Below are 72089 nucleotides of genomic sequence, written 5' to 3' on the forward strand. Positions count from 1 at the left end.
GGGTGGCTGTAGGAGAGCTTCCACCCCGAGGGGCCCGCACAGCCACCCCAGTCCTCCCCATCAGGGGCTCGTACCCCATTCCTCCCTCACCTCCTTCCACTTACCTCTCCCTAGCCCCCCTTGCTGATGTACAAAATAAAGGACACGTGTGTTCAAAAATAGAATCTATCTTTATTGAACAAAACTCGGGGAGACTGGGAAAAGGAGGTGGGAGAGGGAAAGAGAGAGGGTGGGAGAGGGGAGAGCAACTAAAATGATCAGGGGTTTGGGACAGGTCCCATATGAAGAGAGGCTAAAGAGACTGGGACTTCTCAGCTTAGAAAAGAAGAGACTGAGGGGGGAATATGATAGAGGTCTATAAAAGCATGAATTGTGTGGAGAGGGTGCATAAAGAAAAGTTCTTCATTAGTTCCCATAATAGAAGGACTAGAGGACACCAAATGAAATGAATGGGTAGCAGGCTTCAAACTAATAACAGAAAGTTCTTCTTCACAAAGCAAATAGTCAACCTGTGGAACTCCTTACCACAGGAGGCTGTGAAGGCTAGAACTATAACACAGTTTAAAGAGAAGTTAGATAAAGTCATGGAGGTTGAGTCCATGCAGTGCTATTAGCCAGGGGGTAGAAATTGTGTCCCTGGCCTCTGTTTGTGGAAGGCTGGAGATGAATCACACGAGACAAATGGCTTGGTCATTGTTTCATTCCATCCCCTCCAGGGTCCCTAGTGTTGGCCGCTGTCGGTAGACAGGCTACTGTGCTAGACCCAGTACGGCCATTCTAAGCTCAGGGCTCAGAGTCGGGGGTCTCACTGGACCACCCTGATTTTCATGAAAACCTGTTCCTGGGTGGCCAGGCTGGCAGCTATCCTGCCCTAGACGGCCACTTTCCTGTGCCTAGTGCGGAGGTCGTGGATGATGTCCACAATCTCCGCACTAGAACTGGTGGGTGCCCGCCTCTTGCGGACCTGCTAGCCTGGTCCCGGGAAGAGGCGGAGGGCTGGGTGGCAGCGGGTGGCTGGTTCATGCCGTGTCAGGTGCAGGGTCTGCTGGCTGGGTGCTCGCAGGCTTGCACCTGGCACTGGCACTGTAGCCAGACTGTGCCCCTTTAAGGCACGAAGCCGGGAGGGGGGGCAGACGAGTTTCCCTGGTAGTGCCCAGAGTGGCCACCAGGGAAAGCTGGGCAGGGCTAGGCTCCCACTAGTTCGAATTAAGTGGCTACACAGCCCTTTATTTGAACTACTTAATTTGAACTAGGCGTTAGTCTTCGTAGAATGAGGTTTACCTAGTTTGAATTAAGTTTGAACTAACGGAGCGCTAGTGTAGCACCTATCAAAGTTAATTCGAACTAACGTCTGTTAGTTCGAATTAACTTTGTAGTGTAGACATACCCTTATTCCATAAGGCTATGTCTACACTGCCCCCTCTTGCGCAAAAAGCATATGCAAATGAGGCAAAGCATGAAATAGCTATGTGCCTAATTTGCATAATTAATGAGGCTCAGTTTTTGCACAAAATTTCCTCTTGTGCAAGAGCCATTCTTGAAAAAATGTGGAAGAACGGCGTTTGCGCAAGCGGGGGTTTTTGAGCAAAAGCCTCTTGTGCAAAAAGTAGCATTAGTACTCATTAATTATGCAAATGAGGCATGGCAATATTCCATGCTTTGCCTCATTTGCATATTTTTTTGCAGAATAGGGTAGACATAACCTATGAGGAAGAAAACAACATGTGAATAATTGAAACTCACACATGATACTAAATTGGGATACACTGCAAATACCAGAGGAGACAGAAAAAGAACTCATATTGACCTGAATAAATTCAAAACATGGATATGGTGGATAACAAATTAAGCACAAAACGTTGCAGTAAATGGTTAGTACATATCAGCTCCTATTAAACTCAACTTCGGTTGTGGTAGGCATTCCAAAATGTGGATAATCTGAGTAATGTAATAATCAGTATTTGAATAATCTTTGATACAAACTTTGGCATACATACCATGTTCATTAGCAGCACATCACAAGGCAGAGAAGTACAATACTAGATGCTTTTCACATAACTCTTTTTGCATTCAGCTTAGACTCCTCATTACCAGAAAGATATCAATACCTCATAAAAAGTTCAGCAAAGAGCATAACAATTATTGTGGGAATGGAGTGAACTGACTTGTGTGAAAATGTAAGGAGAATAAATATGTATAAATTGGTGAGGTGAATAAGGGGCATAGAGTTCCAAAACATAATAACATTTACAAATATTCAAAGAATGTATTGTAAACACCAGAGGAAGATTGTTAGTCTTGTGAACAGTTAAATAAAAAATATTAACTTGGATAGTGGGAAAAACTTTTTTATGTAATCAGATATATTAGGCTGTGGCAGATTATTTTAATGAAATGGTGGAAGCTCCCAAAACTGTACTGGACAAAACATAGGAAAATATAATTTTGGTTTCTATCCTATTTTATAGGCTGATATCTTAGGGCCTGATTCAAAGATCTTTGACATCATTGGAAGTATCACTCTAGGTTCTAAATGACCAAGCACCTAAAGGGTTTTTTGTTCACAGCAAGTGATCTTCAAGTATTCATACAATTACTTTTAAGGGGAAAATGCTCCAACTCCAAATACCAAAAGGTGAAAAATCGTCCACATTTCACAAAATAGAAGGACAATAGTAGAAAGTCTTAAAAAGTAAAAGCCTTAATATTATAATTGGTGACTAGCTAATGTAGTTGGGTTTAGTGTCAATGAAAAATTATAATGCTGAGCCATTTTGGTTTACACTGGGTATTCAGTTTATCTGTTTTGTAGATAGAACAAGTATAGAACATTTCAACACATCAGACCTGAGAGGCTGATGGTTTCAGGACTTTGCCATTAATATTGGTCTGATTTACTGTAATAGATTATGTGTCTCGTAATCCAAGATGGTCCATAATCTCAGTCCCTTTACTGTTACCACACAAAGGAGATACATGGGGTTTGCAATGGTTATCAATTAGTATAAAAATCACATTGACACATTAGTACAGAAATATGCAGGCAACTGAACATTTGTTTAATGTACAACACAGCAGCAGGGAAAGAGATTATTAAAAAAAACCATGAGAAACTGTCTTTTAGAGTGAAGCATGCTGGCATAAGTAATTTCCATTTTTAGAAATATATATTAATCTTGATGTGTCTTCTTCAAAGCATATTACTTTACATTAGAAAACTGATAAAGTGTTTATTATTTGTTCCTAGATTTCACTGAGGAATTGTTTTTTCATAAGGGTGACATGCAGAAAAGGGAAAATTGTTTGTGTTGAGATGAATGTCTGATGAGTAAGAGAGAAAACTTAAGACACATAAGAGTGAGTTTGTCATTAAATACATAGAAAACTTTAGATAAGAACTAATTTATTAATTTTAATGTGTGGTAACATGATACTGATATATGTTTTTTAATTTTAGATACAAATCAAACCCTACCCAGTTTACTCTCAAAAATTATATTGTTTTCAATAGGACTACAGGTTGGATCTCCCAAAACTAGGACTGGGCTGGTGGCTTGAAGCCCTGTGGTGCTGGGGCTGGGACTGGTGCAGGAACACAGCTGGAGCTAATCAGCTGTTTGTCGGCTCAGCGCAATAGTCTGGACGCGCGGGTGTTGACATCAAAGGTATTTGTCGACCACCCAGGTATGCCTCCTGGGATGAGGTTATACCTGGGTGGTCGACAAATACCTTTGATGTCGACACCCGCGTGTCCAGACTATTGTGCTGAGCCGACAAACAGCTGATTAGCTGTTTGTCGGCTCAGCGCGGCAGCCATGTAAATTTAAATGAAGCGGCAATTATTTAAATCGCCGCTTCATTTTCCTATGTCTGGTAGCCTAATCTACATGCCTCTGGCGACAGAGGCATGTAGTCTAGACGTACGCACAGTATGGGAAGCGACTGTCTAGGAAGGAGTACGGCAGAACGGGATCTAGGGGGTATAGTGGACCACAAGTTGAATATGAGTCAGCAGTGTGATGCTGTTGCAAAAAAAGCAAACATGATTCTGGGATGCATTAACAGGTGTGTTGTGAGCAAGACATGAGAAGTCATTCTTCCGCTCTACTCTGTGCTGGTTAGACCTCAGTTGGAGTATTGTGTCCAGTTCTGGGCACTGCATTTCAAGAAAGATGTGGAGAAATTGGAAAGGATCCAGAGAAGAGCACCAAGAATGATTTATGGTCTAGAGAACATGACCTATGAAGGAAGGCTGAAAGAATTGGGTTTGTTTAGTTTAGAAAAGAGAAGATTGGGGGGATGGAGACATGATAGCCGTTTTCAGGTATCTAAAAGAGTGTCATAAGGAGGAGGGAGAAAACTTGTTCATCTTGGCCTCTGAGGATAGAACAAGAAGCAATGGGCTTAAACTGCAGCAAGGGAGGCTTAGGTTGGACATTAGGAAAAAGTTCCTAACTGTCAGGGTAGTCAAACACTGGAATAAATTGCCCAGGGAGGTTGTGGAATCCCCATCTCTGGAGATATTTAAGAGTAGGTTAAATAAATGTCTATCAGGGATGGTCTAGACAGTACTGGGTCCTGCCATGGGGGCTGGAGACTGGACTCGATGACCTCTCGAGGCCCCTTCCAGTCCTAGTACTCTATTATTCTATTATTATAATAAGGCTCCCATGATACTCTTCAAACAGAGGGGAGAACAAGTTGCATCATGGCCTGTGTGGTCCAGCCAGAGAGCACAGACCCGAGAGGAGAATGAGTGCATGAGGTACATGAACTAAAATCTCATGAGGCATTGTGACAGTTCAGGCAGAAATATATTAGAGTTCAACTGACCAGAAGCAAATGTTTCTAGTCATTTTGTCAAACTAAAATGTTTGAATTTGAGTTCTCTCAATTTAAAACAAAACTCTTTCATTTTTATTTTTTCCAGGAGAATGCTTAAAAAAATAAATTGAAATTTTCCCATGGAAAATATAAGTGTATATAATACTACTTCCAAACCATTTTGATAAAAAACTTCCACCAGCTCTAATAAGTATTTACAGGAATGAATGCAGCATGGAATACACAGTCACAAAAACCAGCATTCCACAGAGAAGCATACTAGCTTCACTGCCTTCCACAGTATCTCTGTCCATAGCCAGAGATTGGTATGGACAGAATTTCAAGTTATGTACACGGAGGATAAATTTAGGGGGAGGGATATGTTTGTCAGATATCTTTTTTTTCTTAACATATAGAAAAGAAAAAGAAAAAGCAACAACAAGAAATGTTTCATTTGGAACATCACTGAAGGTAAAACTTAGTGGTGTTAACTTTATCCTTGATATAGTTGTGCTCCTAGGAGAGGCAGTTTCAAATTAAGTCAGGTTTAAGTCAGTTTTTCATTTTGCAATGAAATGGATAATTGAGCTTGATGCAGTTTAGTGTGTGGATTTCTCACACAAGATTTTAAACACTGAATCTCTCCTTGCTGTTGGTGTGGACATTAAGAAGATCATCATGCATTTTGGAAAAGTAGTATGAGAAACCCTGAAGTCATTACACATAATTTCTGTTTCCTGTATGGAATGTCCTTTTCACTAGTTTGCTTCCACCATCCACGCTAGAAGCCACTGCAGTCATCTGTGATGCCAATAATTTAATTTTGAAATGCCTCAGGATGAAAAGTGATATATACATTTTCACTTTTCTTAGTGAAAATGTTATCATGGTAATCCATGAATATTATCTTTTTCAGAGTGCTCAGTTGTAAAAGTAAAAAATTCCTTTTCTAACTGGCATCCAAACAAACTTAGCCTGAGGTCTGAAAAAATCATGCTGGGTCCTTTTGTCTCACAAATTATCAATAGTAAAATCTCTACAGGACTTCAGTGACACTTGTGCAATACTACATCCAGTAATGAAGTCTCATGGGTGTTATTGATTTGCCCTGTAATTGGCTTTCATTAAACAATCCTGTTGATGATACAAAAGAAAGAGCCGAATTTACGGCTAAGATAGTTGCAGTTCTCTTAGAAGCATTGCTTATACAGTGCTTAGTAAAAGCAAAACCTGTCTCTCTGCAAAGTAAGTAAGCTTAATAATAGTAACATTGCTATCAAACCAATCTTTTCATACCTGGTTTGGTTTGTCACTGACCACTGAAAATCAAGCCAACTCTGAGGACCATATATGCTGTACTATAAAGATATGTCTACACTTCAGTTAAATACCCCACAGGCATCCAGAGTCATCTGATTGGGCTCATGGGGTGGTTTAATTGTGGTGAAGATGTTTGGTCTGGAGCCCAGAATATGGGATGCTCCCACTTCAGCCCTAATCTATGCTTCAATTATACAGCCCCATAGCCTGAGTTAAGCAAGCTGAAGTCAGCTGATACTGGCCAGCCATGAGTGTTTAATTGCAGTGAAGACATATCTTTTGTTACCATGTGTATGGTTCAAAAATATCCATTTGTATTACATTGTACTTCGTGTTAATTGACAGAAAGCAGAGGTAAAGTTACATTTCAAGGTTTGATGCTGCATTTACTAAATGTAAGTGTTTGATTATTAAACTTAAAATTTAGCTTTTAGCTAACCTTTATCTTTTAGCACAAATAAGAGAAAGATTATCAATTGAATTATGGGACTTTCTTTGGTTGAACCATAGATAACTGCATTGAGAGATGCCTCTTTTGCTGTACCTCTTTAAATTAGAATGTTATCTTGAGAGTTAAAAGAGGAGTCTATCATGAAAGCAAATAAGCCAGGTCTCAGTATATTTGGATATGTTTAAACAGCAAAGTTATTTTGAAATAACAGCCCTTATTTCAAAATAACTTTCCTAGTATTTACACAGCCAAACTGCTATTTGAAATACATTCAAAATAGCCGAGCACTTATTTCAAATTTGGTAAACCTCATTCTATGAGGAATAATGCCAAATTTGAAATAGCTATTTCGAAATAAGTGCTGTGTAGACACTTATTTTGAAATAGGGGACCTCCCTCCAGCCTTCCCAGGGTGCCCTGGTGGCCACTTCAACCTCAGCTAAGAACACTCCACTCCTTCCTCCACTCCCCAGAGACCTTAAAGGGGTAGACGCTGGCCACAGTGCCTGTGCCAGCTCCAAGCCTGCCAGCCCAGAGCCAGCAGTCACTGCCCCTCATTCCACGAGGAGTAACGGTAATTCGGACTAGGAAGCCTAGTCCGAACTACCTAGTTCGTGCCGCGTGTAGCCGCGCTGCACGGGGTTCGAACGAGCAGGGATTTAAAAATGGCAGCGCCCAGTTTATGCAAATGAAGCCTGGGAAATTCAAATCCCGGGCTTCATTTGCAAGTGCGGTATGCCTACATTATCCTCCTAGTTCAAACTAGGAGGGTAGTGTAGACATACCCTCTGTTTGTGGTATTTTACCAAGCTAATCCCATGTGACCTCTCTCCCTCTTTAAAAGTTTCTTTTTAACACTCAGACTCTGTGCTTGCGAGTGGGGAAGCATTGCCTCTCAGAGGCGCCCAGGGGTATGTGAATTTGCCAGGCTACTGGGTGGGGGCTTGAGCCAGTTCTGTGTGAGATGGATAAAAAGGGACCCATAGATATTGAATCTAGCCCAGGCTGATGCCAGCGCTACCTGGCAGAAGGATAAAATTTGCATCCAAACTTAGTTGCTTCTGCAACCAACTGCAAGTAGAATATTAAAGACTGTTTAACCCTTTTTGAAAATTTAAGGTGCATTCCATGAATAAACATACATACCTACACTCCAGACCTAGGGACCTATGACATCATTATAATCCACCTAAAACTGTACGCACCTTAAAGCTCAGTTGGTGCCTAAATTTCTACAATTGCTCTTTCCTTAGTTAATCCAGTTAGGTGCCTCCATGCCTACCATGCTGATTTTAATGATCACGTTCCCATTCATTTTTCCTTCCTTCAGAAATGTTGGGGGCCTGGACACCTAATTTGTCTTTGGGAATCTTAGTGGTGTTCCTGTGATTTTCTAGATGCTTAGAAGCTAGGTACTATGATGATCAACATTGTAAAACTGCATTCCCTTTGTGTATCCCACTCCTTGGTCTATGGTATCAAAACCTTCTTAATGCCATAACCAACATATTTTGATACATTTAAGTGCTTCATACAAAGCCCGTAGATAGGTTTGCTCACACCCTGCTACTGGTTTGTATATCTCTCTATGATGTTTCTGGTGTTTCTTGCCAATTAAGTTTGTTAACATCTCCCAAAAAACTCCTGTACCCTTACTAAGCCTAATTAGTGAATTACTGGCAACATCAGCAGAGCTTCAATGGCTTAGGGTAGACATAACCCTTTGCTTGGTGGGTGTTGTATAGGGTTAATCCATTTACTCATACACAATGTTATCAATAATTACCTCACTCAAGCAGATACAAAATAGTATGCTTTTTTGAAAATTACATGTTTAATAGATTTTAATTGTTTAATTGTTTCTCGGGGAATGCAAAATAAAAAAAATATATTTATTTAGGTCAATTATTTTCTTAATTTTTTATGTTTACATCGGAGGATGGTTTTTTTTTTGCCATTAAGGATTATTGGGTAAATCCTCACGGATGCATTTAAAGAATGTGATCATTTGACCCTTATATATTGTCTAAAAGAAAAAGAATGACAACTAAATTAATTTAATTACTGAGTTTCTTGATATACTGTCTAGGAATGACACATAGGAAAGGTTACATAAAGAGAGAGGGAAGAAGAATTTGCTTCTTTGTCAAGGAAATTGATTTGATGTAATTATCATTTCAGGTGTTTTTGTTAATAACTAGGCTAAACATAGATGATGAACTAATTAGTATGTAAGAAAAGTAGGCAAACTAACTTCATTTAATCTAGAAAAAGGTGTGTGTGTGTGTGTCTGTGTGTACAGATTGGACAAGGAGCTGTGAGGTGGAGGGAGGATGACTGGGACCAGTTGGGCAAAGATACTGATGTAAAGAATTAGGTAGCAGGGAGAGTGGTATAGGAAGCCTGGAGAGTATCGGGGATATTTAGATTGGATTGGGAGAGAGATTAGTACTAGGATCCAATAGAGTATGGAAGGGAAAAACAAATCAGAGTTATTGAGATAAGGTAATTGGAACCAGGTGGATACAAGAACTGGTGTGGGAGAGAGAGATTTGGGATTATCTGTGCAAGGGACTGGTATGGAGATACTGGGAATCTGGAGAAGATTGGAATTCAGATAGTCAGCCCAGAGAAAGACTTTGGATGGACAAGGAGACTAAGATGGGGATGGTAAGCCTGAAACGTGGAGAATCGGACTCCCTAAACAAAGCAGACAGACCTGAGACAAAGCTCCCTGGTTGGAGAAATGACATGATTGGAACCTGTTTGGGGAAGCAGTAGAAAATTCTGTGTCCACAACCCGGGTGAGCATTCCTGAGTTTATTGTGCCATTGCAGTCAGCAAATATCTAGAAATCCATAAGTGAAATGTTTGTGTCATTCCCTACTAGTGCTGAATGATGACAATCTACTATTGTTTGTTAAACCTTAATTTGATCCCCTCTTGAATATGACAAGATATTTACATAATTACATTATTTTACTGCTGGACCTCAGTCTCTTTCAGTGCATGCGGGAGAAATCAGGATGATATAGTGTGTAATGATAGAAGATCAGGTGCTGGCTTATGCTAAGTGTGGCTTTCCTGTGTGTTAATCTTGTTGGGTTATTACAATGAGTTTGAATTGTTCAAAAGGCTTGTAGACATTGCATGTATTAATCTTACTTATAATATTTATTGCCCATGTTATAAAATAATGTTTACATATGTGTTCTGTAACTATACAGAAGTTTGCTGAAACTGTAAACCTACACAGTCAAGGGAGAAGCACTGCCCAGTTAATATCTCTTGTGGTATTCTCTCCAACAAAAGAAGACCTATCAACACCAGATACATAATTGTAGAATATAAGTGAACTTTGTTGATCACTTCCTTCATACCCTTGAAAAAAGTATGTGTATAACTCCTCACCCTATTACAGACACTGGGGGAAGGGCAAAAATCCCGGTTAAAGAGAAATTATCACTATACTACATGGAATGTGGAAAGGACAATATTTCTAAGTATTAGTAAGGTTAAATTAGCCTTAAAGAACATACAGAGCTTATATATACAGTGGGTAGAATTAGCTTTTACAATTTAAGATTGCATATTATTTGTATGTGTATGTTTACCTGCTTGAAATCTCATCAATAATTCTCACTTCTTTATTCCTAGTTAACAAATCTTTAGTTAGTTTACTACACGATTGGCTACAAGCACTGTTTTTGGTGAGGAATCTAGGGTGCCCTTGGCTTGAGGCAAGTAACTGATGCTTTAGGTCTGGAAGTAACCTGAATATTTTGATTTTTTTTTTACAGATAAAGGGCCATCTATCACAAAGGCAGGCTTGTCCAAGTGGCAGGATAATCAAGAGTACCCAAAGGAATTCTACATGATTTTATGATAAGGTGTTTAAGAGTTTGTACTTGTTACTTGGATGGTAAGAGAACATATATCCAATTTGGGGTTTTATATCCTGTTTCTTGACAGTATCTCTATCACTGGCCACAGTTGTTACCCCCTTCAGCGCAGCTTGACATAATGAAAAGAAGACTGCTGTCTTTGGGAAGTCACCTTCATTTTTTGCAAAAACAGGAAGGCAAGGGATTGCAGAAAGAGAAGGGAAGATCTCACAGCTAAGGCAGGTGAATTTCAGCTGCCCTGGAGAACTGAATTTTACCGCTGTCTCTACCACAAAGTTCTAATATGATGTTTAGCAAATCATTTAAACCAAACTTTTTGCAAGTGCTAACTAATTGTGTATCCCTCATTTTTCATATGAGATACTTTTCTATCAGAGCTTCAGGACTATAGCATTATTAAAATGCTTTTTTTAGCAAATATTTTATGTAAAAAAAAGTGGAGATTTAGTTTCATGCTGGGAACTGTTCATTGTAGTTTCTTTCTGGAAAATCAGTAATTCCACAAGGAAGTAACAGATGGTGGCCCAGGAAGGCTGAACTACGGAAGAAATTAGAGGGAATAATGAGGATATAGATAGACAATTGTACCTTTCAAACAATTGGGAGGTTTTCTCTTTAATTGGGCATACTGCTGGACAGTGAATGAAGCCTAATTTAAGGAAGATGAATGGCAAATCAAGGCTCAGAAGTCATCTGAACTGAAAGAAAAGCCTAGCCAGAAAAACTCAGAGGCAACATTAGAGGAATAAGTGTGAATGACTATTTGGCTTTATTGCAACAAAGTTCTTTTCTGTTTCTTAAGCAAGTATTTCTGTATCCATACATCCCTTCTGTTCACAACACAATATGTACTCACTGTCCCATTTTCTTTAAAAGGAAAATTTCAAAACTCTTGGGCTGCTTTAGATGCAAATTAACATAAAAATAAGTAATCTGTCTGGCTGAGTATAGATTGAAAATACATTCATGCTTAACAAAAAGCAATTATTAGCTAGCTGAATAGAAATGGAAATTGAATAGAAATTGAAACAGAAAGTGTTAGAGACATTGAAAGGACTATGAACTGATAAAGATAGTTTTATTCATTACTACATTCATTTTCTGAAACAACAACAACATAAGAAGACGACACTGGATAATATCTTTAATAAGGGCAAACTTACAATACGTTATGAAACAGAATTTTCATTAGGTGCTCAAGAAGACTATAAGCAACGAATTCATGCAGCAAGACTGAAAACAAAATAGTGAGCTTTTCACATTTACTTACAGAATGATCATCATTATTTATTCAAAAGAAGTTTATGAACAGGGATTGGATTCTTTCAAGAATTACAACATAGTTAATGCCAGTTTGGGGGGTTGATTTCATAGGAGCTGAACCTAAAGTAGGGAACTTACTTCCCAAAGAGATAAGAATTAAAAATGTACAACGTTTAGTCACTAGGTGGTGCTGTATGAAGAATACTATTGCACATCTTTAGTGAATGCTGAAGACAATCTTTTTTTTTTTAAACAATAAAGTTGTCATTTAGCCTGTCTATCTCTGTGTGACTAACCTGACATGGTGTCATAAGAAAAACAACAAAAACTGCAAAATTTCATCAAAATACTAAACTTTCATGCCCCAGAGAGCTTCAGATTTGATAGACTATCAGACTGGAGTGATTGGAAGGAACAGTTTGCACAGTTTTGCATCAAAACCAAGTTCCATAAGTAGAGTGATCAAGTGCAGATTAGTTCCCTGGTCTATGCTCCATGTATGGAAGCTGAACACTCTTTAATCCATTAGCGAGTAGAGCCACAAGAACAATTATGCTGTAGTGTAGGCTGTGTTTGATGAGCATTTTATACCTCAGTGTAATGTGCTTTATAAGCCTGTGTGCATTGACCAATATGTCTAAAACCCTGGAGACTCTGGAATCTTTCATAAGAAGCTTGTATGACAGGGTAGAAAATTGTGATTTTGGAGACAACAAGAAACAGGATGTTAGAAACAGAGCCATGATTGGCATTTTGAACAAAGGATGTCAAAGGAACTGCAAGTGGAGATTTAGTCCTTCATACAATAATAGAAATGGCAAAACAAATTATTAAAAATCATCACAGAGACCAGTAGACACCTGAAAGATACCTAGAAAAAGTGACTTTACATGAAGTCACATAATGTTGGGATAGCAGATATGTCACAAGTTCAAAAAGTAAATTGTCAAAGAGGATGTTGGGTACATCCCAGGCAAAATATAACACTTTTCAGCTAGATGCACAAAATGTAGGAAATGTCATATTTCAAGAAGGGATTGCTAGCTATAGGAGCAAAAGGTCATAGATACACAAAATTTGGAGATTTTGCCACTGCTGCACAAAGACATGATGGGAAGTGACATCTAAGACTGAAGAGCCATTTTTTTGGCATCAATCAAATGTAACAACCCAGGGCCAATGCAAAGACTGTTAATTTTAAAATAAGTATAAACAGTTGCATCAGTGAGGACTTACAATCACCTTCAACCCTTCACAGAATTGAAATTAGCAAATTCTGTCCTAACTAGCTTGAGAGGTATTGTGAAAGTCATTGGGCAGTTTTCTACAGAAACAACATCCTGTGGGAGACTAAAGACAGCAGGCTGCAGTAGTTTGATGGAGGGCAGGTATACAGACCATTGGGTGAGCAGGTTCCTGTTTCCTGAACAGATTGACAGAGACTGCTGCCCAGCAATTAAGTCAGGCAGGCACCTGGGACTCATTAAAAGCCAGCCTGCAGTAGCAGGTTAGTGGGATACCTGCAGCCAGTTATGGCCTGCTGGTCCTTTATAAAAAGTTTCCCCTCAGGACTGGAGCGGAGGAGGAAGCACAGAGCAAGGCACACTGAAGTTGACAAGCAGGAGCAGTTTTTCCAAGATGCCAGGGAGAAGGCATCATGGGAGTGGTTAGGAAAGTGGCCCAGGAAGAGGCTGCTATGTGGTGGGGTTAAGGGCAAGAGCCCACTAGTAGCCACTACCTATGGCTCTGGGCCGGAACCTGAAGTAAGTGGATGGGACTGGGTTTCCTCCAACCCTTCCCACACCTGGTGGACTGCCACCAGGGAAAAGGGGACTTTTGGACAAAGGAAGGGTTCCCCCGCCAAGCTAGAGATGAAAATGGCTCATTAAGAGGGGAACCTTCACTTCTGAGAGAAACAAGAAGCAGTGGGAGGGTCACTGGGAGCCTCTGAGGCTTCTTAAAATCTGCCAGCAAGCACAGGACCCACGAAGCACAACCAGAGCTCTGCTACAATACAAAGACAACACATTAATTTTAATGTTTATGTGATTAGAGGATTCAAAGCTGATAATCTTCTCAATCAGAATATGGTTGCCATGATGGGTCTTGTGAGTAAGATGGAAGAACTTGTTGAATATTTGGTGAAATTGGATATCTACAAGGAGATCCAGTAGAAATAATTTCACGACAAAATGCTGAGCCAAATAATATATACACTCCCCACATAATTTCTGTTCTGTTATTTATTAAGTAGAGAGTAAATTAAAGAGAACAGAAAAGAATAGCATTATTGAGTAAATCGCTGAGGCTATGTCTAGACTGCAAGCCTCTTTCGAAAGAGGCTCTTTCGAAAGATACTTTCAAAAGAGCCTCTTTAGAAAGAGAGCGTCTAGACTGCACGCGGAATTTCGAAAAAGCAAGCCGCTTTTTCGAAAGAAAGCACCCAGTGAGTCTGGATGCTCTCTTTCTAAAAAGCCTGTTTGCTTTCAAGAACGCCTTCTTTCGAAAGAGCACTTTCGAAAGAAGGCGTTCTTCCTCGTGGAATTAGGTTTACCACCGTCGAAAGAAAAGCCGCGTTCTTTCGATTTAATTTCGAAAGAACGCGGCTGCAGTCTAGACGCAGGTGAAGTTTTTTTGAAAAAAGGCTACTTTTTTCGAAAAAACCCCTGAGTCTGGACACAGCCTGAGTCAACTGGATGGTAAACCAAATGGCAACTGACGAACTACGAATCTGTGTGGATCTTAGATTTAAAGCAGTGATAAAAGAAAAATATATTCTCCCAACACTGGATGGCTTCCTCCCTCACGTGGCAGGAACCATTGTTTCTTCAAGTTGGAAGTCTTAGTGGTTTCTGGTGAATTCCTTTAGCCAAAGAGAGTGCTAACCTGACAATATTCATTACATAGTCTGGGAGGTTTTGCTTTCAAAGGTTATCTTATAGGATTATACCACCACTCCTGACATTTTTCCAAGAGAGATGGCAGAGCTGCTAAGGAACATAAATGGGGTTGGCATTTGTCTAGATGACATTTCAGTCTATGGGTCATCAACGGAATAATGTGAAAAACCCCAAATGAAGTCCTGAACTTAATCAATGAGTTTGGACTCAAACTAAATAAAGAAAAATGTGTTTTCCACCTGTTCCAGATTGAATGTTGAGGACAAATAATAAACAAAGATGGAATTTGTCCTAGCCTGAGAAAGTTAAAGCAATTAGAGATGCTTTTAGATGCAATTAGAAAAATTGACTGCTCCAACAAATGTATCAGAACTGAGAGCTGTGCTATGCATTGTAAATTACCCTGGTTGATACCTGCAAGATCTTTCTACAGTAACAGACTACTGAATAAACTATTAATATCCATCAGATCATGGCTCTGATGGCCAAATCAGGAGACTGCCTTCACAACCTTAAATAATGTGTATTCTCCCTCTGTGCTTCAGCAAAGGCATCCAGTCTAGGCTGCCAGCTCCTCAACCATCTGCTTTTGAATTTGTCCCTCATGATTGGGTTTTTTATAGGTGGCACAGTTCCCTTCTTACTCTGAGATATCTCAAAACATCAGAATTCATTCAGTTTGAGTTATCTCTGAGGGCTGTATCCATGTAATTGCTCTCAGACATATGTTATCACACAAATCTTTCTAAGCAAGCACATTTATGCTTAAAGTGGAAGCATTACAGAGAAAAAATAAAAACAATGAAAACTTTGCTTAAAGCTCATCAGATGCCACCTAATAGTCTTGTGGGATTCAATAGACCTCTTATGAACACTTCTATAACCAGCAGCACTCAGTGAGTTGTCTGTTCTGAAACCTGGTAATTATGCTTCTGTCAGATCAGATTGAGGAAAAGGATGGAGAACTGCAGCTATTTTACAGAAAAAGAATGCATTGCCCAGATCAGACACTATTGAGACAGACATTGGGGAATGCATCAGAAACTTGCATCATCTTCAGTTTGTTCCAGAGACTGAACAATCAACTTAGCAAACTTTACAGATTGCAGCTGCAGAATGAGAAGACGATACACCTATCCATTCCTGCCTGAGGCTGATGTTGCAAACAAAAGCATGGAGTATAGTGGCAGTGGTGTCATATTGTCAGTTCCAGGATATTAGAGAGACAAGGTGAGTGAGGAAATTGGTCCAACAAAAGATATTACCTCGCCCACATTGTCTCTCCATTGCAAATAAAATGCAGCCTAAGTCAACAGGTTGCAAACTGTTCTGGCCATAGTTGTTTGTTTAAGTATAATTTAGAGATAAGTAAGAGATGAATGCAAGTTGAAGTTTAATTTAGTGTGAAAATAGTCTTATAGGTTTAAAATAAATAATACAAAAAAGCTGGAGATGATGGTTTATTTAGTCACTACATGGTGGTGTAAAAAGAATACTGCCGCACATCTTCCACTCCATCTTGAATGATGGAGACAGCCTACATGCTTTTGGAATAAAGTTGTTATTGCTAGTTTCTATTTTGCCTCTGTATGTATAATGAATATGGTTGCCAACTCTGACTGAAGTTATTCTAGGAGACTTTTCCCCCCAACATAACCTAATCTCATTTTCCTAAAATATCCTATTACAATCTCCAGGAGCAAAATGTAGGACTATGTAGCACTTTAAAGACCAACAAGATGGTTTATTAGATGATGAGCTTTCGTGGGCCAGACCCACTTCCTCAGATCAAATAGTGGAAGAAAATAGTCACAGCCATATATACCAAAGGATACAATTAAAAAAATGAACACATATGAAAAGGACAAATCACATTTCAGAACAGAAGGGCGATGCAAGGGGAGGAGGAAAGGAAGGTAAGTGTCTGTGAGTGAATGATATTAGAGGTGGGGAAAGGTAGATGTCTGTGAGCTAATGATGTTGGAGGTGATAATTGGGGAAGCTATCTTTGTAATGGGTAAGGTAGTTGGGGTCTTTGTTAATCCCCCCTGGAGAGTGTCGAATTTTAGCATGAATGACAGTTCAGAGGATTCCCTTTCAAGTGCAGATGTAAAAGGTCTTTGTAGCAGAATACAGGTAGTTAAGTCGTTGAGACAGTGTCCTTTCTGGTTGAAATGTCAAGAAATTATTTTTTCTTTGTGATCCTGTCTGATATTGGTTTTGTGGGCATTAATCCTTTGGCGAAGTGTCTGAGACGTTTGTCCAATGTACATAGCAGACGGACACTTTCGGCACATGATAGCATAAATTATATTTCTGGATGCGCAGGAATATGTGTTCTTGATCTTATAACTCACTTGGTTAGGTCCAATAATGGTATCGGCAGAATGAATATGTGGACAAAGCTGGCAACGGGGTTTGTTTCAAGGGAAGGTACCAGGGTTGGTATTAGTGTGGTATGTCCTGTGGTTGTTGGTAAGAATCATCTTGAGGTTAGGTGGTTGTCTATAGGAGACTATGGGTCTGTCTCTCAGAGCCTCTTGGAGTATGGTATCCTGTTCCAGTATAGACTGTAGTTTATTGATAATGTGTTGGACAGGTTTAAGTTGGGGGTTGTAGGTGATGACAAGTTCTATTGTTGGTTTTCTTGGGTTTGTCTTGAAGTAGATGGTTTCTAGGTATTTGTCTGGCTCTTTCAATTTGCTTTTTTATTTCTCCGGGTGGGTAGTTGAGATTTATAAATGCTTGGTAGAGATCCTGAAGCTTCTGGTCTCTGACAGTGGGATTAGAGCAGATGCGGTTGTATCCAAGGGCTTAGCTATAGACGATGGATCGTATGGTGTGTTCTGGATGGGAGCTGGAAGCATGTAGGTAACTGTACGAGTCAGTGGGTTTTCTGTAGAGAGTGGTATCTAATTTTCCATTGCTGATTTGTACTGTGGTGTCCAGGAAGTGGACCTCTCATGTAGAATGGTCCAGGCTGAGGTTGATGGTGGGGTGTAGGCTTTTGAAATCTCTGTGGAATATCTCCAGTGCTTCTTGGCCATGCGTCCAGATCATAAAGATGTAATCGATGTAGCGTAAGTAGAGAAGGGGTATCTAGGTCAGCCATAAAGATGTTAGCATACTGTGGGGCCATGCGTGTACCCATGGCTGTGCTGCTGATCTGGAGGTATAAGTTGTTCTCAAACTGGAAATAATTGTGGGTGAGAACAAAGTTACATAGGTCTGCTATCAGGTTGGCAGTGGTGTCCTCTGGCATAGTGTTTTTAATTGCTTGTAATCCGTCTTCATGTGGGATGTTGGTGTATAGAGCTTCTACATCCATGGTGGCAAGGATGGTGTTATAGGGGAGGTTATCGATGTTTTGTAGTTTCCTTAGGAAGTCAGTAGTGTCGCGGAGATAGCTGGGGGTGTTGGTTGTGAAGGGTTTGAGAAGAGAGTCTACACAGCTGTATAGACCAGTAGTGAGCGTGCCTATACCAGAGATGATGGGACGTCTGGGGTGTCCAGGTTTATAGATCTTGGGAAGCAGATAGAACAATCCTGGTCGGGGGTCAGAAGGTGTTTCTGTGTGGATTTGTTCCCGAGTAGCTGTGGGGAGGCTTTTAAGGAGACAGTGTAGTTTCTTTTGGTATTCCGAGGTGGGATCAGAGGAGAGAAGTTTGTAAAATGTGATGTTTGAGAGTTGTCTGGTTGCCTCCTGGTTATAGTCGGCCTTATTCATAATGACCACAGCACCCCCTTTGTCTGCTGGTTTGATTATAATGTCCAGGTTGTTTTTGAGACTTTGGATGGCATGGTGTTCAGCGTGGCTGAGATTGTGTGTCACTTGTTGTCGTTTGTGAATAATGTCAGTCTGTGCGTTGTTGCGGAAGCTTTGTATATAGAAATCCAGATTGTAATTCCGACCATCGGGGGAGTCCATATAGAATTATTTTTCCTTTGGTGTTGATAGGGGGGATCTGGTAGGTCAGATTGATGTTCATTGGTGGTTTGGAAATATTCTTGGAGGCGGAGGCGGCGAAAAAAGCCTCAAGGTCACTACAAAATTGTATCCAGTTTGTGGGGGACGTGGGGCAGAAAGAGAGACCCCGGGACAAGACAGACTCTTCTGCTGGATTGAGTTTGTAGCTGGAGAGGTTAACAATATTATCTGGTGGGTTGAGGTAGTTGCTGTTGTAGCCAGTGGTATGGAGCAGGTTAGAAAGTTTATTGTCTTTTCTTTGTTGTAGGGAATAGAAGTGTGTATAGTAGATTTCTTGTCTGATGGAACAAAAGTCTTGCAAGGTGTCAGTCGGTGTGGATGTTTGTCTTGAGATGAGACGCTCTAAGTTAAAAATGTCATTCTTGATGTTTTTCTATTTCTTGTATAAAATACTTATCAGGTGATTCCTTAATTTCTTGGACTCCAGGACTGCTTTCAATAGTCACCAGAAGATTGTTGCCAATTGTAGGAAACTCCAGGCCAATCCTGATGGGCTGGCAACCCTAGTGATGAATTCTGATTCTTCACAGGGTATTTTAGCCATCTAGGAGAACAAAAATAATAAAAAATTAAATTACTGTGATCTTCCAGAAAACTATAACCTCTGTAGATTTTTTTATATTCATTTCTCTGGTTCCTTATTTTCTGTATGACCTTCAATCTCTATAAACATGAAAATCCTCTAGTTGCAAAATGCAATTGTGCTGAACTGTTCTGTAAAAATGGCATTGTTGTATCCATGTTCATTTTTCTTTCAATGACCTCCAGATCAAATGGACTCAGATTGCAAGTAAAATATAGGTTTTCTTTTTTTGTGTGTTTTCTAATTACAAAACTAGCAAGCTCAACCTCAGATCAGAAGGTCAGGCTACAGTTACAACATCAACTGTAGTATAACCATTTGAATGTAGTTTAACAATTATACAGATGATGCATTAGCCATATAGAACTTTAGCTCACTTTCCTATAGCTGTATTGAACCTTAAATATTTACAAGAAATTAACAGAAGAAGAAATTATTTGCATCACTATCAGATGCTATTCTGAATACAGGTTGCACCTCTCATATCCAGGATTCTCTAGTCTGGCAACAGCTGTGGTCCAGCATGACGAGAGATGTTCCTCGATGAGAGAGACCTGGGGCAGAAGGATCCGTAGCTGGGAAGCTGGTGCAACCCTGTGAGTCTTCTAGGAGTGGGGCTGCCACAGCTTGGGCATAGCGCGATCAGGCCTGTCTGCTACCTGGCAGTAGGGCCGGGACTGCAGCAGCCCAAGAGGGGAAGCCTGGCTGGGCTACATCAGCTTGGGAAGTGGTGGGGCCATAACAGCCCAGACAGCGCTGGCAAGGGCAGTTGCAGTGTGATTGGGGAAGGGGAAGCCAGCTGCAGCAGCCTAGAAGAATCAGTGCAGCCAGAGCCACATGCCACCCAGAAGTGGTGTTAGGGCTTCAGCAGCCCAATCAGGCAATGTGCCATTCTCACGGTGGGGCTAGAGCTGCCTGGCCAGCCGGCAGTGAAGCCAGGGTTGGGGCTAGTCTGCAGACAGCCTAGCTGAGCTGAAGGAGCCAGCAGTGGGGAGGGGCAACGGGCTGAAGGGCTGGTATCAGGGGACCTCCTGTTGTCTAGCAAATTCCCTCTTTAGGGACTGGTCACGTCCCCAGGGTGCCCAAATAGAGAGGTCCAACTTGTGTAAGGTAATATAAGTTGGGTAAAAAATGTCATTTTTACATAGTTACCTTTAAAATCTACCAGGGTGGCTCCAAATTTGGATCCATAGGCCAACATTAACCTGAGGAGCATTTGCTTGTAGTCTGTGCAATGCTGCCTTGTGACATGGAGCCAACTTAACTAGCTTGTTTCTACCTGCTACAATTTTTTAAAGGTGAGCAAAATACACTAAATACTTTCTTATTAATTTTACACTGAGCAGAGGCTTTATTGTCTCAGGGATGCTATTTGACTGCACATACATGAGGAAGGTATCTACAAGGCAGTCTCTGTAAACTTATATTTCATGTTATGAGAATTTTTTGAAACTCTTCGTTTATCAGTGGTATTATTGTGATCATTAGCAACTTAAATGTAAACTAGTGCTTTCTTAAATGTATGCAGAGACCAGAGCCGAGTCCTATTGGCCTAAATAAATAACAATATTTTGGTCACAATAGAATCAACACAGCTATAGTAAAAGGACACACCACTCACAGGTCTAGAAGCCATCTTTATATCATTTTAATCCACTTTGCTTACCATCGACAGAGTAAGCAGCTGAAACTACTATTATGTGGCCCAATTCTTTATGCATTATTCAACCTTGGTTGCACTTTCCGGCACAAGTAATCCCACTGAAGTCAATGTATGGTAAACTTGGAAGTACAATTGCATATATGACCTCCTGAAGTCCATGAAACTACTTACATCAAATGCTATTCAGTGGGAGTAAGTGATGCATAAATAGGATCTCAGATAGGCAGTGTACCACAGGAATGAGGACAGCTTTTTAGGCCCTCTCTGACGTGGCATTTATTTGATGTTTTTCACTGCCAACTGATTTTATGATTTCATCTAGATTAAACTGTTCATCTGAAATGTCTGTGTTTGATTGACCTTTTTGACTGTATATTAATGCAAAGAAAATATTATAGAAGAATTGTTTTTGTTATGAGAATACTGATCATGTGTTTCATTATATAGTTGCCATATAAGCTGAATTTAAAATTCTCTTTGTCCCAGAATCTTATACCATGTTATCTGAATGCCTTCCAGAGGTAAAATGCATAGGGTAGCCAATGGCTGTCAGTCCATTAATTCTCTCTCTCCCCCAAAATACAAGTATTTGCATGCACTGATTGGATTGGATGCTAAAGGCCATCCAATCCAAATGACCTTAACTCCCACCAAACTGAAGTGAAAGGATTTCCGGGAATTTAGCAGATCTTCAACCTCACTTAGGTAGTAAAAAAACTGAAGTCTCTAATTCAGTAAGGGTATGTCTACAATACAGCATTATTTCGAAATATCTTATTTCGAAATAGTTAATTTGAAATAAGTTATTTTGAAATAATGCATCTACACACAAAATGCATTTCGAAATAGCACACAGAATCTCATTTAAGGCCATCTGGAACCAGGTCCGACAGGGCATCAGGTCAGGAGTTATTTTGTTTGGCTGCTGCCTGAAGCTATCTGAGGCCTGTGCTTAAAGGGATCTCCCCTGGACAGCCGGTTCTCAGCTTTCCCTCCTTGCTTCCTGTGACAGACTGGGCCGGGTCTGGGCACAGCTGAGAGCATCTGCTCAGGACGAATTGCTCAGATTTGGGGCTCTTTACAGACCCCAGACTGGAGACCTTCCCAAATATGCCACAAACCAGACCCACAGAACACTTCAGCTGCCTGTCTAGCTAGCCAGAAGCCTCATGAGCAAAACCCCTCCAACATCCCAGCAATATCTGTGCCCCAGATGACCCTGGGCCTCATACACAGGTGAGGTGTTTTAGAACCCAATCTCACCTACCCCAAACAAGTTCTGTCCAGTTCCAAAAAACCAGCCACAGATTCCAGGTCAATTTATCCTCTGGACATTATCCACAAGATCACGCTGAGCCAATCCTTTACAATCTAAAATCTAAAGGTTTATTACTAAGAGAAAGAAAAGCATGAGAGTAAGGTTATTAAAGTATCATACATTACATGCATCGAATCTCCCAGTTCTCGATGCAGGCTCACAGCAGGATGTTATAATTGCTGGCTTAAAAGTCTTTGGTGTACATCCTATTTCAGGACGGGTCCACAATTCTTTCCAGCTCGTGATTTCTTGCGAGGCCGCATCTGGGGTCAGGAGCAGATCTGAAGACAAAATGGAGGCTGACACATGGCATCTTTATACCTCCTTCCTGGTCTCCTCTTGGCTGCAGCAGGTCACCTGGACCAAGGCTTATCCCTGTGTACCCTGCTGGTAGCCCTTAGGTATCAGTCATCATTCTTGAGGTATGTCCTTGGCCTATAGAGGGCTATTGTTCCATGAATACTTGCTCATTAGCATGTCCATAGGCTGAGCATTCTTCGTCTACTGCTCAATCCCATACAGAGAAACTTCCAGTATTAACACAGAATACATATTCATCACTCCATGCACAGACATTATACAGATATATGAATAGCATATACAGAATTAGTAGAAGGCTAGCTTTTGTTTGACACCTTACATGGCCCCTTTTGTACCACTTTTGGGGCACCCCCACCCCATGGGCGCAGCAGTGACCTGGCTGCTTCCCTTAAACTCTGGTAACGTTACATTTCCCTACCTCAATGAGGGACAGCAAATCATTGTGTCTCTGTGTGCTCTTGTTGCCCTCATTTGGGACACCACAGCACCTTGCAACATGGAGCTGGAGCCACCCTGGGCACTCTGATGCTTTTCATGGATACGTTACTGTGAGCCTGGCTGCCCTTTCTGCAGGCTGCCATCCGGGAGGTCCATTGGGGGGCTGTAAGTATCCAGGTGGCTCTGTGGGAGAGCGTCCACCCCTCGGAGCACTAAAAGCCTCCCTGGTCTGCCCCACTGGGGGCTTGTGCCTCATTCCTCCCCCACGTCCTTCCACTCACCCCTCTCTAACCTCCCTTCCTGATGTCAAATAAAATACACATATTTTTCATGAACACACTCTCTTTATTTAAAAAACCTGGGAGGAGGGAATGAAACTTTGGTGAGACTGGGGAAAGGAGGCGGAAGAGGGGAGCATAGAGGGAGGGAGATCTGTGAGGGAAATCTTGGAGGAGGGAGCTGCAAGGGGGAAGCAAGAGGAAGAAGGAGGAGAGGAATCTCAGGGCTCAGGGTTGGGGGGTCTCGCCAGACCAACTTGATTGTCATGCAAATCTGCTCCTGGGTTCACATGTGGCCTTTAGTGGCGAAGCTGGAAGCTCTCCTGCCATAGATAGCCGCATTCCTCCATCTAGTGCAGAGATCATTGATATTGAGGGCATACCCCCCAAACCTGAATAAGATCCATGATCTCCACCTTGGACCAGGAAGGCGCCTGCCTTCTCCGGGCCCTGGCAGGCTTCTGGGAGCTGGTAGACTTCTCCTGGGGAGTGATGGAGGGCTGGCTGCCAATGGCTTGCTGGCTCATGTTTTGGGTCCACTGGGTCAGGGGCAGTGACTGCTGGCTCTGGGCTGGCAGGCTTGGAGATGGCACAGGCACTGTGGCCAGAGTCTGCCCCTTTAAGGGCTCCGGGGAGGGGGGAGGAAGAGGAGTGTTCTTAGTTGAGGCTGGAGTGGCCACCAGGGCACCCTGGGAAGGCTGGAGGCCCCCTATTTTGCCTACACTGCTCTTATTTTGAAATAGCTATTTCAAATTTGGCATTATTCCTCATGGAATGAGGTTTGCCAAATTTGAAATACGCACTCTGCTGTTTTGAATTAATTTCAAAATTGTGGTTTGGCTGTGTAGTTGCTAGTAAAGTTATTTTGAAATAACTTTGCTGTGTAGACATACCCTAAAGTACTTAAGCATATACCTATCTTTAAGCACATGAGAAGCCCCACGGTCAGAAGGAAGAAATATCACTTAAAATCCTTAATTCATATTGTTTGGGCTCGACACTCATCCTGTTTCATTTAATTTTTCTTAAATTTAAATATGTAATTTAACTTTATATATTTTATTGTGGACAGTTAATGGTAGCAGACCAATTGAGCAAGAAAAAAAGTGTCCAGAATAATTTCTACAAAAATGGACTTATTATCTTGAATATATATTATGACCACATAATATGCCCCTTTAAAATTTCACACTTTTGTAAAGCTGTAAAGAAGATGGGTGTGAACAGAAACAGTGTGTATAATTAGAAATATTGCCAAGTGATAAACATAGGTTTTATGTATCTTTGTAGCAATGTATGTGTTTGTGAGTGAGAGCGAGAAAATGAGAGAGAGAACTGCTGCCACTTAAAAGGTATTTCATGAGAAATGAGAATCACTTTGGATAATTACCCATATTTCTCTTTGAGATGCCCCAGAGATTCATTGGTAGGCACTCTCTCATTTTAAGAGAAACATAAAATTGCCAAAGGGCATGTCACCGTGACATACTGTTTCTGCAAAAGCCAACAGCATGGGGTGAGGTTACTACAGCAACAATAGGTATTAAAATACAGCCCCAGTCTACCTGGACATGTGAGATAGTTAAAAAGTTTCATTAAGCTTTTATTAGAATTATGACAACTGTCCCAACCTATTTGCAGTCACTAGCCTACCCAGCAAGTGTTTGACTTCCATCAGACAAGAAATAATGATAGTATTCAAAATGACTAGAGGCTATTATTTCTGCAGAAGCCATGGCAACCAGAGGTGACTACTAACACTGTACTCCAGGAGCACAGCTGCATTATCTCTCAATAACTGAGAAAAAATAAATGTATATTTTATTTTGTCTATATCTGTGCCTTATTTTGAAGATTGGAAAACCAATGTCCAGTAATATTTTGCAGATTTTTCCCAGTGTTTCACAGTTTAAGAAGGAAAACAATAAGATTAAAGCAGTAACTCTAGGATCTAATTCTGCATCATTGAGACAAGCACTCTGCTACCACAGTGATGAGCCGAGTATAAATGCTTAGATTTAGGACTAAAATGAGCTACATGATTTTAACCCTCCTTTATAACATATCCCCCCCAAAAAATCAGTTCCCTTAAAATTCTGTATGTTACATCTCATCCCAGGGTAACTTTTTGATCTCTTGCACCCATCGCCTACCCAGAAATGTTTGGAGAAAAAATCAGAAGGCATTTTAAAAATACAACTTTTTAATATTCTCCATCTTATCTCAGATATAGTGATAGAGATGCAGTCGTGTTAGTCTGGTCTAGCTGAAACAAAAGCTAGGACTATGTATCACTTTAAAGACTAACAAGATGGTTTATTAGGTGACAGGCTTTCGTGAGCCAGACCCACTTCCTCAGATCAATATGTGGAAGAAAATCGGCACAACCATATATACCAAAGTGATACAATCAAAAAAATGAACGCATGTGAAATTGACAAATCAAATTTTAGAACAGAGTGGGGGGGAAGATTAGTGTCTGTGAGGTAATGACATAGGGGTGATAAGAAGGGAAGTTTCTGTGAGGCAATGACATTAGGGGTGATAATTGGGGAAGCTATCTTTGTAATTACCTAATGTCATTACCTCACAGAAACTTCCCCTAGGATTGAATTGGTATACAAAGGGTTAGAAAAGACCCATTCCCAAAGTAAGGAGCTGCTTATGGTAGGATGATGGAAATTCATGCAAACCCAGCAATTATATGCTAACAACATGCCAGAAGTTTGTAGGAGTTACAGCAGTGCTAGAGTCAGCAATAGGCCCGTCATGTTTATAGCAAAGATTCTGTGGTGAAAATGGGATAGGCTTTACTGTTTGCTTAATTTACCAGAATGGGATATCTAAAGTTCCAGAAGACTCATTCTTTCTTGCTCCATTTTGTGTGGTTAGCTCTTTCAATCTTGCTGTCCCTAGCTAAGTGTTAGTTAGATAGTATCTGAGTAACCTTTCCTATTCTCAACTCTACATCCAGAAGTATCACAGAGGTATTGTGTGTGCACAGCCCCTCCCTTATATAATTTTCCAGTGAGACAACTATTGTAGATTTGAATGGAAGAAATTCTGTGGAGGAAAAATTTGGGCGGGTGTGTAACATGTAAATGGACACCTCCTAAGGGCTGGCCTCTCTCATCAGGATACAGTAAAGTTACCTTTAGCTTAACTCAGCTGAGGCTTCAGGACCTTGACTTTGGCTGTAAATGAATTATTAGTCTGAAAGATAGTAGCATTTTACTGCCTGAAAAATGATTATTCCATTATGAAAAGGGCAAATTCTAAACATATTTTGTTTTCTTCTTGTAGCAGTGGCCATTAGAGTTGCTCTACCACACCTTTCACTGTGACTTCTTCAGCAACCCCTTAAGACAATACAATTTACAAAGTAATTGAACAAGTCCAAGAAGAGACCCTGCTTATTAAGTCCTCATGTACAAACTGCATCTCCAGGACCTAACTCAATTTTGGGGGTACCTATCTATTTAATAGTAGCCAAACACAAAGTCTTTTAATACAAGGACCCATGCAGCCTTCACCCAAGTTTCCGCTGAGCACAGCTTCCTTTTTTTCTGAGAGTGAGTCAGTCTGTCAGTCAATATCTCCCTTATTTCTTAGGTAGGGACTTTCCTAGTCTGCCTGCCTACTTAGAGAATTTTCTCCTACTTCTTGCATTTTCCTTTGCTGACTCAGGAGACTCCTGGCTCCTTACAATGCATCTATATATCCAGCTGCAGTTTCCTAAACTTTCCCTACTGCCTGTAACTTCATTCTCCTTTAATGCTGGATCACCTGATTCTATCTAGCTGTGGCTCATCCTGTGATCAGGGCTGGCTTAGCACCAGGCTGTCCAGCCCACAAGACAAATCATTCTTTTACACTCCTGCTAGCATTGGTGGCAATCTTTCATACAGAATGGATAAAGAATGTGCCGTTCAGTCTTCTTTAACAAATTCCAATGGAAATTCAGTGTTTAGAATGTGTGAAGAATATTGCCCTACATTTTGCAGAAATATCTCAGATTGATATCCTTTATAGATATGAAAGGGTTTCTGAGTACAAACACTGCTTACTTCTTATAAAACAAAGATCCAAACATATCAGATAATGTACAAATATTATATTTTAATAGGAATATTGCGTAGCCCAGGCCCTGTTTCTGTAAATACTTTTTAAAATATATCCTTATATAAAGGACATGTGATTAAATGATCACATGTGATTGAATGATGAAAAAATATAATGATATTTAGATTTATAGTATCATAAAAAGATAAAAAGATCTCCATTTCTATGTAGTCTATTGAGTGATATGTTATGAGAAACATTATAACATATTCTTTTAATGTGCATATCTGATTGAATAATACTTATGAAATTACTTATTTATAAAACATAAACAACATGAAAATAAAGAGTTTTATAAGATTTAATTTGCATCATTTAATATGCTAGGTATCATTGGTACTAATTAATATGGAATCTAAAATTCTGTTACTAAATTGCTACAAGACGACCATATTCTGTGTCCTATTACACTATTTCTGTAACACTAAGTCCTTACTGGATTTTATAATGAAGTTGTAATTCTAAATAGTTGATCATATAAATTGCTGGTTTTGGTAGAAAACTATTTGGATGAGATTACCAGCTTTCCCACATCGCACCAGTGTTTTCTTGCATGGTAGGGGATCAGGGATGGTGAAGGAGTCATTAGATTTTTGCATTGTCCAAGGCAAGGAATCTATTCACTGAAATGCAGAGCACAGCTCTGTCTGTGATGTGGCAACTTAATTGTCTTTTGTTTTCATGATGCATATTCTATATACTAGGCAAATTTAGATTATGATGATTCCTTCTTTCTCTTCATTGCCAATCAGTAGCTCATTACAAACATTCTTTCACTCTTCCATCTTCTATTACAGACTTGATTTAATGTGACAACCGAATAACATTTTGTTTGCTACTAGAAAAGACTGAGATTTTGGTATTGTTATGTAAACCCAGAGTACTAGTGTTTAAAATCTACAGGAGTCAGGAAAAGAGGTGCAAATAGACAACTCACTCTTGAATTGAGACCAGCTGTATTGCAGAGTTGAATTTATAGGACTCCTCTTGAGAGTATGTTTCTGTACTACATGTTGAAACTCCCTAATCCAGGCTTCCGTTACCTAGCAACATCCCTAGTCTGGCATCATCCATGCAAGCACTCATGGGGATAAGCCGCTGAGGTGGGGCCAAGAGCATTGCCAAATTAGGGGGTCGCGATGGAGCAACAGGGGCAGTAGAATCACTGAGAAGAATGCAGAGTGCCCGGTCTCTGTGCAGAGTGGGGGGAACAGAGCTTTCTGTCACCAGAGGGAGGGCAGCAACATGGCTGCTGTAGGGGAGTGCAGAGCCTCCCCGGGCCATAGTGAAAGTGCTGGGGAGGAGACCGCAGAACCACTAGGAGGAGCACAGAGCCCCCCGAGTGGCAGTAGAGATGCTGTGCATCTCAGATACAAGCCACCCATATGTTCCAGTCTTGCTTTTGTTGAGTCTTTCTTCCTGATAAAAATCATAGATTTCTCTTTAACTGGATTTTTTTTCTAATTCAATCAAACTGTGAGAGAAACAAAACACCCCTCTCTCACAGATTTCAACTGCAGGGGGAAAGTCCTTGGCTAACTCATACTAGTCTTTAGAACCTTGCAAAACCTCAAACAGCATGACATTCATCAATCTCTGCTCTGAGATGCACTTATATTCAGAAAATTAGTCGAAATAAATGTTTTTATATTTTGGCTGTGGTTGACACAACTAACATATGTTTTTTTTCCTCTTAGGGCCATACTGTAATTCTTAACTAAGGCCACAAATCAAATGAGCCTCTTGGTCATCTCTAAACACCAAACAGTATAATGGCTCAGTTAAGAAAACTGCACAATTTACTGCAATCATAACAAAATGGCAACTCTTTTGCTCAAAAGGTCCCCAAAATTAGGGAGCATGGAAAGCTCAATAATCATCACAATGAAGGAGGGGCTGTTTTGTCTAGGTCAAACTAAAGCTATTTCTGAAAAAAAAAATCAATATTGCAGTCATAACAGCACCATATACTTTCCATAATGTACATATTCAGCTTCCACTGCTGTGATAAGGAAATGACAGGAGATATACAGAAGAAAAGAGAAAGCTATGACCCCTAACGAAAACCTTGAGTGTTTCATCAGCAGTATCACAATTGCTGGACTCACCCTGCAAATGTCAGTACTTCCATTCTACATGCCGGTTTTTTTTCTTATTTTATTTTTAGGGCTTGCAACTTGGCCATAACATTTTACCGGGAGCTGAAACTTAGCTTGCTGTGTACAAAAGTGATGTTTGGTGTTTTATAAATTTTACTCTTTAAAAAACACTTAAGAATTCTATAAATATTTGCATGCGTAATATTTTGTTTATTTTTTATACTCATGCAAATATTTTTAGAATTCTTAAGTGTTTTTTAAAGAGTAAAATATTGCCTGTAGTTAATCTGTGATGGGAGCTAGTGCATTTTGGGTTATTTTAAAGGGAAAAACAAATACGTTGATGTTAAATATGTATTCTTAATACAATGGATTTAGTGGTAGTATATATCACTTCTATGACCAAAATAAAGAAGTCATTATGGTCTACCAAGTTCGGTATTCACATTTTCTGAAAAGTTAACATTGTTATTGATTTTTTAAATAATAATTCTTGAATTTAAAATACAGCTGATCAGGCATATAATGGGTTTCAAAAATGCATGCATATTATACTAGATAGTTACCTGACACAATACAGTAGTTCATTTGATATGGTCTTCCGAGTGTGACTACAAATTATTAACATCAATAATTTATATGCCATGTACTAAATACATATCTATTTTAGACCATTCAAAGTTATTCTAGGTCTTTTATTTTACATATATTTACAAAGTACATCCAAAGAGCATTGTTACAAGGTTCCATAGCATTAATGTTTATCAGTGCAACATATAACTGATTCAAAAGACAGAAAAAGCTCCCAGATTTTCCTCTGAATTAGTTTTTAAAGAAAGTTCAAAATGATTTTGTGTCTGATTGAGTTTAAGATGGGAAGATATAAACAGTTAGCCCAGCAGAGATGGCATATGTTGGGGACATAGAGATATACACAGGAGGGAGAGCTATGATAGTGACCACAGCAAGAGGAAAGAGGATGGTAATGCCTTTCCACTTAACATGTGTAATCATTATAAAGGAAAATTCATACAGCAAATGTGTTAAATCTACTATTTATTTGAGAGAGTTTGTGTGTGTGTCTGACTGTGGCTATGTCTAGATTACATTCCTCTGTTGAAAGAAGAATGTAAATGAAGCAAATCGAAAGTGCAAATGAAGGCCGGATTTAAATATCCCGTGCTTCATTCGCATATTTGCGTCCGAAATACTCCTTATTTTTTCAGGAGTATGGGTTCTTTTGAAAAAGGTGTTTTTTTCAAAAGAGCCCTGATTAGACTAAGCTTTCACTTTCGAAAAACCCTTTTTCGAAAAGCACTTGGATGTGAATATGCAAATGAAGGGCAGGATATTTAAATCCGCGCTTCATTTTCACTTTCAATTTGCTTCATTTACATTCCTCTTTTGACAGAGGAATGTAGTTTAGATATGCCCTGTGTGTGTGTGTGTCCGTCCATCTATCTGTGAGCCTGTTTGCTCAAGAGGTCCTCCTAAACAGTAGGAGCTAGGACAACCAAATTTGGTATGCAGCTGCCTCTTACCATAACTTAAAGGAAGGTTAGAGTTTGGTTGTGCCAAGAGAATGACATGTGCATGGAATGTGATTGTTTCTCATCACACAGAAAGGGAGGGCTGTGATCGCAGGAACAGTTATACTGTAGAATGATCACCAGGGAGCAGCAAGCACCCCAGCCTCAGGGAGCAGCTTCCAGCTGTGACTCCCCCTGCCTTGAAAACCCTCACCCAACTATTGATTACCTGCATCCCTCTCAAACCCCAACCTTGAATCCTGCATCCCTCACCCTCTGCCCTGAACAACCCAAGTAACCCCAGGTAAATCTTTTAGTAGGGTTATAAAAGAAAAAAATAAGGGGGAGAAAGATGGTTGTAAAATTTCTCCTCTTTGGTTTTTCCATTACTGGATTTTCTTTTTATTGTGTGTGATTAGGATTGTGGTTTTCAAGGAACCCTGGGTATGTCTACACTACCCTGCTAGTTCGAACTAGCGGGGTAATGTAGGCATACTGCACTTGCAAATGAAGCCAGGGATTTGAATTTCCCGGGCTTCATTTGCATAAGCGGGGAGCTGCCATTTTTAAAACCCCGCTGGTTCGAACCCCGTGCAGGGCGGCTACACGGGGCTCGAACTAGGTAGTTTGAGCTAGGCTTCCTATTCCGAACTACCGGTACACCTCGTGGGAGCCTAGTCCGAACTACCTAGTTCGAGCCCCGTGTAGCCGCGCTGCACGGGGTTCAAACCAGCGGGGTTTTAAAAATGGCGGCTCCCTGCTTATGCAAATGAAGCCCGGGAAATTCAAATCCCAGGCTTCATTTGCAAGTGTGGTATGCCTACATTCCCTCCTAGTTCGAACTAGGAGGGTAGTGTAGACATACCCCCTAAGGGTATGTCTACAATACAATACAACACTTACAGCTGACCCAAGTCAAGGTGTTCTGGCTCTTGGGGTTTGGATGATGCTTATCCAGTGTTATTTGGGCTCCTCACTCCCTTAGGTAATATTTATAGTGCAATAAAGCACTTGTGGCTAACCCTGGTCAGCTAGGTTGGGCTTTTGGAACTTGAGACTTGGGCTGGAGGATTTTAAAATTGATGTGTAGACCTTTGACTTGGACTGGAGCCTTGACTCTGAGACCCCACAAGGAACCTAGAGATGAAGCTCTAGCAGGGTTTCCCAACCTATGGGTTGGGACCCAAATATGGGTCGCTATTACATTTCAAAAGGGTCGCCAAGTGTCTCCCCAGGTGGCTCTGACTCCCTTCCTCCCCCTGCTTTTTAATTGCCTTGGGTCACCAAGTCTTCCTGAATTGTCAAAATGGGTCCCCATCTGGAAAAGGTTGGGAACCGTTGTGAATTTAGCCCAAGCCTGAATGTCTACACTGCAAATGTATCACCCTGCCTCTACAAAATTGCTACAAAATGAAAGATGTTAACATTAGTATACAACATATTTAACTAACTCATCAGAATGAAAGGTCTTGACTAGTAATCTATATGAGGAGACTCTAGGATTGTCACTTTGTGTGCCACTCAGAAGCCTAGAATATCAATAAAAGAGTCATGTAGACTCTGAAGACGTGGGTCTGCCCCACAAAAGCTCATCATCTAATAAACTATCTTGTTAGTCTTTCAAGTGCTACATGACTGCTTTTCTTGTTTTACTAACTTTTTTTATCAGACTAACACGGCTACCTCTCTGTTACTTTTCTTTATACAAACAATGTGAAACAAGGGAATGAGCTACAAATATGGCTGAGGGCCCTTTTGTTCTGAACCTTATCAGAATGAAATGTTGATGGTCTTCATGGTTTGTTGTTATCCAATTTTTAAGAACTCAGGGTATGTCTACACTACCACCCTAGTTCGAACTAGGGTGGTAATGTAGGCAACCGGAGTTGCAAATGAAGCCCGGGATTTGAATTTCCCAGGCTTCATTTGCATATTGCCGGGTGCCGCCATTTTTAAATGTCCGCTAGTGTGGACTCCGTGCCCGGCGGCTACACATGGCACGGACTAGGTAGTTCAGATTAGGCTTCCTATTCCTGGAACGAGGAGTAATGGTAGTTTGGAATAGGAAGCCTAATCCGAACTACCTAGTCCATGCCGCGTGTAGCCGCAGGGCACGGAGTCCGCACTAGCGGACATTTAAAAATGGCGGCGCCCGGCAATATGCAAATGAAGCCCAGGAAATTCAAATCCCGGGCTTCATTTGCAACTCCGGTTGCCTACATTACCACCCTAGTTCGAACTAGGGTGGTAGTGTAGACATACCCTCAGTCAGTTTGCCATTACAAATTATATCTGTGTGGTGCACTGCTACAGTAAGGCATGCATTTACACCATGCCAAATGTCTTAGGTCATGGCAATTTCTGAAGTAACATAACCAATCACCATTGTTGCTCTACACCTAATTTGCATTCAACAATTTCATTGGGAGTGTGATGGGGATGGCAGAGATTGTATATTATTTAGCCCAACTGCCACCCACACAAATCAATACAAATCTCCTCACATATCCTCCTTCCACAAAGAAAAATCAACACAATCACCCACACAACACAATACAATAACCCCAGACCACATAGCCTCATAATTCTCCCTTATTTGCTACTCACACAAATCTCCAACCACAACCCCCAGACTCAAATATACATAACCAACATAAATGCCAACACAAATGCATGTAGCCTTCCATTGCAGTAAACCCTCTCATAAATCAACACAAATCTCCCAGATCAACCCCACTTCCATAAATCAACACAGCCACCCACATGACAGAATCAGCACATACAACTGTCACTCTGAGGCCTAAGATGTTGAGTGTCTGTGAAGTGACAAGAAATGTTAGAAATATTGGCATGAGCGTTTCTTTTTCAGAATATCACCAAGTTCAATCGTTGCTCGCATTCACAGTGTGTTACTGTACAATTTTTAAATTCTCAGCCATTTTTTACTTTATGTATGACTTACAAATTATACCCATGGAATGGCACAAGCTTTCAACTGCTGGTTATAATGATAGTATCTAGTTCTTACAGAGCACTTAATTTCAAAGTTTTAGATTTTTAGCTAACTGATATTCTTTTAACACTCTGAAATTGCAGCTTTTTTAAAAATTAAAACAAAAATAAATACACTAAAAATTTAAAATTTATTAGGTCAGCACAGCAAGCAATTAAATCTAGAACATTGATATGATGTTCCATCTTTATCTCACTTCGCAGAGCTTTCCACTTCCCTCCTCTTGACATGTGTTTGCTATGCAAAGTGATTCTCACCTTCAAATTGCTTTGCTTTCTCTTGTGTGTGTCTTAGATGCACATTATCTAGAGTTGGCTAAAATATTTCAAGTAAATTTTTTTCTACTGAAAATTGAGGTTTTACTATAAAAAATGTTTCATGAGATTAAGTTCTTTAATAATATTTTGTGATTTTTTAATGGACATTTCTAAAATAAATGAAGTTTTTTGTTTCACAGATTCCCAAATTCAAAATTGTTACGAGAAAAAGAAACGTATTTTCAGCAAACTCCATTATTCTTCAAACATAATATTGTGTTTTTTCCTTGGTTTTCCTGGTTTGTTTCTAATTTTCATATCTTTCAAATGCAAGGTTTTTGTTTTCATTTAGGGTGAGATTTTTAATGTTGTCTAATGCCCTTCAATGTCTACCTATTCAAATTCATGAAAATTAGGTGTCCAAGTCCAGAGGTGTTTTTGAAAACCTACACCCTGATATATTATTTTGTACTGAGTTGTGTAAATATTTAACAAAAGTGATCTACAGACAAGGAACTAAATTAACAAGAATAAACATCCTTAATATCTACAAATATTTGCCCTGCTATGCTCAGAAGTGCCCTGTTCTTCAGAAAAACACTTCACAAACTTTGGATGTTAGACACCAACACTTGACTCCTTATTTTGTAGTGGCAATGTCTTCAGCATGCCAAGTAACTTGTTCAGATAAAACACAACCATCAGTTTTACCAAGTGGCCAAGATAAAAAACAGAAGGTTTTTAAATCCTGATTCAGAGAAGCTTCCAAGTTTAGGATGCTTTGATAATCAGAATGCTAAGATTCTCAAAAATACAATGAAAGCTTTTATTGGGCTACATCTATACTATGGAGCTATTTTGGGATACCAGCAGTATCTGATAATAGCTATTTCGTGTCTTTAAGCAGCCCATTATTTCAAAATAGATTTTAAAATAATGGGCATACTATTCTGGTGTCCCTGTAACCTTCGTTCCACGGGGGTTAAGGGATGTTTCAAAATAGCACTTAATTTCAAAATTTGGTGCTGTGTAGACAGTGCCAAATTTCAAATTTCAAAATACCTCAAAATAAGCTATGCAATTTGCATAACACAAATTAGTAAGTTTTGTAGTGTAAACTCACCATTGGTGACAGAGACCATTTTAGAAATCTCCGTGTGTACGTTGTTATGAACTGGGTGAAACCTTGTTACGTGTTCACTTAAAAACCCATTGACATCGATAGGTGTGAATTCACCCCTCAATTAATATAACAGTGAAAATAAGCACCCATCTGAAATAAAAAGAATGTGTGAACTTGTACAGGAGCTTTTGGTTAAATTGTGTGTGTAGGTGGATGTGAGGATTTGTGCCAGAGAAAGATAGAGAGAGCATAAAATAAGAACACACAGAGAGTGAGGTAAATGCAGAAAAAAAGAAAGCCAAGAGAAGCTTACAAGTATAATATGACCCTTGAAAAAACTAGAGTATTTTGGGATCTGGTGTTATCTAAAGAGACTTGGAGGCAGTAAACTAATAAACTGCTCCTTTCAATCTTCGTTCCTTGTGTATTCAGAGAAACAGGACTTTATGGATTCCTTATGAGTAAGCAAGAGTGCATGCAAAGGAAGTCCAGATTCCATTGATTTCTGCTTCCAAGTTGTACACCTCCAGGTGCCCCAAACTTTAGCTAGCCATTCAGGTTTAAAATGGGCAAAAATAGGTTGATTTGTGGGTCAATAAATCAATGCTTAACATATAGACAGCTTCCCTGTTTTTCAAGTGAACAATGTATAAAAAGAAACAAAAAGCTAAGTTTCTTAACAGAAAAGCCTTATGAATTGTAGGTATAGGGATTTTTTTGTTGGGTGTGGTGATTTTTTTTTTTTTTTACTACCTTTAGGTTTAATTCAAACTGTGAACCATCAAGAGATACCCAGGTATTCCAGTTCAGAAATACAGCAATGTTTCTTGTGACTTGAATCTATGTTTTCACTCTCCTTCTTTTTAATAATGTTTTTCATGATTAGATTGAGTATTCCTGTGCTTCGCAGGCAAAGTCCTTCACTGAATCCTATCTCATACATTAGTCCTGTTAATTGATTCTCTAATGTGAATAGTGTGTCCAGAGAGAAATTAGAAAAATTACTCCTTTTGTGGATCTATTATCCAGCTATCATTATTGGGAATGTTGTTCATGCCATTATGCATATGATGTCTTCACTTCATCATGTAGAGCTTTTTGGTATTAGCTCACTAAATGCTAGTGGACCAAAATATATAGCTGGTGTAATGAATAGAAGTTGAATGACTTCAGGGGACTTGTATTACAAACATTATCACTGCATTTGACCTTTTATCATGTCCTTCATTTTTATAAAGCTTTTTAACAAGAAGTGTCCAGATCTGTGACAAAATGAAGTTATAGTTCTTCCTGTAGCTTTTTTAAGGTTTAGAGAATGATTTACAGTATAGCATATTATATTCACAAACACACATCCTGAATCCTCAAACAGTTCTTCTGTAAGCAGCATTTTATCTTCACTGGCATGAAATACAGGAATGTTAACTCCACCTTCTTCTGAACATAGAAGTACATGAATTAGGAGAATTCTCAAAGCAACACATGACTAATTTCTGGTGGCTTATTCACCATTTACCATTCCCCAAGCACCATTCAGTAGAACATTTGGAACCTGGAATCATTTGAAATGGATTGAAGCTCAATTATTTTTTCCCAAACATGTTTCAGAGGAAGGAAGAATGGGGATGATTATCATTCTTTGTCATAGTCATAATATCTTGTCATCTTTGCCAAGTAGACTTAATGACATTGCAGCATTTACAGAGCTTATAGTGGACTCTGATATGATGCAATTTCATCTACTGAACAATGAATGCAATTCCAGCTACCTTGTAAAGTGAACCTATGGTCATAGAATGACATTTTCTGTGGTATCAAAATGAATTTATTATCAAACACCAGTGTGATGGATGTAGTAGAAGACCCTAACTAGAGTAGACTGTTCATCCCTTCTTCCTGTGATTACACTGGACCGGATTGCAGTTGGCCCCTCTTACGAAAAATAAGGACCTAAGATGTTGTCTGTTTTAATAAGCCATGCACTCTCATCTTTGCAAATGAATGCTTGAGGCCATGTCTACACTAGAAAACTCTTTGAAAATTACTAAATTTGATTTAAGAACTCACGATTTAACAAATTTGAACTAAAGTGTCCTTACTACAGGGAAGCATCAAAATTAGTCTGAGGCAGGCTCCGTTAATATGGACATGGTACCTCAGACTTAGAGCCTCAGGAAACACTCTGGGGAGCTGTGGGAGGCTTCCCAGAGTTGAATAAGTTTGAATTAGTGGCACCAGAGCATCTAAACTAACTATTTAAAAATTGCTGTTTTGGAATTAGCATTACTCCTTGTAAAAAGAAGGAACACAGAGTTTGAATTCCATGGACCATTATTTTGAAATAACAGGCTTGGTAGTGTGGATGCACCGATTATAAATTTGAACTTGGGGGAGGGATATTTTGGAATAAGGTGTTAGTGTAGATCAGGGCCTAGATACCTCAAGGGGACATGGAAGACACGGGATAATGGTTCTACTCTTTTGTATGCAAACTACAGAGTTGGTAGTCCATCAAAGAAAAAAAGATCTTGCACCCCTTTAGGCATGTAGCAGCAGGAGTCACTTTCCCTGTGTTCAAGTTCCAGGAAAACTGTTTCTTGGGGCAGTGGGGTTCTGGTGCTCAGTGCTTAAAATCTCACAGTCTCCACTTGTAGTTGCCTTTATCTGTTGTTTAAAAGCGCTTCTTCCAGTTTTTGTTATTTTTCCTTCTTGTCATATTTTTTAATTCTATGTTTCTACATGAATTTCCTAAACTGGAAACCTTGAAATTAAAGAACACGTCATAAATCTAATGCTGATTCATGCCTGGATCATGTGTAGCATATACAGTGTGATCATGGGGTCTCTAAATATGTTGATATTACTGGTCATGTATTATCATCACACATAGTATGTGCTTTTTTTTGTCCTTCGTAAAAAAAGTAGTTTCTTATTTATTTTAAGGTTTGATACTGATCTTTCTCATGCAAGGATCAAGTCAATATATCAAGGTTTGAAAATCTGACTCTCCATTGCTATTATTGCTATTGTTTGTCTTCATGCTGATTCTTTGTGACCACCTTCTGTATAACAGTTGCTTGGAAATACTACAATATATGAAGCATAAAACAGTGTTTCTGTTTATACATTTATTATTTCAGCCTTTCATAAATCTTTGGACATCCTTTTTACTTTTGAAAACACAGTGTGGCAGATTAAATTGTGTATCGATTGCAATGCATATTTGTATTGTGTGTATTCAACCTTGTAGTTCTGTCTGGGTACAAGCATGGTGTGTTTACACTCCATATTTGTAATGGTGGAGCATTAAAATTGCTATGTGTTTCCTGCGAATGGAGTGCTGTTGTTGAAATAATCAGGATAAGTAATACATAGCAACTGGAGCTTGTCTTGACATCTTCTGACAGTTGAGAATGTATATTCATTTCCTCTAAGCATTTTAAGAATTCTGTCAGGGGTTGTATTCCCCCTTTTGGGGTGCTCTGTTAATTGCTTAGGCAGATCTTTCATAGTTTCTTTCTATTCTCTGTGTTTTCTAAACAAAAAAAGGAAAAAAGCTTCCAACAAATGAAATGTTGATTTTCTTTTTTGTCAATATGCCTTGCCAACATGCTGTATTGTTGTAACACTTGATTATAGTCATTCTAAGGGGAGGTTAAGGTAGGTTAAGGAGAGAAAAGAAGTCTAAATTTGAAAAAGTGAATGATGTTGATAGCTTTGAAGAGTGACTTACATCAACCTCAAGGCTATCTCGCCTTGAGAGGCTTGTCAATGAAAAGCTGACTTCATTGTGTCTTTGTTTACTTATCAAGAGTTATTAGTTCACCACTGTGCAGTTCTCCTTCACTCATTTATAGGATTTGTAGGTACACAGTAAGGCAAATTAGTCCCTGGTGTAACTGAACTGATTGCTTTACTTATACCAATGATGAATGAAACCCAATGTGTTCACTATTTTCTATTTAAGCTGGGCAAAAAATTAAAAATAAAAAGATCTGATCCGAATTATTTTGGAAATTTTTAAAAAATCACATCAAGAAAACTCTTCTGAGCAAAAGGTTTAACAGCCTCATTTCATTCTGTTTCTGAGAGAGTGAAAGTTGAGGTATGGCACAAGAATCATAGAATCATAGGACTGGAAGGGACCTCGAGAGGTCATCGAGTCAAGCCCCCCGCCCTCAGGACCAAGCTCCATCTACACCATCCCTGACAGATGTCTATCTAACCTGTCCTTAAATATCTCCAGAGAGGGAGATTCCACCACCTCCCTTGGCAATTTATTCCAATATTTGACCACCCTGACAGTTAGGAATTTTTTCCTAATGTCCAATCTAAACCTCCCCTGCTGCACTTTAAGCCCATTACTCCTTGTCCTGTCCTCAGAAACCAAGAGGAACAAATTTTCTCCTTCCTCCTTGTGACACCCTTTTAGATATTTGAAAACCGCTATCATGTCCACCCTTAATCTTCTTTTTTCCAAACTAAACAAGCCCAGTTCATGAAGCCTGCCTTCATAGGTCATGTTCTCTAGACCTTTAATCATTCTTGTCGCTCTTCTCTGTACCCTTTCCAATTTCTCCACATCTTTCTTGAAATGTGGCGCCCAGAACTGGACACAATACTCCAACTGAGGCCTAACTAGTGCAGAGTAGAGTGGCAGGATGACTTCACGAGTTTTGCTTACAACACACCTGTTGATACAACCTAGAATCATATTTGCTTTTTTTGCAACAGCATCACACTGTTGACTCATATTCAACTTGTGGTCCACTATGACCCCTAGATCCCTTTCCGCCATGCTCCTTCATAGACAGTCGCTTCCCATCTTGTATGTATGGAACTGATTGTTCCTTCCTAAGTGGAGCACTTTGGATTTCTCTTTATTAAACTTCATCCTGTTTACCTCTGACCATTTCTCTAACTTGCTAAGGTCATTTTGAATTATGTCCTTATCCTCCAAAGAAGTTGCAACGCCACCCAGTTTGGTATCATCTGCAAGCTTAATAAGCGTACTCTCTGTCCCAATATCTACATCATTGATGAAGATATTGAACAGTACGGGTCCCAAAACAGACCCTTGCGGAACTCCACTTGTTATCCCTTTCCAGAAAGATTTAGCACTGTTAACAACAACTCTCTGACTATGGTTATCCAGCCAATTATGCACCCACCTTATCGTGGCTCTATCTAAGTTAGATTTGCCTAGTTTATCAATAAGAATATCATGCGAGACCGTATCAAATGCCTTACTAAAGTCTAGGTATATGACATCCACCGCTTCTCCCTTATCCACAAGGCTCGTTATCCTATCAAAGAAAGCTATCAGATTAGTTTGGCATGACTTGTTCTTCACAAACCCATGCTGGCTATTCCCTATCACTTTATTACCTTCCAAGTGTTTGCATATGATTTCCTTAATTACCTGCTTCATTATCTTCCCTGGGACAGATGTTAAACTGACCGGTCTGTAGTTTCCTGGGTCGTTCTTATTCCCCTTTTTATAGATGGGCACAATATTTGCCCTTTTCCAGTCTTCTGGAATCTCCCCTGTCTTCCATGATTTTTCAAAGATCATAGCTAAAGGCTCAGATACCTCCTCTATCAGCTCCTTGAGTATCCTGGGATGCATTTCATCAGGACCCGGTGACTTGCTGACATCTAACTTTCCTAAGTGATTTTTAACTTGTTCTTTGTGTATCCTATCTTCTAAACTTACCCTCTCTCTGCTTGTATTCACTACGTTAGGCACACCTCCAGACTTCTCAGTGAAGACCGAAACAAAGAAGTCATTGAGCAAGTTTCCGCCATTTCCAAGTTTCCTGTTACTGCTTCTCCCTCCTCACTGAGCAGTGGGCTTACCCTGTCCTTGGTCTTCCTTTTGCTTCTAATGTATTTATAAAAGGTCTTCTTGTTTCCCTCTATGCCTGTAGCTAGTTTGATCTCATTTTGTGCCTTTGCCTTTCTAATCTTGCCCCTGCATTCCCGTGTTGCTTGCCTATATTCATCCTTTGTTATTTGTCCTAATTTCTATTTTTATAGGACTCCTTTTTTATTTTGAGATCATGCAGGATCTCCTTGTTAAGCCAAGCTGGTCTTTTGCCATATTTTCTATCTTTCCTACACAGCGGAATTGTTTGCTTTTGGGCCCTTAACAACATCCCTTTGAAATACTTCCAACTCTCCTCAGTTGTTTTTCCCTTCAGTCTTGCTTCCCATGCGACCTTACCTACAAGTTCTCTGAGCTTATCAGAGAAAGGCAATTTCTAAGTTAAGTTTTAGAAATGAGGACTAAAAATGGGGACCACATACTTCTGCACAAAAAAATCAAACTAATGGCAGGAAAAAATACATGCTTGGGCTACTTATGGAATCCAACAGACAGCTACACAGGGTGTGTATAAACTACATGGCTCCTTCAATGGAGCCATGTAGATTAGGCAGGACGGCAAAGAGAAAAGAAGCGATGATTTAAATAATCGCCGCTTCATTTAAATCAAAATGGCCACCGTGCTGTGCCAATCAGCTGATTGCGGCACAGCGTGGCAGTCTAGACGGGGATCTGTCGACCCCACAACCTTCATCGGCAGATCCTTTATGTGCTTACAGGATCTGCCAGCAAAGGGTTCTGGGGTCGGCAGATCCCTGTATAGACTGCCACGCTGTGCCAATAATCAGCTGATCGGCACAGCGCAGCAGCCATTTTGATTTAAATGAAGGGGCAATTATTTAAATCACCACTTCATTTCCTTTTTTGAGTAAACTAATCTACATGGCTCCATCGACGGAGTCATGTAGTTTAGACATACCCCCAGAGTCTTCATGACTACTAGGCTCTATTTATTCAAGCTATTTTGCATGGCTGAATAGTCTTTTAACCTTTTCTTGACACAATCTGCCACTGCTATCTAATTCCTTGCAGAAGGGCCCAGGCATGATTCTCTTCTCATTCTCTTTGATTTTGGGAAAAGTGCAAAGCTAAGATTTTTTCTTCCTCTCCTTAACCTAAGTGACAGACAAACTAGAAGAGGGAGTCTTGATCTCATTCCCTTTATCTCAGTGAGGGGCACTGGACTGGGAACCTCTTTCCCACATCACTGGTCTTGGAGATGGGGCAATAAGCTAGGATCTTCAGTTTCCATCCTGTGAAATCGCCAAATTGAAAACCTGGGAACTGGGCATGAATCACTTTTCCTTGGGGTGTCTTCCTTGGAGAAACGTCCTAATTTTTTTCCTATTAAAGTCTAGGGAAATAAAAATACCATTGCGTCTAGTTGAGGGAGGGACTGGGAGAGAGAAATGAAGTTGGCAGTTCACTCATGGTCAAATTTTGAGGACAGGAAGAGGCGGGAGATTCTAGGTGCTTCTCTGTCATAAAATAACTAGACAGAAGGTCTAGAAGATTGGGGTCCATTGCAGCCTCTGAACACAAAATCTAGCATTGTGGCTCCATGTGATGTTGTCTTGATACTTACTCTAGGCAGTAGCTGAAACTAAGAAAATACATCTACCAAAGAAAGGTGAAGGCAGAACAGATTGACTCAATCTAAAAAGTACTTCACAGCAAACAAAAAGCATTCATCTGAGATCTAATTTGTGTTCATGCTGATACACAGAACTAGTGGCAGTAGTGCCATCTGGTGGTTTTAGGTTACACTACATTTCCTGGACAGCCGTGAAAAAAGCAATAACTGAGGTCCAATCCAGTAACCTGGAATAGGGGAGGTGCTTTTCTTTGTCTTCTAAAATGCTGAGCATTCCACCAGGGATTAATGTATGTACTGTTGACTAAGGCCCCACAATCCTACAAGAAGAAGCTTTTGGGAAGACACCCATCAAAATCAATGGATCTTTTGGCAGGGAAGTGATCATTACTAAAGTAGTCCTATTTGTATTGACAATAGGTGTAATCTACTTTTAGATGTGCAGTCCTCTCCCAGACAACTGATGTTAAAAAGCATGGACTTTTCTGGCTAGTAAGAGTATTTCAAAGGAACACAAGATGACCATTCTGACATGCCCCTTTTTAGAAGGGAAGTCCCCCTCCCTTTCTTGCAGATAGAATAAGCAGTTTGAGCTAATATTTCATTATTAATAATGCAAAAGGGCAATAAATAGACTGAGGAGCCCAAGCAGCTGAATTACCTTTTCATCTGTTTTTCATTTTTTGGTGGTCTTAAGTGCCTGTTCTACTAAAGCTTTCAAATATCCACTCTTTGGCATGCTTCCCATCTAAAACAATTAGACAAGTTCTTGCACACAGATGCTTAAAATTCCTTTGTGACTGTGAGAGCTGAGGAACATAAATAAGTTATAGTTCTCAAGTTGAACTTATTGCTGAGGGGAAGAAAAATAACATTAAATACAGTGGCTTAAAGAACAGATATGGTTATTTGATTTGCTCCCTCCACCTTCAGACTTTTCATAGACAGCAGGTTAGTCTAAATTGATAGGTCTTGTATTGTATCTGCCAACTGGCGACCAGACAATTTGGTCAATTACCAGAGTCCCCCACTGGAGTTATTGTGTATTCCTTATGTATGTTACCATACCCGAGACAATACTTAGGGCCTTTTGAACTACACAGCCATCAGGTGAAACATAGGGGAGCCAGAAGGAACTTTGTTTAATTGGTCTCAGCTGGAAATTGCTCTTTAAGCAATTTGAATTATTATTTGGAAAAAGAGGGGAAAAAAGCCCTCAAACCTGTTTCTTGTTTCTTTTGTGTGTGGCAAACAGATAAACACTCTTCTGCTTTCCTGAAATAAAAGAGATTTTATTGTGAGGTTAGCTACCCTCATGTTTTTACTTATTATGGTGCTCCATTATGAGAAGCTGCATGCATTAGAGCTCATGAAGCTAATGATCTCGGAGTCATTTTGAGGAATTTTGAAACACAGAATACAACCCATTAGAGCCAAAAGACTGTTTGTCTTAGACAACAGTATAAGCTTTGATGTTCCTAAGTGGCTGGTACATACGGTATTGCATAAAAGCACTCCATCAGGTCAGGAGGAACAAACTCATAATTACAGTACATAATTATATTTTGTATCTTTCCTTCCTGAAACCAGCATTTTTGTATTCATTTTATAATGTTGAGTACACAAGATTCTAACTCAATTTGCAGCAGTGGGCAATCAAATAAGCAATTTATAGAATGTCAATCTTTTCCACCTTAACTCACTACACCTAACTCACTATTATCCAAGTGCTGGTTGGAAAAATCCTAAAAACAAACTGTCTTTTATATGATAAATTAATTATTCTAGTTTATCGTAAGTTAGTACTCCATGCTGCTTCTACAAAATATCATTTCTTGTGGAATCCTCTTTATCTCAGGGAAATGTTATTTATGGATCTTATTAATAAATCTATACTACTGATTAAGTTCTGGGTTTTTTCCCCCTCAAAGATTGCCTTGTTTCACAAAAGCTACTGTTTTATTTTTGCTTTATTGACTATCTTTGTCTTAATGTAATTCATGATTAAAAAGAAATATTTGTTTTGTGTTTTTAATATAGCAAACCAAGAAAGGCTAGGACTTTTTGTCATTATATGTGTTACTTTTTTAATGTCATAATCCACATTTCAGAGTCCAACCAGCTAAGCAAAACATATTCCCCAGGTGATAGTATGTCTGGAAAATAAAACAAATAACTCCATTCTAATGCATTCAGCTTTATTATATATTTTCATGTCCTCTACAGTTCTTCAACTATATACTGCTAATTGTCTGAAACATTAGAAGAATATGTTCAAATCTTTAAAAAACCCAACAGTTTCACTCTTATATCTAGGGATTTATTACAGCAAAGAGACATTTAAAATTACCAATAACCCCAGTAAGTCTCCTTTCACTCAAACAATGAAAGGGCAGGCACTCTGCTGATGAAATGGTATTTCAAATTGCCCACAGATTTACTCACCTTGGTTTCAGTGTCATAGAAGGTCATTCATTTTAAGGTACTGCACAATGCTATAATGGTGCAATCCACAGTTCAAATGTTCAGAAGAGAAATAATGTGTTGATACTTGAAAGAAACTTAATAGATGCTCGCTTTAAAATTCCATTTAGTCATATTCAGGGCTGCTAATTTATCAGATAATTAGACATACTCCTAATGAACTATTGCTTTCCTAAAGTTGAATTGCTAGTGTTGTTAAATTACGGAAAATAAAATTAAGTAAAATAGTAAATCTCATCTAAATTATCCTGTTTTTTTTTAATCTTGTTTTATTTTTAAATGCTTTGTCTTTCCAAGATGTGATCTAGACATTCATGTTGAATGGAACTTATATATCTATACTCACTGACAAAATGGGCCTTGAGAGAAATTATAGATATCTGGTGATATATCAACTAGGCAAACTGTTTTAATAAGGTAAGACAGTAGTAATGGATGATTGAGGAGCCAATTTTTCTGATCCTTGTTTGGCAACATATTTTTCTATAAGACTTGCTTTCCCAAACTTTAATGTCAGCCAATTGAGTAGTGTAAGTTAATACAGTCAATTCATTCATTATCAGAGAACAGTGCTTCTTCCTTCTTCTGTATAATGTTGTGCTTCACTCCCACCTCCGCTGGTTTGGTTTACATCAGATTGTTTAAAATGAATAATTGCATGAATTTAATTTAGTGTTCAGGATTCAGTTAAATTACATGGTGAAAATACAAGATCATCATTCACAATTTGCCAATTAAAATCTTGGAAATTTGGTGTTTTAGGTAAACATTAACAAGCCATTATTCTAGTAAGGGACATGATTCTTTAAAAGTTTTTACTTTAAGTTTACCAATACCTATCTATGGAAGGATAAATAAAAGGCTTGATCAAAAGAAAGCCCTCCTTCTACTTACAATCAGCAGGGTAAAAACTAAACAACTTGGTTAAACACTAGCCAGTTGTGACGGAGGTAATGCTTGTAGGTGTATTCAGGGTCTGTATTAATCTAATCTAATGCATCTAAATGGGAAGGAAAGAAACTGTAGGTTAGTTTATGTAAATACAGTTTGCTCCTGCTTTGCTTAGATTTGCTACATAGCATATTTTTCCTAATAGGGGCCAACCACAATCTGGTCCAGTGTAATCAACACAGCTGGTAATTATTGTGGTAATACAGAAAAACATGACTGTGCTTAATCTGTTCCAAAGGAGGAGGCTCACACTTAGCAGAAAGGACTTTGTTAGCAGGGGCCCAACTGTCAGAGGTCTGTGAGAGTAAGAAGGGTGGAGGTGGATATTCTGGTCAGGAGGCTGCACATCTTCTCCAAGCTGGTTGACCTTTTCTTCCAACTTTTCAAAGAATAGAGCTAAATAGGTTTCATTAGGAGCCTCTTTGTTATTTTAATTGCCACTTGATCACAGCTGAAACCAGTCATGGCAGAGCTGTGTTTCTGATCTGTCTGCTAAGATCTAAAATCACTAGAAGCTGAAGTCACTTGAGATTGGGCAGTGTTTCTGTCAAGCCTATAACAGTGTGATGTGCAGAGTTGAGAGGTGAATGGCAAGGGACAGTGACTTACAGCCAGCAAAGGAGAGACATGACAAGCCGATTTTCCGACAAAACTTGAGTTACATCCACACTGCAATCGTGTTCTTTTGAAAGTAACAGAGGGTGTTTTCCTACAGCGGTACTCCTCTTTCTATGAGGAAGAACACCTTTTCCAAAAAGCTCTAACAGAAAAAGGTGTGTGTGGATGGGGAGGAGGATTTTCTTTGAAAGAAGAGGCCTCCAAGAAATAACACAGGTGCCCTGGTGGACACTCCGTCCAAAGGAATCACAACTCTAGAGTTCCTGTTTCCTGGCACCTCTTAAAGCTGCAGGCACCCTGAACAAACCTTGTGGCAGGAAACTGGCCTGGAAGCAGCACCTGACTGCATGGCTCTGACTGCCACAGGCCTGCTCACTCATGGCAGAACCACAAGCCTCCTGAGACTCCCCTGGCTTTCACAGGGAGCAGCCCCAGGGATCCTAGGACCCACCCAGGGGGACCAAGAGGCAGGCACCCTCCTGGTCCAGAGTGGAGATCTCCGCTCCAAGTGCCACATCATGGATATCTTTGAGCACATAGACGAGTCCTTGGCAGAGTGCAAACACCCACCCCAGACCTTAGAAAAGGTCCAGAGTAAGCTGAAAGAGCTCCATCAGAGATACATCAAGGCCAAAGAGTGCAGCTTGAGCTCAAGGACAGGATCCCATACCTGCCCCTACTACCAGGAGCTGAACCAACCATTGTGGTGGACTTCAGCCTCGAGACCCCTGTCATCACTTGGCTGGAGGCCACAGAGGAGGAGGAGGAGGAAGAGGAGGAGGTGGAGGAGACAGACACCCTCACCCTGTCCCTGGAGCTGGTTCCTGTTAGCCAAGATGTTTCCCAGGCCTCATCTGATGCCAGGGAGGGATCTTCAGGTGAGTGTTCTCAGTTTGTCACACACATAGGGTGGGGGAGAGATGCGAGTGATGCTCGGGCCGCTCAGGCTGGACTTTGTCCTGCAGTCGGTGCATGTGAAACCATGTGCAGCATTAGTGTGTGCCATGCAGACTCAGCAGGCAGCCCCTGAGCATGAGTGGGATTTTGATGCCAGGCTCAGGGGAGGCCAGACACACATCTGGTCTGTAGGGGAGGGGCACCTTCCCAGTACCTGCCACAGCTGGAAGCAGGCTAGCCACAAGGGCCCAGCTATGACCCAGCACACGGGTATGCCTGTACATGTGAGGCACCACCCACTCCCAAAGACAGCGCTGAAAGCCACAGGTGTGTGTGAGGATCCCATGGAGGGCCAGGCTGCTCCCAGCTCCTCTGCTGCCTATGGAATTCCACAATGGTCAGACACTTCCCTTGCCTACTTGTCCATGGGCCCGGGGGGTAAGGAGGAGGGGAGGCGGAAGCAGGCAGCATGGTCCCCCTGACTACCTTGGGGCCCCTGTGAGGCAGGGCCTGCTGTACAGGCCACACATGGCCTTGCTCCCAGGACATCCCCTTCTTCTACCCCGAGCACTGTTGGTCACTGCTCACAGAGGAGGGCACGGCCTCAGGGACAGTGTCTGCATAGATGACTGACCGCCTTTCCCTCTTTGTGTTCTCCACAGCTGGACTAGACAGGACTAAGGGGCGAGCCACGCCACCGATGCCAGCCACCAGAGCCCAGGGTACCCAAAAGCACACCAAGGTCCAGGAAGACCTCATGCAGCAGCATATCAGTGTCCTGTGTGACATGCAGCAGACTCTGGTGCAGAAGATCTGGGAGGATGCAGAGTGGTGGAACCACGCTTGGGACCAGCTCATGTAGCAATGTGATACCATGTGTGCTGCCATGAGAGAAATGATGGCACACCTGCTTGCTGTCACTGCTTCTGCCTGCCATCCTCCTGCCCTCCCTGCTATGCCCATTCCCTCTCCCCTTCCCACCAAGTGATGCCTCTGCTCCTTTCCCAAGCAATGCCCATGCCCCCTGTTGCGGGCAAGAGTAAGTCTCAGGTCCAACACTGGGTTCTCAAAGTACAAAGACATGCTACACAGGTATCTGTCAAACTCAAGCAGTTTATTTCCTGACAGCCATCAGCTGTGCCCCTTAATTAAAAGAACAACATGATAGGAAAAGTGACATTTCTTACATCCTTTCTGCTAGCTGGGGAACCCCTTTCGGCTGTGGATGAAGTGGGAAACTGTCTCAGCTTCCGAGGTGCCAGTACCCAAAACCCATCGGTGAGGTCCAAATTGCTATGCTCTGGTGTAGCTTTAAATACTATATCTCTACCTTGTTTGTGGCAATTTGGAAATATCCGGGGATTACTCATTGCTTGTTACAGTATGGCTCAGCTGTACTGCTTGTCCTTTGACTTTGTTTACATGATCAGTACATTTAGGTAAACAAGATCGTTATGTTCCCACCCTTATCTACAATTAATTCTTGCTACAATGGTGTATGTTCCTAGAGGCTTTCTTCTGGCTCATCAGTAGTGAGTAGTAGGCTCATCAGGAATGGGGGGAGGGATGGAAAAGGGGGAAGAATGCAGGCCTCACCACCCCTATACTTCACACGTACAGATTTCTTCCACAATTGACCCCTACACCCCCTCCCCAAGTGGTTCCTCTGCTTCAGCCCTCCCACCTACCCACTGCCCTGTGATCCATGTACTGACCCCACCCCAAGAACGACAAGGTCCCTGCACCCAAGGTGGCACATCCAGCCATGTCCTATGTCACTCCAAGTCCCCCTCCCCTCCAGGTTATGAGTCCCCTCCCCCACCCCAGCTGTTGTTACTGAAAGATCAATGGAGACTTTGTTTTGTTCAAAATCAAACAGGTGTCTTTATTCTGAAGTCAGGGAAGGGGCAAAATGAGGGGTTGTGATGGGGAAGGAATAGAGCAGCAATCCAGAGGCCCCCTAGAGGGGAGGCTCTGGGGAGAATTACTGGGGTCCTTTGGAGAACCCTCAAGGCCTCCTGGATGTACACCCCAGCTTGATGAGCATTTCAGAAGGCAGCTGTCCATGGCTGCTCGAAGGGTAGCCCCTCGTGGCCGGTGACTGCCTCTCACCCTAGGAGGAAGGCCTCCCCCTTCCTCTCCACAATGTTGTGGAGGACACAACATGCCAACCCCATCTCGGGGATGTTGTGCTCCCTCACATCGAGGCGGGTCAGGAGACACCTGAAATGCACCTTGAGGCAGCCAAAGATATACTTCTGCATGCGGAAGTTTTGGAGCCACTGCTAGTCATCCCACCACCCCATAACAAGCCAGTCTCACCAGATGGAACTGGTGTCCAGCTTCCAGAAATGCCTCTTCACAGTGGGTTGTAGTTGCAAGAGTGGAGCTCCTGCACCCAGGGAAAGGGTCCCCAGAATGAGATCAGGGTCAAGCTCAATCAGGACCAGGAAGGCAGCTGGCACAAAGTGCTGCAGAAACTGAAGCATGGCCATGTGGAGCCATCACATGCCCAGGGGCAACTGCAGCTCCACTGCACAAAGAGAATAGTTGTGGCATCCAAAAAAGCGGGGTAACCACAGCAGGCACTTTGCTGTCCCTCGAAGAGGTAGGCAAGCATACAGCAAAAGCAGAGAAACGGCTGTCCAGTGGGGTCCCTTTAAGCATGTGTCTCTGTAAGGCTCCAGCATCATCACTTAAGCAACTGGTGATCTAAAGCCCTGCTTGAAGTGGTTCTGTATGGCCTTTTATGTGAGATAGCGTCCAATCAGTCTGGATGCTCTCTTTTGAAAAAGCAGGTAGCTTTTTTGATGCACTTTGGCAGTATGGATGTGGTCTTTTTGGAAGATCTCTTCCAGAAAAGCTTCTTCTGAAAGCATGAGGCATACCGGAGCAGTCGACAAAGGCTTCCGTTGTCAACCGCGGCGTGTCCAGACTGCCCCGCTTTGCCACCAAACAGCTGATCGGCACAGCAGAGCAGCCATTTTGATGTAAATGAAGCGGCGATTATTTAAATGGCTGCTTCATTTTCCTATGTCTAGTAAACTCATCTAGATGGCTCCATCGATGGAGCCATATAATCTAGATATACCCTTAGTGAAAAAGGACACTGCCCAATTTACTCTGGGTAGAACTTTTACTCATGGTTTACGATTATGAATCCTGTTTTTGGTATTTTCCCAAACTGATATCAAGTTACTTACCTCCCTTTTATTAAAAAGTTTATTTTCTACACTCTGTGTTTGGAAGTGGGGATATTGACTCTCAGAGGCACATGAGCATAGCATGTACATTTCTCAGACAACTGGGTGTGGGCTCAAAAGTTCTGCATTGGATCAACGGAAAGGCATACCTAAATATTGAACATAAACCTGATTGCTCCTGACTCCACTTGGCAGAGGGTTACTTTAGTTTAGGAAAGCATACAAAAGAGTTGACTTTGATAACATCTACAGCATTGAATGAAACAATGAGCTAACCATTTATTATGCAGATTAGTACAGAACACATTACACTCATGTTCACACATTGCACTGACATTTGGAATTCATCCCCCAAACCCTATATGGGTTAGAATCAGTTTATATCAGATACTGCCTCTGACCCTGTATGGTACTGGTATAGTTGCAGTCAGCATGGGTACTTCAACTTTCTTCAAAGTTCTTCAGTTTGGACATGATGAGCTAACTGGAGGAACATATTCTGTGAAAATTCATACTGGAATTTGCTGCTCTCTCCTCTCCTCCACTAGATCTGAAATAGCTCATCTATGTTAATATTTATAGTGAACCACAGCACCCATTTGAGTTTTACTAAGAAATAGTTGAGGGTTGGGTAATAGCTGTATTTGATTATAAATTTAAGGGATTACAGTGACAGTTCTTTCTTATTGTTATTTTAAAAATCTCTTAACCACCTAGTCCATAAAGTATGACTAGAGCCTAACTCTAGCATACAAAAACTACTACTAATAAATAATAATAGTAATTTTATGTTCATTCTCGGTTATGGCTTGGCATTCTCAGAAGTCATGTTCTTTCATTTGGCTAACCAAAACCCTCAGTTTAGATAAGCGTTATATTACAGATCTATTTATAAATGGTTTCTAAAAGACTAATAAATTGTTACTAGATTCTATACACATATTACGGTCATGAGTGGTGGTATGTTAGATTTTTTAAAAATCAGTAGATGGTATTTTGATTGCATGCTATGGTTATAAACAAACTATTGAACTTCGGAACTTTATAACAATTCGTTACTATCCCTCTCTCTATATATAAAAGTATTTCCTGCCATGTGACAGAATGACATCATCACGCTCTCATGTTCTCTGACCATAAAAGCGAAAGCAGCCAGAGAGAGAGGGGTTGGTGAGTATAGTGAACAAGGAGCACAGCCCACTAGTATATTTTAATAAACACATCATAATTAATTTTAAATTATTTAATGTCAAGTATGACTCTCTTCTTTACCTTATGAGTCATGTATTTGCCAATATTAATTATATCAAAAGTACAAAGATAGGGTCTGGATTTGATAAGGAATCTTATTCCCAGAATTTTCCTATTTGAATCACTAGTATATTTTGCTCAGAAAGCTATGGTAAAGAATACTTTAGCTTTATTGAAACACAAATGGCCAAGAAACTGAAATGTAAGTTTATACTAACATTAGTTAGTTATAAAAAAAGGTAGTATTTCTTTAAAAATAGCATTGTTTATAGTTACAATCATATACATGACTTTACCTTTGAATAGGTATCTGTGTTCACTCCTATTTTCTTCGGTGTCTTTATGCTGCTTGATATATTTACATGTATATATGCACTATGTAACATAGTTCCTGGAGGTTTTTTTCCACTAAATGGTTTAATTACATTTTCGGACAAAATTTTAATAACTATTAATATGTAAACAGAGTAAAATATTTTACTGTAATCCTATTCCTCTGTGATTTGGAAAAACGAGTTACGGGATTTAAACACCTAATTTAACTAGCATGAAATCCAAATGTTGTTTTATCTAAAATATCCTATTCTGTTTGTTTTCTTGATACCTGACACTGAAATTAAAAAAAAAAAAGTTTGCCAGCTATAAATAAGAGAAAAGGGAGAAATGTAAATTCATTACTAAGTTTATGCAAACAGTCTAACCGTATCTTGTGTAGCATATCAGCCTGGTCTACCTCCTTGTGAACCTGATGAAACTAGCTTGTAAAAAATGAGATATTTGTATAAAGGACATTTGATCCAGGCTTGAAATAGTAGTCAATTTATAGTCGAGGACATCTTGAATTAATGCATATGCTTAATTTGTGTAGTTTGCCTGCAGAGTCAAGACACTAGACATTGTTACATGCCTGTCTATGTTATTTCTGAACTGAGCATGTGGAATGAAATTCTAGCTCTGCTAATTCTATAGGCCAGAATTCCACCCATGATTTGTAAGTTAGCTGATAATCTTTGTTTTGCTCTTAAGAAGTTTGTAGCAGTAGATGTGTCTGTGTTACATTTCATGGTAATTACCCCTCCATATTTGAAACCTTCTATTACTTTTGATCCAAAAAAAAAAAAAAAAAAACTTTGTTCATAAGTTTTCCATCATCCTTTCTGTCCGAAATCTTTCTACACATAGGGTACATCTAGACTACATGGCTCTGTCAACAAAACCACATAGATTAGTGAACTCGAAAAAGGGAAATGAAGAGGCAATTTAAATAATCGCCGCTTCATTTACATCAAAATGGCTGCCGTGCTGTTCCGATCATCTGTTTGGCGGCACAGCGTGGTAGTCTGGACACGCCATGGTCGACAAGGGAAGCCCTTGTCAACCACCCTGGTAAACCTCATTCCATGAGGCATAACGGGGCTGTCAACAAGGGCTTCCCTGGTCAACTGCGGAGCTTCCAGACTATTGTGCTGTGCCGCCAAACAGCTGATCAGCACAGCGCAGCAGCCATTTTGATGTAAATGAAGCGGCGATTATTTAAATTGCCATTTCATTTCCCTATGTCTAAAAACCTAATCTACATGGCTCCGTCGACAGAGCCATGTAGTCTAGATATACCTATATATATTGGAGACAAGTACTGTGGCACCTGTTGCATTTCTGGTTAATATCCCAGAGCTAATTAGGTTAGTATTCTATCTTTCTAGGTTGTTATAGGTGATGTGAGTTACTTTCATTAGGTTAATTACAAGTTAATCATATCTATCATGTGAAATCCTATGTAGTTTGGCTGTTGCTATTTCAGCTTATTCAGGACTTCCCTTACATATAGCAAAAAATCTTTGCCCAATTCTAGGATGCTCTTGTCATGGTACTGACATTTTGCACATAAAGTATTGATTCTTCAAATATATTCATTATTAAACATTAGTTACTCATTAGTTACAAGAAAAAAAAGTTCAACAAAATGTTTGTAGACACATGAACCAAAAGTTTTAAATGTGGGTACCAAAGACATTCAGGTACAGGCAGTCCCCGACTTACGCGGATCCGACTTATGTCGGATCCGCACTTACGAACGGGGCTTTCTCGCCCCGGAGGTCGAGGTAGCGGATTGCTACCTGCGAGCTCCGGGGAGAGAAAGCCCCGTTCGTAAGCTGCTCCGGTGCCCCTGGTCTGCTGGAGACCGTCTCCAGCAGACCAGGGGCACCGGGCGGGTTCCCGCGCTTCTGAGGCTTTGCCAGAGCAAAGCCTCGGAAGCGCGGGAACCGCTGCTGCTGCCACTTGGGTGCCGGTGTCTGTGGTCTGCTGGGGACCGTCCCCAGAAGACCACAGGCACCACGACCCAAGCGGCAGCAGCGGGCGGGTTCCCGCGCTTCTGAGGCTTTGCCAGAGCAAAGCCTCAGAAGCGCGGGAACCCCCGCTGCTGCCGCATGAGACCCGGTGCCTGTAGTCTGCTGGGGACGGTCCCCAGCAGACCACAGGCACCGGGACTGAAGCCGCAGCTGCGGGGGGGAGGGGTCCCGCGCCTCTGAGACTTTGCCAGAGCAAAGCCTCAGAGGCGCGGCACCCCGCTGCCGCTGCTGCTCTGCTCCCTGTGTCCCTGGTCTGCTGGGGGGGGGGGCGCGGATAGTGTGCCCCCCCCCCCAGCAGACCAGGCTTTTGTTTTGGACCCTGGAGCAGAGCAGCTGGGGCGCTGCGGATTGGTCCTGCAGCACCCGCTGTGGGCACTACTGGACCAACCCGGCAGCACCCCAGCTGCTCTGCTCCAGGTCCTGATTCAGCCGCTGCTGGTCAGTTTCAGCAGTGGCTGAATCAGGACGCCTGGGGCAGAGCAGCTGGGGTGCTGCTGGGTTGGTCCAGTAGCGCCAAGGGGTGCTACTGGAGCAACCCAGCAGCACCCCAGTTGCTCTGCCCCAGGCGTCCCCAAGTCAGCCGCTGCTGAAACTGACCAGCGCTGACTACAGGAAGCCCAAGGCAGAGTTGCTCTGCCCCAGGCTTCCTGGAATCAGCCTCTGATCAGTTTCAGCAGCAGCTGACTTGGGGAAGCTTGGGGTTCTTAAGTTGAATCTGTATGTAAGTCAGAACTGGCGGTCAGTTTCAGCAGCGGCTGAATCTGGACGCCAGTTCCGACTTACATACAGATTCAACTTAAGAACAAACCTACAGTCCCTATCTCGTACGTAACCCGGGGACTGCCTGTACTAAAATACAAGAAATAAAAATAGATAGATATTTATACACCTAAATAAAAGTGATCTAACTTTCAGTGGTGCCGAGCAGCTGTCTATTCCCAAATCAACATGGAGCTGCTGGTTCTTGGCACCTGAAAAATCAGAGCTCCTAAATATGGATTTGCTAGCTAATTGAAATTATTTTTGAAAAACGTGGTAGAGATTTTTTTACTAATCCTTGATTGGATGATTGAAAATTTCTGAACATATGTAACAAATGAATAAGGAATACTGAAAATGCATTTCCAAAAATACTCATCTGGCTAAAATTCATGAAGGTTTCAGAACTTCTGAATTTATTCATAAGTAATTAGCCATTTACCAAATAGTTATAAATGACAAACATCACTACACAAAACAAAGAAAGTGATTGGGATGCTCTCATTAGCTAAAATACTAATAAATCATTTTTTAAATTATGTGCTGAAAGACAAAACTTTCAAAAGTGCCTATGTAACAATTAGGGTTATGGGTGCCTAAACCATTTTTGGAAAATAGCACCTACACTCTTAAGCGGAGGTGGGCCAGATATGGCCCACAGGACAGATCCAGTCTGACAAGCCATTTGATTCAGCCTACCTTGCTGCTCTTCTGCCCCCAGACCAATCAAGACCTGGAAGTGGGGGAGTATGCAAAGTCATTTGTTGTTCAAAGTAGCAGCTGATGGCTCCCTCCCTCTGCCAGGAGTGCGTGGCACATTGGGGCTACATCTAAACTACACCCCTCTGTCGGCAGAGGGTTGTAAATTAGACCTATCAAAAGTGCAAATAAAGCTGGGATTTAAATATCTTGTGAGTCTTTTGCATAATGGCGACCACCACTTTTTTCGAAACAGGGCTTTTCGGAAAAAACCCAGCAGTTTAGACAGGGCATTTTTGACAGAAATGCCCCATTTTGAAAGATCCTGTACTCCTCTTTTTTTTTTTTTTTACAGACACACAGGTAATAAATAAAGCATGTGGCAGTCTGCGAGAGGCAAGCCCTGGCAAACTGCATCTGGCCTATGGGCACACTCATTGCATACCCCTGATATAACCAATAACTGAAATTAATCCTCTTCAGCCTACCCACAGGTTTCAGCTCACATCTGAATCCTAACTCTTCCCTAGCAAGGGAGATGCAAGTAACAGTCAGTTGGGGACCCCAGCCTATGAAGGCTTCAGTTCTCCCCTTCTGACAGCAAAAATGTCTTCTAGCCGTATCCCAGGTCTCTTTTACCTCTGGAAGCTGGGCCTTTTAGCCTATTACTTCACAGGACACTGATTCCTTTATTATCTCATAATAGTAAACTGCCTGTTCTTATAGTTTTTAATCTGACCTGTGCCTCCATAATGTTATAAGAAGGTAAAAAACCCAACAACATCTGCTAATTTGTCCCCATGGTAAAAATATATTTCCTGATCCCCTGGAGATCATTGGATCCATGTATTTCTAGAAATCCAGCTTTACATTAATCTATCGAGAGGGAGGGCAGGACAGCAAGAGCAGCAAAATGATCTCATGATGTCTGAGATCTTGCATCTCCCTTGCTGGGGAAGAGTTAGGATTCAGATGTGAGCTGAAACCTGTGGGTAGGCTGAAGAGGATTTATTTCAGTTATTGGTTATATCAGGGGTATGCAATGAGTGTTCCCATGGAATGTGAGACCCAGTCAGCTCCTCTTGCTAGCCAATAGGGATCAGTGAAAGCACATTCATATACGCACTTTGAGGTGCAAGGAGGGGCTTAGCTCCAGTGCTTTCCACTTCCAGACCATGAGCTTTCCACTCCTTCCTTCTTTCAGAAACTGGCCATCTTTTAGTGAGCATGAACATCTTCCCTTCTTCTCATACTATTTAAATGAGGAATTCTTTAGGAAGATGCAGTCACATCATAACACACCATGCTCATTTGCGGATCTTCATCTTTTCTGCTATATACAAATAATTTTAAAGAGAACATTTATACAAGGAAATTTACTTCTCTTTGGATTACACTAATTTTCTCAATATCAGCTATTTTAAATGTTGGGAAAGTATTTTACAATTTTCTAATAAAACCAAAAACATGCTTTTTTGAAGGTTTTTATTTTTAGTCCTTGTAAGACACAATTGTCATTATAAGCCTCTTAGGTCTTGGCTTTGACATTTACTGATTTTGAATGGATTTAACTTCACAATTAGCCAAGAAAAATCATTTGAAAGTGTGCTCAGGGAGCTACTGATATGAATATTCTATTAGTTGTTTTTAAGTGAACAGTAGAAGATTGTTAAGTGCATGCCATTTTATGAAAAAAAAATTCACAGTAACTCAGAAAGAATAACATTGTATTATTTTATACGTTGTTTGATTTATTCAAATGTAATCTTTTAAACAAAATGAAAGACTTGTATCCTGTTGTCCACAGATAATGTTATAACTGAATTCCTTTGTTTTATTCAGTAATAATAGTGTCTCTTGTTTAGAAGATTTTAACGCATTGTACATTTTCTAGGTTTATGTAATGAAAAATATATTCTTTAAATTTTCTATATTCTAAAATCCATTGAGATGTGATCTAGTGTATCAACAAGTGCTCTAAAAATACAGCAATAATTCACCTTGAAGAAGGTACCCTTATTTGCACTTGATAACAATGAATTTGAACCTCATGAAAAGGAAGATTATCAAATGATGTGCATTGGTGTAGTATTCTTTAAGTACTTAATTTTTCTGTGAAAGGTGAGAACCATACCAACAATTGCTCCAAATACTGATTTAACATTACTGGAGAGACAATGTTCTAATGGAAAAGTTCATTTGGAATATGGTTTATAATTGTCCCCCCCCTCCCGCCCCCTACCCACACACATTCTAGCTACCACATAGAAGTGTATTAAAGAAATTCCCCTTGTGGCTAGAGAAAGCCATTGGGAAATGTCTGAGACCATTGTCATCAAGGATTTTAATTCCTTTATAAAGGAAGACAGGATTCTAATAAATTTCAAACAAGTTCTGATGTTGTCTTTGTTCAAGATACTCTATTGATATTAAAGCCCTTGTGCAGGCGCATGTGGTTTCTAACTTCTTTTTACTGGGAAAGATAACTCAGAAGGTGGTGCCTGGATAACTTCAGTAGCATCTGAAATGTCACCACATTTTAGATACCAAGTTGTGCAAGTGCTTAACTCCCTCCTCATACTCTATAGACAGCCGCTCAATTTTCCATTATCCATAAAGTGCTGCTTACACAAACTGTAAGACCTGATAGGTGTAGCTGGAATCACTTCAATGTTGTTCTATTTGTTACTGTTGAAAATGTGTCTTAGGGGGGCATTTTTGTATGTTTCATTTTTCTGTCTCTAAGATCTTAATTGTTCCATCTCACAGGGCTGAGTCTTAGTACTCCTATTGTTATACATGTACACAAAGGCATTTAAGCTTTTACTATAACAATGTATTGCTAACAGACAGACCTATGCATGCTTTTCATTTCATCTAAATACAGACTTTTCCTTTCCCCCCCATTGACTAGCAGAGATAAGGATATGTTTGAAAGCCAGTTAGTTAAACTCATTCCAGGTAAGAGAAATGTGATGCTGATTGTCATATTTGAAGAAGTTTCAGGAACTTCACATATCTGAGGGCATTTGTCCCAAAATCTCAGGGTACTACGGAATTCATCCCTACTTCTGGAACAGTAGCCAGAAAAAGCCAGCTTTCTATCAGCTTTTCAAAATGTTGCAGACTTTGCCACACTCTTCCATGCCGTTGCTACCTACAAGTGGGACTAAATAGAAATGTGTGTGACGACCACATGGAGTTTTTTAGCTAGTATGTATTAGTGAGGAGTCACTAATTTAAAGCTGTCTTCAGATACTGGCTCTGTGTGTGTGTTCTCTCTAGGTGCTACACTGGCTCTGGCCAGATAGCCATGTAACAGACTCTGAATGAACTGCCCAGTAATCATAGACCTCTTAATAGCAACTTGGTCAGGTTTCTTGTTGATGAAGTACAATATTATTGCTCTATACATGCAACAACTGCTTGTATTCCCATGGCAATGGACTTAGCTCAGGCAAAGATAAGGTCTTTCCACTGTCCCTGAAGCTGGCCAAAGACTCCACTTTATTCACCAATACAAACAAGTTATGCTCCTCCAGCATAGTTAGTTACTGCTCCCACCCGTTATCTGTATTTGTTGGTTTGATCAAAATGTTTCTGTCCATCACACTGTCATCCTGACCTTATCTTTAGAGGGGCAAGTGAGTTCCTGTTATCTTTTGTGGGGAGAGGTGTGGTTAGACCAGAGAGTCCTGGCAGCTGGGACTGGGACTGGGGGCACTAGAGGGAGGGGGTATAGCAACCAGGGTCAGAGCCAGAAGCCCAGTGCTGTGGATGGTAGTGGAGTCAGGCTTGGGACACAGAACCCAGAGCCAGCAGTGGAGCCCAGCTGAGGGGACAGCAGTCAAGGTCAGAACCAAAAGCAAAGCCTGGCCGTGGACAGTGAAATTCAGTGGTGGGGGGCAGATCAGCAGTGGAATCCAATCAGTGCCAGTGGCTTGGAGGCAGGCAGTACAATGGTCAGAGCCAGAAGCCTGGAGACACCAGCAGAATCTGGTCAGCAGCCAGAGGTGGGCTGGGGTGGGGTGGGCGGCAGAGCTAAACAGCTGCCTGACTGACACTAGAGCTGGGCACAGCATGTGGAGCCCAGAGGGAAGTATGAACAGACCTGCTGATGGACCTCAGGAGAGCCCAAAGTCTGTCAGCAGAGAGGCCGCAATTGACCTCTCCTACTCTAGCAAGCTTTCATTCAGGGCCTGTCACTTCCTGAGTGTGTCAGACTAGGGAGGTCTATCTGAACGGTAGTGAATGAATAATTCATTAGACAAATTTGGCTTCTATTTGAGTTTATAAATCATCTAAAAGCAGGTCACCATCTTCTTTAATTCATGTATTATTCAGAAATACTTTTCAAAAAATTCCAAGAATAATTCTTAGTCTGTAAAGTCATTTTACTAAATAGTTTAATGCCATTATTTATTTTAGTTTGACATATAGATCACCTAATACTGCTTATATTCCCTGGATTAGTGAGGTAACTTGTAGATTTCTGATGCAAATCCTTATATAAGTTCACAATTTGCTTTCCACAAATAAGCTCTAAAACTCACCTAACCATAACTATGTCTGAAAATATTTGTAATACATTGTATACATTGAAAATATTTGTAATACATTGTTTGCCTAAAATACGTGGAGAAAATGAAGAAAAGGGACAGGAACACAGCCAGAAAACATCCTTTTTTTAGTTGAGTAAATATTCATGGAATGGTTTGCACATTATTTGCCCAGCATTGTGCATAACAAGGGTTTCCTTTTGGGCATGGTGTATCTGCAAACCCATTGCACTTCCAGTCTGTACCCTGCACTAGAACTTATGGAAGAAATTGAAGGTACCAACTAAAAGATAAGGCAGCTATTTGGAAACCATCTTCTCCACACCCTTGCATTTTTCCATAACATTTTAAGTTGACTGTTCCCAAAGAAGAAGCTCAACAGGAGCTGGGGCAGGATATTCTGAATTGCAGTAGGAACTTGCTCTTACTAGGCATTTATAAGAGACAAGCCTAACCTCAGTCTGAAAGATTTATATTAGGCTTCCTTTTATCCAAGCATCTTATTAATTTTCAACATCAATATTGTAGCATTCAGGCTCTCTCTTCTACACCTCTCTCCTTTGATAGCTGTGATGCTCTATGGCAATTAATTCTTATTCTTTGGAAATGATTTTGCCTTTTCTCTACACCAAGGAAAATATGACCCAATACTGCACTGAAAGATTCTTTACACATTCTTGTAATAATAATAAAAGTATGCAGCACAGATTGTCTCTTTCCATGTTACTCTAACAATCTGTAAGCTTTCTAAACTTGCCCCCCTTACCACATTCTGTTACTGATCCATATAAGCTAAATCATAAACCTCTTTTCTTCATCTGGAAATATGAGTTTTCTATTGCATATTTATGGTAATATTCAGTGCTGATCTCATATTTGCTATGTAACCTCAAAAAACAAACAAAAAAAATCAAGAACAGCACAGGCACACTGTTAAAATTACTGCAATATTCTGCAATAAGAGTGCAAAATATGGCAGTATAATCATATTGCAATTTGGGGATTTGAACTTCAGAAAATAGTTGTTTACTTTATAAGGGTAGCCTAAAATGTCTAAAACCCAGTTCCACAGGCAGTTGGCACAAGAGCCTCTCGTGGAAAAACAATAGACTGAGTAGGTGAGTGGCAGAAATTCTAGTGTTACACCTCTGAAACAGAAGATTGAACTCAATTCTATTTTTATTTTTCAGTAAGCATTAGGTCGAAAGCAAAACTAATCAAGCAGCTAGGCACAGCATAGCACATGGTAGAGCAACAGCATTATCATCATCTATCCTTAAAGCAAAGGAAGAAGAGGAAGACAGGGTGAAAGCTAAAGGTTAAGGATTATTAGCACCTGTCTGCAAGGGAGCCATCACTCTTTTGAATTAAAAAATAACTTCAGATTTCAGTGTAGCAGCAAGTCCTCTATTTCTCACCAGCACCTATTTTCACTGCTGCGAGCAGACGCTGAATGAGCTGAAAAATACTTCTAACTGTTTTTGTTTCATACTGTCTCTGCTTGCCATTATATTAATTTTGCTATGTAATTGTAAGTTGAACTGATCAAAATGATGTCACCTGCTGGTTATTCTAGGAATTAGCTCTGTCCATCAGCAGAGCTCCCTCCTTTTGTGGTGTCTCGCTCTCCATCTCTCTTTCTTCACTGTCAGTGGAGACCTGTGTCACTCAAATCACATTCTCTTCAGTGCTCAGCCCCCCCTGCTCTTCTCCAACTTCCCTTACTTCCGGGGGAATCAGCAGTCCTTTACCCAGCCTCCTGCAACCGTGGCAAACTGCAGTCCCTAGTCAAGCCTTCACTCGGGGTCAAACTGCAATTATGTAACTGGCCACTTTCTTTAGCAGCCTGTGGGGCAAAGGGGTGGGAGTAGGCTGGCCTGCAACTCTGGTTTCCAACGTAGGGGCCCTATAGTTGGCAGCCACTCACTGCCTCTCCTTCCCAGCTGCTGCTATCCACTCTCCCTAGACTACTTCCCTATAGCTCAAGTACCTATGTGACCCATGTATCAAAGCCTCAGTCAGGGAGGTAGCCAAGGTGAAACTCTGCTTTCTTCCTGACACTGCTCTTTTCCAGGTACTCCTTTTTACAGGCATCAAGTTTTCATCCCTCAAGCTCTCAGGAGAAACTAAGCTCCTCTCTGTGCCATGGCCTATCTTATATTCCCAGACTGGCTGTGATTGGTTGGGTTCTGAGCAGCTGCTCCAAACACTGCTATTAATTCTTTGCCAGCCAGTGATCAGCAGCTGCTCCATCACAATAATTAACTTTAATTTTCAAATTTAGCCTAGAATCTTTAAAGTTGTTGCATTTGTTGGAACTGGGGAAAAAAGTTAAATATAAAAACAATGCAAATTTTTACTGGAGAAAATTGCAGTAAAAAGGTGAGCCCAACCTGTATTGATGTTTTCAGAGATTCTGTTTTCAACAGCTTTGTCATTTTGTCTGGCATCAAACTTCCCTTCATTTTATTGTTCAACTCTCCTTCAGTGTCTCTTCCTGTTCCACTGTTATGAACATGTCTTAAGTACACTTTTTCATTTCATAATCCTGACTTCAGCAAGCCAAGTTTGGAAAAATACTTGGCTACATCTACACTGGCATGATTTTCCAGAAATGCTTTTAAAAGCATTTTCGGAAAAGCGTGTCTAGATTGGCAGGATGCTTTTCCGCAAAAGCACTTTTTGCAGAAAAGCATCCGTGGCAAATCTAGACGCGCTTTTCCGCAAAAAAGCCCCGATCGCCATTTTCGCGATCGGGTCTTTTTTGCGGAAAACAAATCTCTGCTGTCTACACTGGCCCTTTGCACAAAAGTTTTTCAGAAAAAGACTTTTGCCCGAATGGGAGCAGCATAGTATTTCCGCAAGAGCACTGACAATCTTACATGAGATCTTCAGTGCTTTTGCGGAAATTCAAGCGGCCAGTGTAGACAGCTGGCAAGTTTTTCTGCAAAAGCAGATGATTTTGCAGAAAAACTTGCCTGTCTAGACACAGCCCTTTACTCTCTTGTTCAACTCCGGGTTTCATCTGGAGTTAAACAAGCATTCCTTGGATAAATCAGATGGAATTGAGCCTGCTTTAGTTTTAAATGAAATTATGCTTGATAATGTGCACTCTATCTATGCATCCTTCTCCTGCATCTTCTCCCTTACATCCATTGAAAGAATTGGAGAATAATGTCAGATACCAAAAGATGAATTGAATACGAACTGCTCTATTCATAAAGATTTTATTTTCAGCACTGCGAATACAGAGTGTTCTCAGAATACAAAATAAAATATAATCTTCCTGGAGATGTGTGGGCCTCAATTAAGCAAAAGTCCCCTAAAGAAAGGTGCTATACTTTGTAATAAATAAAATAAATAATGTAATTCCAGGTGTATTGTTCAGCTCAAGGCCAAAAGAGATCTACAGTTGAAATGCCTCCATTACCCATAAAAAGATCATTTAAAAATGAACAGGCTGTATATAAATAGTAAAATTCCTTTTTCAATAGCTCTTCAAGAACAAAGAGGTTCTGCAAACCAGATATTTGTTCCCAGGTGACAGACTCACAGCTTACAAAAACTGCTAGTTCATGGGGGGAGAAAAGGAAGAAAATGTTTCATTCTATTTTCTCTTTGATTTATTTCTTTTTAAAGAGAAAAATAAACAAAGGGCTCTGTATTGCTTCAGCTGAAGTCAATACAAAAATGGCCTTGACTTCAGATAAAGCAGGAGCAAGTCTCATTCATTTTAGAATCCAGTGAGAGCCTGAAACCTGTTTCAGATTTCAGAAATCAGGGCCAGTTAGAGCTCCTCTTTCTATAACTGAGAGCTCTCCTCTCAGAATATTATATTAAAATAATATATGTCATATTTTGCAAATGTTTAAAAATTGTGTCTTTGGAAGCCACTATTTGCTTCAGCAGGTTTTAAAACCTGTAAAATTTCAGTATAATTCAAGTTCATTTAAGAGAAAATAGGGGAAAATAACCAGGATTAGATTTTTCTTATCATTTCATGGTTTATTAAAAAGATGAATGAGTCAGTTTGACCCAGCTAAATGAATGATACATCAAGTTTCCTTTCTATGCCTCTGATCTTCAGGCAACTGCTGGGAGTAAGTCACATGGCAAATGTGCATGTGGGATGGATCTGCCCTAATTACTGCCTTGCAGTAATCCATGCATGGAATAGGGAGTATAAATCAGGGAAGAACTGATCTCTGGATTTTTTATATCTTAAAATAGTTCATTAGCTCAGGGACTAATTTAAGTCTCTTAACTCCTGTGCATACACAAAAATATCTAATCTGAGTTAAGTTGTCCTTTAAAATCAAGGTATCTGGATTGTCAGGAGCTGTGGGTTCATGCTGCAGCTAATAACAGAGAGGGGCACTGCTAGTCTGTTCTGCTAATTATCTTGCAATGAAAATTTTGCAGTGGAGCATTTTTCCATCAGACAAGGCAGATAGAACTTTTAGTTTTCCGTTTTGAAATGACTTTATTTGATAGCACCTAAAACATTGTAATGTCACATTTTTAAATAGTTGACAATGGCATGTAACTTTTAGAGTTTATCCAACCAGAAAGTTTCAACAAACAACAAACAAAATGCTTGTTTGTTTTGTCGGAAATTTCAAACTTTTTATAGTGTTTTTATGTTTCACTTAGGAATGGAGAAAAATGAAATAACAGAATTTCTTGTAGAATTTCCAGCACCCGCCCAGCTGTATAGTTAATAGAATCACCCCATGCTTCAGATATAATCTCACTGTGAATCTTAAGTACTGTTTTGCAGTGCAGCTCTCATTCTAGGTAAGTAACTTGAGAGGAGTTAACTCAAGTGGGGTATGTCTACACTACCCCCCTAGTTCAAACTAGGGGGGTAATGTATGCATACCGAACTTGCTAATGAAGCCCGGGATTTGAATTTCCCGGGCTTCATTAGCATAAAGCCGGCGCCGCCATTTTTAAAAGCCGGCTAGTGCGAACCCCGTGCCGCGCGTCTACACGCGGCACGGGCTAGATAGTTCGGACTAACAAGCCATTCCGAACTATCTGTACACCTCATTCCACGAGGCGTACAGATAGTTCGGAGTAGCTTGCTAGTCCGAACTATCTAGCCCGTGCCGCGTGTAGCTGCGCGGCACGGGGCTCGCACTAGCCGGCTTTTAAAAATGGCGGCGCCGGCTTTATGCTAATGAAGCCCGGGAAATTCAAATCCCGGGCTTCATTAGCAAGTTCGGTATGCATACATTACCCCCCTAGTTCGAACTAGGGGGGTAGTGTAGACATACCCAGGCAGATAACTTGCACAAACTCTTCAGTGAAGTCATACAATTCATAAAGAGGATAGTGTTCTATTCTGCCAAAGATGAGACCAAAATTCATGAATGACATCTTTGTGGTACATTGGATTGGCAGAGATGAAAACTAGTGATGCATCACTGAGTGCATGTTTTCTGTTTTTTCATGTTGTCCTCCAGTTTGTTGTGACCTTAGAAAGCTACATCTACATTACATGCTTCTTGTCCAAGAATTTTTGTGCAAAAATTTCTTGCTCAAGAACACATCCACACCTCAAAGCACATTGCAAAAGCCATGTGCTTTTGCATAAGAGAGCGTCCACACTGCATGGACTGAATGGCCATCAGAGCACCTGTGTTTCTTCTCATTGGGGTTTCTTGTGTAAGAAACTCCTCTGGAGTATCCACACTTGCCTTCTTGTGCAATAGCTGTAACTCTAAAAACAGTTATGCCTCAGAAAAGGAGGTTTACCTATGGCAGAAAAAGCCCTCTGTTCTGCAATTTAGCTACCCAGTTAATTGCGTAAGAGCTCATTTGAGGTGTGGACGCTGGTTTTGTGCAAAAACCTTGTAGTGTAGACGTAGCCAAAGTTATTGTGTGGCTTGCCAGGCACAAGATGAATGCAATATAAGGGCCTGAAAAGCCACAGAAGTAACACAAAAACTTTTGATCAAAACTTTTCTGATCCTCATCGGGCATTCAGGATAGGATAGAGGCAAAAGGAATGGATGTGCTATGTGATGTATTCTTCTGCAGCTGCTGTGGCATGGCAAACCTGGAGTCTTGGGAGAAATTCTAGAGCCTCACAACCACATGCTGAATGATTGATTACTGATTAAGAATGTTACTCTGAATGATGGGTTTGGCATTAAAAAGCAGGAAAAGAATCCCCAAATGCAAACATAATTGAATCCTTTATGACCACACCCAATCTGACCAGAAAAGTCTGAGTCACAGCCTTATGAAGACAAGAGTCCCTCTGTTTTTCGGCTTCACGTTATGGGAAAATAAATATTAGGGGAAATTGTACTAGATAGTTGGACTAAAACTAAAATGTGTAAGTGATTATTTGAAAACAAATAGAGACCAAAAAAAAAAATGACCATGCTGTTAATTGCCACAGCAGCTGAAACTTTCTATGATATGGTGCTGGAAATTAAAATCAGACTAGATTACAATTCACAAAGGACCATTTAGTTATAATGAAACTATAAACTAGGGCTTTTTGTTCATTTTGTACCCTCTAATAGAAAACCTAATTGTGGCACTAATAACAGGTGCTTGAAACACATACTATATTATTTGTCTAATCATCATCAGGAAAAAAAAAACCCTATTTCTTAATGATGCTCCAAATTTTGTAAGTTACCATCTGGCTTCAATCAAACTGTTCAGGATGCCTGGATGAATTATACTTTGTGAATGTTGTGTGGGTGATTTTATGGATAGTTGCGTAGAATATGCAGAATTATTAATAGCATATAGGATCTCAATTCAGTTATATTTAGGTGCTATAAATTATAATTATAGGATTTGAGTCAGCAAAAACCAGAAAGCTTTGGCTGTTGCAGTTCCATGGGATTTCAATTGTCACAAGCCCAAATTCTGAGTTAGGTCACAAGTATTATTGCCTTTTCTTGCTTGCAGGATACTACTCCTAAAAGTACTTGCGGCATACTTTTCCGCTTTTGCATGCACACCATACATGGAGTGGCATGCAGTCCACAAGCCAGATATTCTAATGAACTCAACTGAGCCCATGCTGAGTGTGGATAAAACAGATGGGCTACGTCTACACTGGCCCCTTTTCAGGAAGGGGCATGTAAATTTCACTAGTCGTCGTAGGGAAATCCGCGGGGGATTTAAATATCCCCCGCGGCATTTAAATAAAAATGTCCGCCACTTTTTTCCGGCTTTTAAAAAAGCCGGAAAAGAGCGTCTAGACTGGCCCCGATCCTCCAGAAAAAGCGCCCTTTTCCGGAGGGTCTTATTCCTACTTTTTTAAAAGCCGGAAAAAAGCGGCGGACATTTTTATTTAAATGCCGCGGGGGATATTTAAATCCCCCGCGGATTTCCCTACTACGACTAGTGAAATTTACATGCCCCTTCCGGAAAAGGGGCCAGTGTAGATGTAGCCATGAAGTTGATTGACAGATACCCTGAGCCTAAGGAAACACAAAGACTATGGAAATATTGTAAACATATTAAAAAAAATGGAAGAAAGTATGTCATTTTGTTTCCATTTTGACAAACCCAATAAAGGATAGACATCAATTCATTAAAAAAATAGAGCATTTGCTATCTGGATACAAGCACCTAGATGCAGAAGTAATGTCTAGTACTTAATAGTGTTTGGATGGATTAAATAATATGTAATGATGTAGAGACTCCCATATATAAAAAACTATTTCTAGCATGCTTGTCTTGTGGAAGTGTGGCTGGGATTCAAACACACACTCGGAAAGAGTCAGAAGTAGTTTTTATAAATCTAGGAACCTCAATGGCTAAGGTGTGTGGGGGGAAGCAGCCATGGGACACAGTCTTTCATCTTTAGGTCACTAGTTCATATTCAGCTCAAATCAATAGCAGCTAAAAGTAATTAGGATGGCTCTTTGGTGGCCTGGTTGAAATGAGTTACTGGTTTTCACATCACAAAATCCATCCCCACAACTGGAATTTTTGTTAGGATTCTTTTGTTAGGGGTTAAGCAGGCCATCCCCACAGTTCTTCTATGTCAGCAGTAAAGCTCACAAGCAAACTGCACAGGGAAGCTTTCACTGAGAGTGCCTCTACTGAACTTGTTATGTGGATTAAAAAGAAGACTGTGGTGTCTAGGTCTTTCAATATTGCTCCTTTCACAAGTATTAAAGTGATTCCGATTTTCTCTGACACAAACACACAGTCGTATTCTCATACAATACCCCTCATATTTTTCCCCTAGAAAAAAGTGATAACTTCCATCTTTCAAAAGTAAAGGCTTTAATAAGAATTTTAAAATACAGGTACCTTGTGATGGACTAGATAACAAACTGAACTGGGTCCAAGAATAATTGTGCATATTGGAAAGTTTGCTTAAATAAGTAACTGCTTTCCCCTTCCCCACATTCATATTAGACTTCAAGGTTACAGTACTAAAGTCATATTTTATCCTCAGATCTCATTATGCTGGACAATATGTGAGATTATGCAGCAGGAGACAGAAGCTTTCTCTGTCATAAAAAAAAATCCTAAGTAAGGCTCTTATTTCTGGTGTTCCCTTGCAAAAGTTTGATTAGCTGCCATTTATTTGATTTACGGTTCCCTTCTTCCTTTGTGTATCACAGCCACACTGAAAAATTGCAGCCTCATCTGCACTCTGGAAAACATGCTGTGAGCAGCAAGGGACAGATATAGGGGATTGCCAGAGTTAGACTTATCTGTGGTAAGCAGAATTTTTTCTGTCACCTGCACAAGGAAGGCAGGTGCGGATGAAGCTATGTGAGGATATACAGCTATCCTAGAGGTTGTCTATTTTCTTTTACATCCCCACTTAATTGAAAGATCCAGTATCTTTCCTTAGGTCATTATATAAATCAATTCACAGTTGTTAAATTGATCTTATTTCAGAGAGAGCTGTCTGGAGATATTTGTGTCAGGATTTAGTGACCTCCTCTTACCTGAATCATTTACTTCAAGATGAGGTGAACTCAGCTTCAACAGACCAGAAGTAATAGCTGAAAAAGTAAAACCCAGGAGAACAAATTCCTATGGTATTGACACTGAAAAAAGCAAGCGATTAACTAATAATTAGAAGGAGATTTTCCATTTTATTTAGAGCAAACAGAAATAAACCAGACTGTTATTCATTCTGTATTCATTGTTAAAGAGTGTGCTGGATGGCTAGCATTTAGTCTGGTTTATGTCTTTCCAATCTTAGTCTTTATTTGTTATTTTTTTAGGCTGCTGTAACTGCCATAGAGTTAACAGGGATATGTTACATAAGACAAATGCAATAACAACAATTAAACAGCTGTGCTATGAAAGGCGTGTGGCATTAAGTCTCAAATTTCAAAAGTGTGCGCTGCTTCTGGGAACCCCCATATTTGGCTCTCTCTATAACTATAGTGGCATGTCGCTCGGCACAAATACAAATACTGTAGACAGACAATGCTTCCGCACTGGTAAGTTGAGAGGGGAGAGCAGAGCCCACCCACTATTCTGGGTCTCAACCCAGTGACTGTATAGACAGCAGCCTCTTGCTATAAGTCTAACTTCTCCCTGGGCCCCCAACATCTTGCCTCAGGGCATGCAAGGACCTAGTCTCAGTACTTCCCTCTGATATCCCTGATCCCTGCTAGCAGGCACTCTGTCCAAGGTGTTGCAAATTTATCTGCTTACTAAAGACACATTCTGTGACCTCTCAGCAATGACCGAGCCTGTTTTGCTCTGACACTTCTCTTATCCAAGCCTGCTCTGCCAAGTTTGGTTGCACCCTGCAACTCTTCCCTGATTGTCTATGCCTCGTGCAGACTCTCTCGTCTGCACAGAAGACTCACCTGCTCTGCTGCTGGCTGAGGTTAACTCTTTCTACTCCTGTGCGGGGCAGACTCCCCATCACAGTGAAATAGACAGTTTAGTTTATTAATATAAATTCTTATCTACAGACCATTGAGGATAACATAATAAGTACACATTTTAAATCAACACATGTCCAAAACTAGATCCAAATAGTAAAAACACAAAGGAAACAAAGTAAAATATAGTGACAGGGTAGAAGAAGATGAAGAGAAATAGATTATATTATGTCCTTCCCTCTTCTCCTGCTCTTTGCTGTGGAGAAATGGTCATCCCTGCCCAATATGGTTTCCTGGAGAGCAGCCAGATAACAACTCTCTTCTCTGGTGCAGAGCCTGATAATTTGTTCCCAAATTTACAAAGACTCTGGGGCTTTCTTACAGTTTGCTTTCTACAGAACATAAGTGGACGGTCCTCTTCCTTTTTAATTTAATTTTGGAGTTCAATGTCAAATATTTGAAGTGAGTCAAACATTTTTAAAGACTTCCAAAAGGGATTTGGTTTAAAGAATTGATGAAAGTTTGGGCTGGGTTTGTTATAACTAATCCAGTCTGCCCACCCTTTTCTACAGCCTAATCATGCAAAAAAAAAGCCACAACACATTGTAGAAGAAATTGAGTTATTGTTTTTTAATATTCATATCTCATCCACTTTCTTTGTTTATTGGATGTGATTACTTCATTTTGATTCCTTTTGAAATGTAAGTAGACCAAATCCAATGTATAGCTTTTTTTGATTGCTTACCCTTTCCAGTTAGCAATGGTCCTGTCTTTGATTTTAAACAAATCTCTTTTGGAAAAAAAGAGTGATGAAAAAAGAAAAACATAAGCCACATCCTCTTTGCATGTTTTACTCCCTTATAAGAAGTCTGGTCTGGAGAATATAAGTCTGCACTTTGTTACGTGTATTCTACAAAGAGACCACTGACTTTTAGTACTCTGACTTTGGGATCAGTCATCTTGGGCACATTTGCCTATTCCAAATTGATTTCAATGCACATCTTTGTTCTTTCTTGAACTGTGACCATGTGGTGTACTATTACTCATGTAACAGGGTTGGGGGAGGGGAATTATACATTGGGACTCCACCCAACCCTAAGTTATCTTGGTGGGACCGGAAGCAACCCATCTCCTACTACACCTGGCGTTACTCAGAGGAACATGCAGGCCAGGGTTCCCTACTTGTCAGAATGGGTGAGACATTAGTAACTCTAATGGACTTCTTTCTCCCACCCCTCGGATCTACCTACCAAGGACACACCCTCAGGGCCTTGCCTACTAGGTCCCCAGAATAATATGGTATATAAAGGTGCATCCAAATCACGCTCCTTGAGAGACACCACAGTTTCTTATGATGCCCTGGGACTGAGCCTGAATACTGGACACTTGGGCCGTGTCCAGACTCAGGGGTTTTTTCGGGAAAAGTAGCCTTTTCCCGAAAAAACTTCCCCTGCGTCCAGACTCAAGTCGCGTTCTTTCGAAATAATTTCGAAAGAACGCGGCTTTTCTTTCGATGGCGGTAAACCTCAATTTACGAGGAAGAACGCCTTCTTTTGAAAGTTCCTCTTTTGAAAGAAGGCGTTCTTCAATGTAAAGAGG

The sequence above is a fragment of the Pelodiscus sinensis genome, chromosome 6 (assembly GCF_052426305.1).
Source record: "Pelodiscus sinensis isolate ZL-2025 chromosome 6, ASM5242630v1, whole genome shotgun sequence".
Lineage (NCBI taxonomy): Eukaryota > Metazoa > Chordata > Testudines > Trionychidae > Pelodiscus > Pelodiscus sinensis.